The 71,677-nt window shown below is 40.5% G+C and overlaps 2 protein-coding genes across 11 annotated transcripts in view; one reads left to right on the top strand and one right to left on the bottom strand.

The window, feature by feature from the left end:
* Positions 1-15,115: 15,115 nt before the first annotated feature.
* On the top strand, positions 15,116-62,761 carry Rcbtb1 (RCC1 and BTB domain containing protein 1). Of its 8 annotated transcripts, none has more exons than XM_003477487.5 (14): positions 15,116-15,224; positions 28,285-28,352; positions 28,879-28,945; positions 29,054-29,220; positions 29,791-29,941; positions 42,782-42,948; positions 46,393-46,551; positions 48,423-48,530; positions 48,888-49,030; positions 49,965-50,155; positions 52,183-52,309; positions 54,174-54,325; positions 54,758-54,888; positions 60,677-62,761. In XM_003477487.5, the coding sequence occupies exons 4-14, from the start codon at positions 29,095-29,097 to the stop codon at positions 60,815-60,817; spliced, it is 1,596 nt and encodes a 531-aa protein (XP_003477535.1). In that variant the 5' UTR covers positions 15,116-15,224; positions 28,285-28,352; positions 28,879-28,945; positions 29,054-29,094; the 3' UTR covers positions 60,818-62,761. The 8 variants fall into 8 exon arrangements, with proteins under 8 accessions (XP_003477535.1, XP_005007133.1, XP_063088871.1 ...); XM_005007076.4 differs by having other exon boundaries at positions 29,051-29,220; XM_063232800.1 differs by lacking the exon at positions 15,116-15,224 and adding an exon at positions 15,468-15,589.
* A 1,580-nt stretch (positions 62,762-64,341) lies between these two features.
* Setdb2 (SET domain bifurcated histone lysine methyltransferase 2) overlaps positions 64,342-71,677 on the bottom strand; it is a 78,362-nt gene continuing 71,026 nt past the window's right edge. For all 3 annotated transcript variants that reach the window (XM_023560491.2, XM_063232796.1, XM_063232797.1), the window contains 5 exons: positions 69,613-69,680; positions 68,815-68,881; positions 68,084-68,215; positions 66,718-66,789; positions 64,342-64,635 (listed from right to left, as the gene is read on the bottom strand). In XM_023560491.2, the coding sequence (XP_023416259.2) occupies positions 64,484-64,635; positions 66,718-66,789; positions 68,084-68,215; positions 68,815-68,881; positions 69,613-69,680 (491 nt within the window). In that variant the 3' untranslated portion in view covers positions 64,342-64,483. The remainder of the gene's footprint in view (positions 64,636-66,717; positions 66,790-68,083; positions 68,216-68,814; positions 68,882-69,612; positions 69,681-71,677) is intronic.

Here is a 71,677-nt window from a genome sequence, read left to right as displayed (position 1 = left end):
TCCAGTGTGTTAATTTCTGCTCTGATCTTTATAATTTCCTCCCTTGTATGAACTTTTAATTTAGTCTGGTCCTCTTTTTTTAGAAGTTTGAAATTCAGCATTAATTTGTTTATATGTACTTGCTCTGTTTTCCTGATATGAGTATTCACTGCTATAAATTTCCTTCTCAAAACTGCTTTCATTGTGTGCCACACATTCCAGTATGTTGTATTGCCATTATTATTCAACTGTAAAAATGGTCTTAATTTCTTCTTTAATTTCAGCTGTGACCCATTGGATGTTCAGTAGGGTACTATTTAATTGCCATGTGTTAATGAAGTTCTTGTGGTTTCCTTTGACATTGATACTAATTTCATTGCACTGTGGTCTGATAGTATGCATGGGATAATTTGAATTCCTTTGCATTTACTTAAGCATGTTCTGTGCACCAGGACAAGTATATTTTGGAGAATATCCCACATGCAGCTAATGAGAGTATGTATTCTGATATTGTGGGGTGGGGGGTGGGGATTTAGCTCAGCAGCACAAGCGCCCGCCTGATATTGTGGGGTGGAACACTCTATAGACATCTGTTTAGTCCATTTATTCAAAAGTCTGATTTAATTCTAATATTTAATTATTGATTTCCTTGTCTAGTTGATCTTTTTGTGACAGTATTGAGACCTCCCAATACGACTGTATTAGGGCTTGATTTGCTATATCTGTTATTAATTGTTTTATATAGTTGGGTACACTGGTATTTGTTGCATATATGTTTATGATTGTTATCTCTTCCTCTTGGATTGTTTGCTTTATGAGGATATAGTAATCTTCTTTCTCTCTTAATCAGTCTTGGCTTGAAATTCACTTTATCTGCAAATAGAATAGCTATTACTGCTTTTTTCTGGGTTCCTGTCACATGGAATACTGTTTTCCATCCTTTGACTTTCAGTCTATGAATTTCCTTTTGAGTTAACTGTGTTACTTGTATGCAGCATATTGTTGGATATTGTTTCTTGATCCATTCTGCCAGTCTGCATCTTTTGACTGGCAAATTAAGACCCTTGACCTTGATGGTTATAACTGATGGTTAATCCTTGTCATGTCACTTTTCTGTTGTTGGCTCTCCACCTTTTTTCTTCCTCCAATTATTTTTGCCTCCCTTAGTGGATTCCTTCTGTTGGGGTTCATGGAGCTGTAAGTCTTATTATCTCTTTCTAGAATGTCCTTTGGAACACTCTGGACTACTGGTTAGGTGGTCATAAATTTCCTCACATGTTCTTTGTCATGGATGCATCTTATTTCTACATCAATTCTGAAAATTAGTTTTGTGGGATACATCAACCTGGGTTGAAAACTGTTTTCATTTAGAACTTGGGATACTTCACTCCAAGATCTCCTTGACTTCAGAGTTCATGTTGAGAAGTTAGCTATGATTCTGATGGATTTTCCTTTATAGGTGATTTGTTTCTTTTCTCTAACAGCTTTTAAGATTCTATTCTTGTGTTGAATTTCTGGAATCTTGACTATGATATGCCTGGCTGTAGAAGATGTCTTCACATTGGAGACTGAAGGCTTCTGTCAATATCTGAAGTGCACTTCAGTGTTCCAGGCCAATCTGTTTCAGGGGACCAGATAGGTCTGATATAAAAGGCTAATGAGTCTGCATCAGAAGGCCAAAGCATCCAAGGTAGAAGCCAAAGAGTGTGCTAGAAGCCAGGAGACAATGTCCAAGCTGAAAGCAAAGACTGGAGCTCCTCCAAAGGACAAATCCCGTCTGCTCTTCCTCATTTCTCTTTTACACTGTGCAGGCCATGAGCCGCCCTGGGGCTGGTCTTCTGTATCCAAAGTGTAGAATTGCTGAGCTATTTAGTTAAACTTTCAAATTTCTCAAATTGATACAATCAGTCAACCACTACAAGCCACCCTTTGTCAACTTGGCAACCAGACATATTTCTTTAATATGAGATACATGTAGAGATACATGTAATTGTGCCCAACATAATTATCCTGCTTACAGATGGAAACATGCTAATTTTGTCACCAAAATGGAAGCTAAGTTTTCTTTGGTTGACACTTACTCTTTATCATTTCATAACTTCCAAGTTATAACACAAGTGCAACAAAACTTTAAAGGACCAGTATGAAGTCTATCAACATTATATCATATTATATTATTTAGAACCATATTAGGGGAGAAATAGTACAATTACAGTCCTCTTTTGTGTAGCTGACCACGGGGTCATAGCTGGTATTTACAACTGCCTTCTTCCACTACCCATTCTGTATTCCCTTGACCTTCAGCAAGCACCGCAGCAGTCTTGCTTCTTTCCCTGGTGGAGTGACCCGTGCCTTAATTCCTCAAGTCTCTGGACCACTTTTTATTCTGCCTGTACTAGGTTGTTGCAGCTTCCCATTGGCTTTAATAACAGGGCGTGATGGTACTAAGAGGTGCCTAAGGATTTCCTGCACTCCATGTATATTCTTCTTTTCTTGCATTATGGAATAGTAGCCTAATTTTCCCTTGACACTCTGGGTTATTCACCCCAACAATATTGTGACTCCCTTTTTAGCTTGTTTCCTCAGAGGCAGAAGGAGACCAAAATGACCAGCCTCCAGTTCAGTAATATCATTTTGTGTTTCCTGGTACAAGCCTTCCGCCCTCTGGAACTAAGACTTCTAAGCCAGCAAAACATAAGGTTGTGGGAACAGGAAGCAAAAATTTTGCTAGTGGATCACTAGGAATAATGGTGAGTGGTACCATTCCTACTGCCACCCCTTGATTCCTGGACCCAAATCCTGGGTATGGGAGACACAGTACCATATAGTAGGTGCTGATTCAAGCATATACATCCTTTTGAAGGGGTACCTTACCTCAATCCTGCAAGCTGTCACCACCTAGCTGGCTTTGTAACTGTTTCTTCAGAAGACTGTTTCACCTTTCGATCAATCTAGATGCTTCTGGATAGTGAAGAACATGGTAAGATCAGTAACCTCCATGAGCATGAGCCAGCTTGCCTTACCTCTTTGGCCGTAAAATGTGTTCCTTAGTCAGAGGCAGTGTTATGTGGAATTCTATGATGGTGAATAAGGCATTTTGTGAATCCATGAATGGATGTTTTGGCAGAAGCATTATGTGCAATGAAAGCAAAGCCATATCCAGAATATGTGCCTATGCCAGTGAGAACAAAGTACAGTCTCTCCCATGATGGAAGTGGTTCAAATAATCAACTTGCCACCGGGATGCACACTGACCATCTCAGGGAATGGTGCCATATAAGGGACTCAGTGATGGTCTCTTTTGCTAGCATACTGGACATTCAGCAGTGGCTGCTGCCAGATCAGCCTTGGTGAGTGGGAGTCTCACCAATGTTGCTGAGCCCATTCATAACCTGCATCCCCGCCACCATAGCCACTTGTTCATGGGCCCATTGAGCAATGACTGGGGTAACTGAAGAGGAAAGTTGACCACTATCCACAGAATGAGTTATTTTATGCACTTGATTATTAACATGCTCTTCTGCTGATGTCATTGTTTGGTGAGCATTTACATGGGAAATAAATATGTTTACATCCTCTGCCCACATGGTCTATCTACATACCTCTTCCCCAAATATCTTTGTTGCCAATTTTCCAATTATGTTCCTTCCAAGTTTCTGACCATTCAGTCAGACCACTGGCTATTGTTCATAAGTCAGCATACAGTCACACATCTATCTGGCCATTTCTCCTTCCAGGTAAGGTGTACCCCCAAGCTGATCATATGATGTACACCACAAAGCCATAGGTGCATGCTGGGAAACAGAAGACAGCATAGTAGATGTAGAAGCCAGCGGTATCTGGGAGACTTTCTCATGTAATTTACTTGTATCCTCTGGACCTGCCCTGGCTCAATCACAAATATACCACTTCCATTTAGTGATAGACTATTGCTGTGCACATCCAACCTTATGACTTGGTGTCAGAGCAGGCTGCACAGCAACATGAACCTGTTGCAGAGCCTTTTCCTGTTCTGGGTCCCCCTCAGAATTAGCAGCTTTCCAAGTCACTCAGTAAATGGGCTAGGGTTAGATACCTAAGTGAGGAATGTGTTGCCTCTAACATCCAAATAGGCTCAGTAGGCATTGTGCTTCCTTTTTGGTTGTAAGGAAAGCCAGATGCAACAAGTTAGCTTTTACTTTAGAAGCAATATCTCTGCATGCCCCACACACCACTGGACTTATGGAAATTTCACTGAAGTAGGATTTTGAATTTTTGTTGAATTTATTTCCCATCTTCTGGCTCTCAAATGCCTTACTAACAAATGCAGAGTGGTTGCTACTTCCTGCTCTCTAGACCCAATCAGCATAACATCATCAATGTAATGGACTAGCATAATATCTTCTTTTTTTATTTTTATTTTTTTTTGGTATCAGGGATTGAACTCATGACCATATCATGCACTTGCAAGGCAGGTGCTTATGCTGCTGAACTAAATCCCCAGCCCTGACTAGCATAATATCTTGTGGGAGAGAAAGGTGATCAAGATCCCTATGAATTAAACTGTGACATAGAACTGGCAAGGTAATATTTCCCTGAAGAAATACAGTAAAGGTATATTTCTGGTCTTCCCAGCTGAAAGCAAATTGTTTCTAATGGTCCTTATAGATAGGTATGGAGAAAAAAGCATTTGCCAAATCAATAGCTGCATACCAACTATCAGGAGATAAATTAATCTGCTTCAGCAAGGAAATTACATCTGGTACCACAGCTGCAATTGGAGTCTCAATTTAGTTTACAGTACTCTATGTCATTCTCTGAGACCCATCTGTTTCTGTTCAGGCCAAGTGGGAAAATTAAGTGGAGATGTAGACCACCACCCCTGCACCTCTAATGGCTTCCATTCGGCCATCCCAATCATAACGGCCTTGACAGTACAGGGTAAGGAACCAATGTGAGGATCCTGCCAAGTACGAAGTACATCTATCCCAATTATACATTCTGAAACGGGAAATGACTACAGGATGGATTTGAGGACCCTACTGGACTCACTGTCAGTCAGAACTTTGCTAAAAGTCCATTAATCTCCTGACCTCCATTGGCCCTGACCCTTACTAGAGGGCTGCAGTGATGATTTGGATCCCCTGGAATTAGGGTTAGTCAGAATCAGTGTCTCATAGTCCCTGGAATGTCTGATCATTTCCCTTTCCCGAGTGTAGAGCCACTTAGGCAAAAGGCCTTATGTCTCTCTGGAGAAAGATGGGAGAAAGACTGACTATACAAATTTTTAATGCATCAGGATCTTTCCCACAGGGGACCTGACCTCCCCTCATTCAAGGGGTTCTGGGTCTGTAAACTGGCCCAAATCTGGAAACTGGTTGAGGGGCTATGATTTTCTGTTACTATGATTTGAAGTAAGTGTCTGTTCATTTGCCCTTTTTTTGAATATGTAAATCTAGTAAAAAAAAAAAAAAAGGTTGTAGGTTTCCTATCTATTTCACATTTGGAAACAAGGTGGCTAATCACTAACACCAGAGGTCTGCAGTGTCAGATTATTCCGGTCATTGTTCCACTTCTGCTGATCATTATGGTAAATATCTGGACCCTGGATTTGATGATTAAGTGCTGCCACTTGGCCTCTGCCACTCTGGGGTTCAATCAAGCCCACTGCCCTAAAATTTCCAAATTGAGTAACCATGGTCCCCACAGAAAACAATGACAGATGCCCAGGGCATCATGTACGCTAGGTAAGTGCTCTGCCGTGAAGCTACACCCCAGCCATTTCTATTTATTTATTTCTATTTCGAGACAATATCTCCTTAAATTGCTTGGGCTGAGACTCATTCAAGTAGACAGTAGATACTGTCATGCACCACTGTGCCTTGCTGAAAATGTCTTTACTTTCAATTTTAAAAGCCAGTTTAACAAGCTAGGAAATTGTAGATTAATAGCTATTTTCCCCTGTTGAGGCAGAAAAACCATCCACCCTGGGACTCGGTCCTCTGCTTTGTCTGATCACAGCAGTTTCTGCCTTGGCTGAGCACATTCATCCCTCCTTTAGCTGGGGCTGCCCTTTGATGAGACATTGGAGAGGTTTCACAGCTCTCTAACCTGAGGGCTTCTCCTTTTCCTCCTTTGTCTTCTCACAGGGACTTCACTCCCTAATCTGTGGCACCTTTGGCACTTCTCCTCCTCCTTTGCCCCTGGTTTGACTGACCAGATGGCCAAAGTTGTAAATCTGTCACCTTTAAGTAACTGTCTTTGTTTAGCTCATCCTTCTCTTGCCTTATAATCTATAAAACCCTCTGTAACCCTGTTCTTGGGACTCAGATTTCAGAGGATGCACTGTTCTGAGCCTGGCTAGGCACGAAGGATCTGGCTTTCTCTGCCTCTTGGGGTGCCACCTGTAGATTCCTGTTATCCTGTTTTCTATAACACTATCCTCCCGCCCCATTAGCGTATTGAATCAAAGGCTTTCATACTGAGTTACATCTCCATCCCTATTTTTATTCTTTAAGGCTGGGGTCACAGACTCATTAAGTTGTTTGAGTTGGGCATGAACTTGCAGTCCCTGCTGCATCAGTCCCCAGAGCACTAGGATTACTGGCACGCACCATCATGCCCTACTGCCTGTATCATTTTTGAAGATATTTCATGAACTTCTGGCACCTAGTATTTGCAATAAGCTAGCTTCCAGTCTACATTTTTTGTAGATAATACGACTTTCAGATCATCTCTAACACTGGTAGGACCCAGAGCAAAATTATAAATGGTAGTCTATATGCCACATATAACTAAAACTTTATAATTTACAAGTCAAGCTGACAAGTTGTTAAATAAAATATGTACTCTCCTCTTTTTATCCCTCGTCATGACTTCATACTTGCCAAACAGGTGCTTGCTCTGCTGAGCTAAATCCCCAGTTCTTCTCCTGTCTTTACAAGTATCATACAGATTTTTAATTACCTAGATAGCCAAGATTCAAATTTAGAATTCATAGACTCCTAACTGGAGTTAGGGTGAAGGCAGCGTAGAGGGTGATTATCACCCACTCCCTACACCCCAATCCCCGCAACTGCTCCATAATTTAGTCCCTTCTTTTCCAATCCTGGCTTTATCTCACACTGCAAGGAACTGTACATACACACATTTCTTTTTCTTTCTTTCTTTTTTTTTTTTTTTTTGGTACTGGGGATCGAACTTACCTCCTTGTACTTGCCAGACAGATGCTTGCGCCACTGAGCTAAATCCCCAGCCCTTACATAGGTGTCTTGACACTCAACCTCCAAGTGTGTGCACATGCCCCAAAGACAGCTAACTTCCTGGATCTTCATGGTCATGCAGGTACATAATTCATCCTGGGGAAATGGCCCTTGGGTAGAGGCCCATGGAGGACAAATCATAGACAGGGAATGCTGCTAAGGTCTTGGTCACCTGGAGTGGAATTGGAAGGAGTGGGGCAAGCTTTGGGTAGGTGTTTTTCCTTGACACTCTGATCATCTTAATGGCTTATCCTATTTACTTTGTTTTCCATATCATATCCAGAGAGAATTTCTTCAAAATTTCAGTCAGAAGCCAGGTATAGTGGTGCATGCCTATAATTCCAGCACTTGGAAGGCTGAGGCAAGAGGATCCTTGCAAGTTCAAGACCAGCCTGGGTTACAAAGTGAGCTCAGGGCCAGCCTGAACTGCACAGTGAGACCCTGTCTCAAAAAGAAAAAAGAGAAAGAAAGGAAGAAAGGAAGGAAAGAAGGGTAAAAAATCAGTCAGAGCATTTTCTTGACAATAACTGATAAAAGGAAGGGGTAGTTGGATGAACCATCAGCCCTGGCTGCAACTCATATTCATCCCGTCCTTCCTTTGCTGTTCCTTCTAGGTTCTCCTCACCACTGATTAGCGGCTCTAAGATTCAGGTGACTTACCTTTTCTGGGAATCAAACTCAGGACCTTGTGTTCAACAGGCAGGCTCTGTGCCGCTGAGCTAAGTCCCTGGTCCCAAGTGACTTATCTGATGGGGTGCCTCAGAGTCTTGTCATGATTCAGTCTATTTCTACTTGCCATTTTATTTCTCAGAAGTTGGCATTTAAATTGTGCAAAACAGTACTAAAAGATAGCCAAGTTGATTATCTGGGCGGCAGGTATGTGTCTCTGTTTCTATTGTGTAACAGCAGCTTCACTACCTATGGGAATAGTCAGCTACTGCAGGGAAGACTGTGTTCTTGCCTGCTGAACTTTGTCCTGATGGCCCCCAAATGCCAGGATGGTGATGTAAAGTTCAATTAAGTCTCTTGCTTTGTTTTATGGTAGAAATGTTCCTTCTGGGAACTAGCACCTTTGAACCTGTGGCCTTCAACTATGTGGACTCTTCACGAATTCCCTAAGTACTCCTTAGGACTGATGTAAGTGGGCACATAGCTGTTTCTACAGCTTGAATCTCATGCCCAGGTACTATCCTCTTGGGGATATGGCACCACATCATGGTGACTGATTAAGGTCATCACTGTATCCCAGAAGGTAGCGTTTTATCATTCTGAAGTATCATCTCCAAGCTGGCACTTAAGCCAAGTCTGTTCTGTTGGTTATGAGGCCAATCGTTTGTGAGTGATGTGCAGTGTGATCGGTCTGGGGGATGCCATGGTAATATGCCCACTGCTATATCCCTTTTGCAGCAAAATGAGATCCTTCATGTGATGCAATAACACGTTGGATAGTATGTTAGTGAATACTACAACACAAATCCTTGGATGGTCAATTGGCTGAGAAGCTACAGACAGGAAAACAAAGCCATAAACAGGTTACCTGCTTATTCTTGTTAAGGCGAATGCCTGTCCCCATCTGTGTGGGAAGAGTACAATACAGGTACTTTGCCAACAAGTGGCTGGGAGTATCTTCGAAGGATAGTGCTGTACTGTATCTCAGCAATGGTTTCTCTTGGTGACACTTTGGTTATTTGGCTGTGCTGGTAGTTAGATTGACATTGAGTGTGAGATCATGCCGTTGGGCTCATGCATGGCTCCCTTTTGTCTTCATGAACCCATGGTGCCAGCACATGGGTAGCTGATGAAAATGGCTGACATGAACTAGCCACGTCATTCTGTTCCACTGATGCCTCTCAGGACCTGTGGAGGAAAGAGATGGAAGCAAGACTGGGCAAGAAGAGAAAATGGGTTGCACTCTAGTCCCAAGCAGGCTTTAGGCAATTCCTGGGGGGCATCTGAAGCTGGGATTATTCCTTAGAGTTGTCCTTTGTTGAGATGAAGGTGTCAGATCTCAGTCCCACATTGACCAGTCATATGGTAGGCCGTCCTTACAAGTGGCGTGATCTTAGGTAAAACAGCTTTCTTTAGTCAAGATAATCACTGAAAAGGGTTGTCAGTTTATGAGCTCCTTAGAATATGGGGGAACAAATCCTCCGGTCTCAAAGGAGATATTGAGAGATGTAACACAGCACCCACAAAAGAAACTAGTATTATTTTATGCACCAGTCTATAACCAGAAATTAATACTGTACCTGGCCCATGTTAGGTATCCAAAAGACCTTTCAGAATAAATAAACCACTGAAATGTCTTTTTCTCAGTTTGGAGTATAAAAGTCATATCTCATCTACTGTCCAACATTTTGCTATGAAAATTTCAAAGTTCAAAGAAGGATACAAAGAACATCTCATACATTTAACAATTGTTAACATTTTGCCACAATTATAATCTCTTTATGGATATGGATATCTATAGTATTTATTTGCTGAGCCATTTGCAGACTTATCTCGACTCTTTTTAAGTACTTGGTATGCACCTCCTGAAAATAAGGACATTCTCTATATTACCATCATCACACCTAAAAAAACAGTAATCCTCTAATGTCTAATCCATGTTAAATTTCTGTGATTCCTCACAAAATATCTTCTATGGCCCTTTACTGTGTGTGTGTGTGTGTGTGTGTGTGTGTGTGTGTGTGTGTATGCATGTGCATGTGCTCATGTGTATGTACTTGCTGGGGACTGAAACTAGAGCTCTGTATATGTAGCATTTGTTTTGAGACAGGGTCTTCTATGTAGTTTAGGCTGGCCTTGAACTCACTATGTAGCCCAGGCTGGCAGCCTGTCTACATTTAATCCTCCTGCCTCAGCCTCCCAATTGCTGGGATTACAGATATGCACCATCCCACCCATCCTTTGTGAGATTTTTCCCCCCACAGTACTGGAGATCAAACCTAGGACCTTTGCACTGAGTTACATTGCTATTCCTCAATCACCTATCTATCTTTCTTTCTGTCTACCTTTGTTTTCTTTCCTTCCTATCTTCTTTACTTCCTTCTCTCCTTTCTTCCTTCTTTCTTCTCCATCCTCTTCTTCTTCTCCTTCTCTTTTTTTTTTGCAGTGGGAGTGGGGAGGGCAGGATATTGCTAACTCACCAAGTTGCCAAAGCTGGTCTCAAATTTATGATCCTCCTGCCTAAGCCCCACAGAATACAAGGATTATAGGCATGTACTGCCATACAGACTTTTATTTTACTGATCTACATTCCCAGCATTTTTTTCTTTCTGTTTTGAGAAAGGTCCCCACCAAATTGCCCAGGCTGGCCTTGAGCATGTGGTCCTCCTGCCTCAGCCTTCATAGTAACCAAGGTGTGCATCATGCTTAACTTTTCCAAGAGACCAAAGCTAGGTGGGTCATCGCCCTCCATACTGTATCATCTTCATATCACTTAATTTGTCACTTTGCCTTTATTATTCCAAAACCTACAGTCTTGTCTCATCAGAAAATAGTATTATTGCTTCTATGGCTACCTTGAGGGCACTTCAAGAATTTTTCAAGATGTATAGTAATATCCAGATGACCAGGGTTGCTTCATTGTCAACTGTAGTCAGAATTCCCATTTTCCAGAAAACCAGCTGCTATCTTTCTAATGAGCCACGATGTTGCCATAGCTAAATCAAATGGAATAAGAACCACTGCTGATATATAAAAAAAGAAGTATAAGCTAGGAGTTGTGACACACGCCTGTAACTGCAGCGCTCTGGGAGGTTGAGATAAGAGGATAACAAATCGGAGCCCAGTTTGAGCAACTTGTAGATGTGGCAAGACCCTGTTTCAAAATAAAAATAAAAAGGAGTAGAGATATAGCCATGGAGAACTGAAAGCAGACAAGCTGACTCTCAGAAGAGAAGCACAGTGGACAAGAAAGTGAACAAAGGAAGACATTCTAATTCTGATTTGTGAAGTGATTATGTTTTTAAATGAAATTCTTAATTTCCAGGAGTCATCACTCTGTTCTGATCAGTTTGATACTATTTTGCTTTGTATGAATTCATTGTGTGTGAAGGTATAGACAACTATTTAGAAGAAAACAAGAGACTATGGTGGCCACTGTACATCTCCTGTTGTCTTGTTTTGAAATCTGTGTCACTTACATTGTTTTATTCTGATCTGTTTTGGTCTGTTTTGCTATGTTTAGTTTTACCCTCTTTAAAAGAAAAAAATAAACTCCCAGGAGTGTCTAAAATCATTCTCCTATGTTCCATTGTATCTTAATACTTCCTTATTTTGTTAGATTCTTGACAGATACTTTTTACCAATGTAGTATGTTTTAGCATCAAGAAGAGACATTCCAGGCTTTGGGGTGTAGGTCAGTGCAGAGCACGTGCTTAGCACATGCAAAATCATGGGACTGAGCACAACCATTACAAAACAGACCCACAAATAAACAAGTTCCACCCATCCACTCTCTGCCCTGTAGAGTATACTAAAGTAATCTTTAGGACAAAAAATTTTACCATTTTAAGATCATAATTATGGAGAACTTTTAGAGCTAGCGATAAAAAGATAAAAAAAAATCATCTAACACTACTCCAGGTCAATTTATAGATGATATGCCCGTAATTTGTCTGCTGAAATGAAACTCAGGGGCTGGGAATATAGCTTGCAATCGATTCCCAGAGCAAAATAAATAAATAAGTAACAACGGGCAAGGGAAAGTTACTCCATTAGTAATATTAATATAAATATCTTATTCCTTCAGGTATATCAGAATTAGCCTAATTAGGTTTCCTTTGTCCTAGAGATAAATGATATCACCAAGGTCCTTGATACAGGGCTACTTGATTTTTCATAAACAAATAATATTGTTTCATGTTTTGCTATCTTTGGATATACTACTCACTCCTGGAACATCTTTTGCTTTCCCTTCTTCATCTATTACTTATCCCCCAAATTCATGTTACCAAAAAATCTGATTCCTAATTTGTGGTCCCTAATTTGTATTCATTTAACACCTTGTAAATGGTATTTTTCACTCTGTATTGGAATAATGAACCAAATTACACATTCCTGGAGGTCAGCAACTATCAATCATGTATAGTTTAATTTTTTTATCCTCCAAGACCCACCAAATATGGCATCTGACAAATAACACTCGGGAACTATTTGAGGAATCAAACCCCAAACCTCCCCCACCTCCTTTCCCTCTCTCTTTCTTTGGTCTCAATCAAACATGTTTCAGAGAAGTTATTTTGATCTGATTGCAGCCAAGAGTTTCTTTGAAGAAAACAAGCTTCTATTAGTAAATTCACTACAAAGCTATGATCTTGGTCAAGCTGTAAAGTCTGGTCATGCCACACACCACTCTCCTGGAACATGCAGCTCTTGTGGATTACAAACCAGCATCAGTAGAGAATTAAAGAAGCCAAATTTAAACTAAGAAAAGATGATTTATTTAAAGGTGGAGAAAAAGGGGGAAGAGAAAGAGAACAGCTACTCTGGACAAGTAAGAATCCTTGAAAAGTGAAACAGTGGTGCATACTTGTCTGTGGCTCCTTTTTATTGAGGTTCTTGACCCATACAGGCTCCTAGAATCCGATTGGCTCCATGGCTGTTTTTGGTCCTCCCCTTGGGTTTCTTCTGGTTCCATGAGCTTTCCTGTAGTCTGGTGGAGGGTAGGGTTATGGGCAGTTTGGGGGGGGGGACAAAAGATGTAGGCTTAAGTATTAGGTAAAGGGGCTTATATTGACCAAGCTACTTGAAACCACCCTCAGTTTAGTTTCTTTGTCTTTATCTTCCTGATTGCTAGAGTTTCTAAATGCTTCAGCCTAAGGCAGAGACCACAGAGGCAGAGACCACAGCCCTTAGTAAATTTCTCCATTAATTTTTTCTTTCTTATTTTTTGGAACAGGGCTTTGCCATGCAGTTCAGGTTGCTTGGTCTTGAACTCACTGTAGGCTAGGCTGGCTTCAACCTCTGGAAGTACTGGGTTTACAGAACAATGCCACCACTCCTGGCTCCAGCAACTTGTAACAAAGTTCAATGGAGGCTTTCATTCAGTCTTTTCCCTGCCTATCCCTTCATTCATGGGTCTTAAGTGATAAACCACATCCTAGATACTGGACTAAGTCCAGAGAGACCTGTTTCAAAGAGTTTGTAATTTAGAAGACAATAACATATAACCCATCTCTCACAAGAAATATTTAGTCCATTTTTGGACAAGGTGAGAGTTCTTTTTCTTTTTTAAGGATGAGATTTCTCTACAACACACATACAATGTTATGAAATCAAGGAAGTTGCAATTGAGCCTGGCTGACTGAACTCCAATTGCTGAAGCTGTGAAATCAATCAGGGAGGAGGATGCGAACACAGAAAACAAGGTCACAAAAATGTGACCTTGATTTTGAAAGTTGAGTAGGAGACCAATGGTTACTTTTGAACAGTTAAGCCAGAGCCAGACAGTAAGTGATGAAAACACAGTTTATTTAGGACTACTACAACTGAGGAAAGAACTGGACTCCATTTGCACCTTTTGACAGTTTCTCAATAAGATCTGGTTTTATTTCTTTACGGTCAGGCTTTTTTTCCCCCTTTTGGGAGGGAGATACTAATTCAGTAGATTTCAGATAGAGGCAAAAGAACAAACACAAAGAATAAGGCTAGAGGAAAAGTAATTTAAGGAAAGCTGAGTAGTCAAGGCGAACAGGAATTCTCTGCAGCCAGAGTTTGGAGTGGCCTTGGGAAAGTGGAAGACAGGGAAAGTTTTCTTTTTGTAATGCACCAGAGATATTTAGTTGTATTTAGGAAACAATTTTAAAAAATTTATTCATGGGCGCTCAAATGGAAAAAAGCAAGTTTAAACAAGGCTGCTTGTAACACTGCCAAGTTTATACTTCATTCTGTAAAGCCAACTGCGTGTTCTGAAAACTACATATAGGTGGCCTTTAAAGTGATACACGGAGCAGTTCTTCTATTACAGCTGAATGGGACAAAAGTCGTCTAGTTTCTAGTGCTGGTCAAGGAAAGAATTGCTAAGCATATACCTGGTGATGAGTAGCTGCCTCTATTGAAGATTGCAGGATGGTAGTAGCAGGAACAAGCAGAAAGTCAAAGGGAAAAAGGAGGAGCAGGAATCCTGGACAACTCAGGCTTCCAGTACTTAAAGGGTTAGCCACCTGTAACTCTAGATGCCTTCCACCGTGCTCAGCCACCTCAGTTCCGGGAGCTTGGTATCAATGATCTGCCACCTCGGGCACTGGGTCTCCTTCAGTTTAAATATGGCTAATCATTGGGATAGTGTGGTTACAGACAAATGAAGGGAAAGGAGTGGCTCCCTCATTTTCCCTGCTTCTAGCTGTGGTATTTGCGGGCCACAGTTTACCACTTGCAGAAGCGGGCTGAGCCCGACGCCCTCCGAGCGCGGTCCAGTGTTGACAGCCCACTTCCGCGGCATTTCTGCCTTCCGTTACTCGCACCCCGTGCCTCACACCCTTCTTTCTTTCCTTGGCTGGGGGGCCAGCGTCTCCGTCCTCTGCAGGCGCTCGGGGTCCAGGCCGACGGGTGGCTGTGAGTGAGAGGGAGGCAGGTAAAGCAGAGCGTTTCCTCCGCGGCCTCCGCTCCCGGCGCGGCGCGCTTCCCGCCCTGGTTCCCGGGGAGGGAGCCGGGCCCCTTGCGCGCCCGGGAGGCAGAGCGCAGAGGCCGCGCCTCCCCGGCCCCTGGAGACAGAGGCGTGAGCTCCCGCAGCCGCCGCCACACTCTCGGCGACTCCCGCCGGTCCGGGGTCGGCCTTCGCGGCCCCGGGGCCGCCCGAGCCCAGCCGCTGGGGCACAGCCGCGCGCGCGGCCTGGTCACGTGAGGGGGCCGGGCCACGTGACGGCGGCCCGCCCCGCCCCGCCCCGCCCCGCCCCGCGCAGCTTTCCGCTCGCTCGCGCGGTGCAGCCGGCGCAGCTGGGAGACCCCGCGGCGCGCGCCGAGTCGGGCCCGGACGGCGGGGCGGAGCTGGCTTTGCAGGTAGCGGTGGACGCGGGTCGAGCTGCTCTCCGGCCGCGCGGGCCAGGCCGGGCCTCCCGCTGCCTCCCTCGCCGGGCGGGCCGCCGGCGGTGCCCGCTCACACGCGCCCCGTCCTCCCCGGCCCCAGGCCCGCGGGCGCAGCGTCGGGCCGGCGCGCCGGCCGCCGGCTCTCGTCTCCTCCAGTGTGGAAGCGGCGAGGGCGGGGGAGGCAGGGAAAGTTCTCCCGCTCGCTTTCTGTTTCGAGCTGCACCGGTGCGGCTCTGCCCGCCCGCGGTGTGTCGCCGCCTCGCGCGCCGATTTGCTGAGCGGAGACCGCCCTCCTCCATCCTCACTTGGCCCGGCCCCGGATCTCAGCATCTCTGAGGGTAGTGCTGTCACAAGCTCAGTTCGCGTCTGCTTCCATTTTCCCCGCGTCGTGGGATTCGCAAAGGGGCGATTCTCTTACTGGGGCCGTATGCCCAGGAGCGCAGTGAACGGAGCGAGTGGTATTTTTCTTGGCCTACTTCTGATTTTAAAAAAGCCTCCCAAACCTACCTGCTTTGTTTTAGTTAAAATGACTATAGAGACACACTTTCTTATACTTTTATAATGGCTTTTGTCTATATTTTGCGGGCGAGACAGTATAAAACCATTTGCTGAAGGACTGTTGAAGCTGAGGATTACAGTTTTATAAAACAGTTTTGTAATCTTGCTTTAAAGAAAGACTCATGGTATCTTTTGCCTTAAAGCCCTTATAGGGCAAACGCTGGGTTTGTGAAACTGGCCTAGTAATTTGTATTGTGGCCTAATAGTATTAAACCCTCAAAGTATATAATGCCAGAAGGCATGGAAAAATGATTGAGCCCCTGAAGGAAGTTTATAGCCTTCCTCAAACTGAAGAGTAAATCCCGTTGATGTAAGCCCTAGGTGAATTTCACCCTTTTTGAACTGCTTTAGTGCGTATATTTAAATCTGTTTATATAGCAGTTCTTTGTAAGATGGCTTTTAATCCGGTGTGAGTTCCCATCAGTTTATTAGTACGTCTACACAGAGCTTTTGTTCTTACATCTTATTTATTTCTCTTGAAGGGGAATCGTATCATCTTTAAAGAGATTTCTTCTGCAGGTCATTTTTTATGTCTGTGATTCAAATGATCAAGTTCTGGGAACTTTAGAAAATGAATTCTGATAAAAACCAAAGCCATCTAGCTTGTAGCTTTTAAAAGTTTAAAAACTTTAATTTAAAAATCACCAGTATGTTCCAGGAGGAGTTTGGCTTCATCTTAGTAATTAGGAGCTGGGGAGTCTGAGATAAGGTCTTTCTTTACCTGCAGAGTCATTGTGGGGAGGATGAAATTGTGAAAGACCTTCATTATTGTCATATTCCCTACGTGTGTACCGTAAACAGTCAGTCATGCAAAAGAAGCAAGGTTGTGCCCTGCAGGAGCCCAGAGTCCAGGAAGTCAATAGGATACAACAGTGTGTTACATAGTTTAAAAAATCTTTTCAACTTTGCATGGTTTGTATGTGTTGAATGTACAAGAGAGACGTGGTGAGTGTTGGCTGAATTTAAACATAGCTTCCTAGAGAGGAGTAGTTCCTATCAATTCTGTATTTGACACGGTAAAATGGACTAAAATTTAAGAAGTGTTTCCAAGTACACAAGACACTTACCTAATGAAAAATTTGCAAGCGTGGAAGAAGATATAAATAGTTTAAAGAAGAATGTACATGCCCTATTCTTGTACTGTCTGAAGATAGCAGTTAATATTTTTTCTATACAAATTTATTGGATTCCAGACTTTAGGTAGTAAGAATTTTGATTGTGAGGAGTACTGACATATGCAAATCTAGGTCATATTTTTTTGTTTAGGTTTTTCATTTGAGATTACCATAAACTCACTAAATTAGTCCAGGCAGGCCGTAAACTGGAGAAATTTTGCTTCAGTCCCAAGTGCTATGATTACAGGCGTATGCCACCATGCCTGGCTAACAAAATCTCTTGATACTGGCTCCTCAACTCAAGGAGGAAGTGGACTGGGTGTGGTGACGCATATCTGTAATCCCAGCACTCAGGAAGTTGAGGCAGGAAGATTTCTTGAGTTCAAGGCCAGTCTGGGCTACATAGTGAGTTCAAGGTCAGCATAAACTGCAAAGTGAAACCCTATCTGAAAAAAACCAAGCCAAAACAAAAAAAGAAGCTTGTTAGTGAAGTTATCCAAATCTATTTGACTCTTGAGTTTAGGTAATTTGAGCAGAAAGCGTTTAAATAATAGGAATACTTCCGTTTAAGTATTAGATACACTTAAAATGACGTTATACCCATGCATGCATAATAGCAAATTGTATGTGAGGTGTGAAATGGCTTAAGAAAGTGATCTACTCTGCAGAAGTCTATTCGCAGACCTTTCCTGAAGTGTGATGTCAGTCCTTCCTGCAGCCCCACAAAGGGAGATTTTATGGCTTTTTAAAAAAAATTATTCACATGGTTAGCTCTTTGCTGGGATAGTCTTTCTGATGCTTAAGAAAAAGTTTAGCAAGTAGACAAAGGTTATCCCTTCTCAGATGTTTCCATCCTAAACTAGTTGGTATAGTGAAGCTCTCCAGGGGTGGTCCTTGCAGATGTGGTGGGTTCTTTCCAGAGATGACCACCAACAATTCCCTTCCTAGCCTTTGCTTGCCTACTTGCTCTTTCCATTAGGACTGAATCTGTTTCTACTTCATTTGAATCTAGGCTGGCCTAGTGACTTCTTTTGACCAACAGAAAAGGTGGTAGAAGTGATACTGTGCCGATCTGGACTTAGTGCCTAAGAAATATGGCAGCTTGAGCTTCCACAACAATGGAAGTACTGGGTATAGGAGCTTTGGTCATGCTAGGTAAGGAGGAGCCATAATTGGACTGCCCTGCTTGCAACTTTGTGAGTAACCTTAGCCGAATACACCTAAAACACAGATCCAAGATAAATAAAATACTGGTTTTGTTTTAAGCCACTGGGTATTGGGATGTAAGTTACCCTTGGTAACAGTTATGGTATGAGTTATTCCCAAAATGTGATACAAAATTGTGGGCAACATAGCATGATTTAGTGGTAAATCTCTAAATTAATTAAATCTGTGTTGCATAGCACATAGAAATGTATTTGTTGAATTAAACTGAAAATTGTGACATATCTCATACTTTGCAAGATAATGGGTTAAATCAGAATTATCATTTGTTTTGTGATCTTGGGCACTACCTTTATGTATGTGATTATCAGTTTGTAGTGAACATTTTGTGTCTCCATGATCTGAGGTGTTTTAAAGAACTGATCATTATTGGAATGATGGATGTGTGATGTTTTTGCAGTTTGGCATTTGATGAAGTTAGCACTGTGTTTAGAGTTGTAAACCCACCCAGTAGAGATGGTAGATCTTCACTGAACGTATGTATGAGAGATGCTCCACTTTCAAAGTACAGGGAGAGTGAATCCTAAGCAAACATTTCTAAAGTGTGTGTTACACAAATTTAAGCAAACAAAATGGTGGGTTCTTCAGCAGCACATCTATCTGTCTTTAAATGAGAAAATCTGTTGAGGAACTTTCTTTTCCAGGTCTGGTTATATCAACTTTATAACTTCCGGGAAAATCTTACTGGGTATCAAGGGTACTTCGAGAGCCTGTGGTCTTGGACTTGTTCTGAGTTCAACTTGCTGGGTTTTCCTGACCAGTGTTCTTTTCCATCCTCCTTGGTTGCTCCTTTAGATTTCTCTACCCATTTTTTCTTTGTTTTTATTTACCCCAAATTGTTGCACTCTACATTTTATTGTTCTTTCTCTTAACTGAATATCTTATCTCTTTACAGGGAAAATTAGGTGACCTCTGAAGAGAATGCCAAGATACCACCTTACACACTAGGATGGCTCATTCCCCCCTCCCCCCACAGGGTTTGCTATGTAGTTCAAGTCAGCCTTGAACTCACAATGGAGGCTGGTCTCAAACTCCTGGCGATACTCCTGCCTCAGCCTCCCCAGTGCTGTGATTACAGGTGTGTGTCACCATACCCAGCCTCCGATGGGTCCATTAAAAAGACAAAAATAAGGGTTAGCAAGGATATGGAGAAATTGGAACATTTGTGTATTGCTGGTGGACATGTATAATACAGAAGAGAGAACATGGGTGAATATTTCTTTAGCACCTGGCTCCTAGCATTTAAACTTTTCTTCTTCGCAGTCCTGGGGTTGAACCCAGGGCCTTTTCCCTGACCTGCAGTTCCAACACCTTAAATATTTATTGTGAGACAGGGCCTTGCTAAGTCACACGTTTGCCTGGATTGGGCCTGACTCTGTGATCCTCCTCCCTTTGCTCAGAGCGCTGGGATTACAGGTATGAGCCATCAGGTCCAGCTAGTCAGTTTTTATTTAAACTTGTTTTGACCCTAATTCTCTCTCCCTCTTCTTGTGTTGGGATGGAAGATTCTTTCCCTATCTGTAGCTTCTCTCACATCTTTGCAGGAACCTCACTTGCTTGTTGTATCCCGTCCTGTCTTTGACTTCTCTCTGTGGGCTCTTTTATTAGCCCTTAAACATTGAAGTCTAATGTGGTTCCAATGAGACGGTTACCACAAATTGTCCCTCAACTCTGTTTTATTCTGCAGTTACCCAGTTTGTTTTCTTTCACAACTGAATTTCTGGAACAAGCTGTTTATATTCAGTGTTTCCTTTCCTTTACCTTTCACATTGTCCTCCGCCCATGTGTGACTCTGCCCACAACCTCATGAGACTCCTTGAGGTCAGTGGCGGTTGTCCTTGTTAGAGCCCGAGGCACTTCCCTTGTTTGGTCTCTCGGCAGCATTTGACACTGGCGTTCTCCTGGTTTGTGATTCTCGTGTCCCTGAATCATGACGCTGGACTCTGCTGGTTTTCCTTCTCTCTCTGTTCTTTCTGTTCTCTGTTCTCTTCTGAAAGAGATCCCTTTCCTTTTGGGGTTTCTTGAGTTCTGCCAGGATCCTCTGCACTTCTGATTGGGTGGAGTATCTTGTCAAATGATCAGATGTCAGGTGGGTGACTTCTTGTAAGATTTCCAAATCTCCAGACTAGATCTCTCTCTTGAAATCAGATTTGTAAATTTGTCTAGATGTATCTGCCTTGACATCCTGCGGGTACCTAAGCCTTAAAATGTCTAGAGTGGAATTCACGCCCTTGGAGCCTGTGTGTTTTCTGTTGGGCCTGTGGCAGCCCGGTGTGCTCAGGTGGACCATCTGAGTAAGCTTTGACTGCCATTCCCCTTGTCCACCATCCACAGGCGAGTCCAGCATTTTCCCTTGCTCTTGTGTAGGCATCTAGTCTTTTCTTTCCTGGATTGATGTATTTTCCTTACTGACCCTCAACACTCCTCACTCTATCTCGTCCCCACATTTGGTCAGCGTAATCTTCAGAGACCTACACAGGACCATGCCCCCTCCTTGCCCTTTAGGGATTATGTGTGGCTTCGAGGACCAAGCTTGAACTGCTTGGCTGTGTCCATACTGTCTTTCAGTCCTTCCCTCAGATGTTCACCTGGCTCATGTGCTCACTGTTCTAGGTGTCACCCAGTTCTAAGCTTCTACAGCTTCTAAACTTCCTCATCAGTGCTGGTCCTAGTATGTGAGCATCTGTGTGTGTCCAGATCCCCGCACCCCATGGAAGCCCTGCTGAAGACAAGGGGTTTTGGGGTGGCCTGTGCATTGTTTACCCAAGGACGTTTGGTAAACATTTACTGAATGAGTAGAGTTCATGGTTTTGTCTGCACAGTGTTCTAATTTTTTTTGGCTTTAGCGTATCACAGGGTACATTTGATACTTTTTTGTATAGTGTAGTGCATTGGTGTGTACATGTAGTTCTGCATACTTCGTTTGATTTTTTTCTTTTTTTGTACCAGGGATCAAATGCACCATCTTGCACTCACCACTAAGCTGAATCCCCGGCCCTATTTCCACATACTTGGGAGGGCTGAAGTGGAAGAATCATCAAAACCTATAAGTTCTAGACCAGTCTGGGTAACATAATGAGATTGTGTCACAAAACCCAACCGTAGTACCAAAAAAAAAAAAAAAAACAACAACAAAAAACCCAACCCAAAACACACATACACACAGCACTATGACTAACACACAAATGAGTTCCAGAACATTCCTGTAGGATAGTTCATGAAACCATAGGTAGGTTTAAACTTGGCCCCCTCTACCCCAACCTTGAACTCATTGGGAAAAAAAAGTATTACTGTGTTATATGAGTTTCTTTAAATCTTTGATCTATCTGTTTTTGTTCAGTGTATTGTGTGACACCTAAATGTGTGATAAAACAGATCAAAAATCACAGAAATATATTGAGACTCTTGGTTTCCTTTTGCAAAAAGTATCCGGAACAGCAGTGCTTTTTGTGAGATCACCCTCACAACCCAGTATGTTATTTTTTGCTTGAATATTATTGCCACTTGGGTTACGTCTCCAGCCTGAGCACATAGCTTCCATAGAATTATTTCTTGATTTACAGTGAGCCGTCAGATACTCTGTGTCCTGGAATTGCCAGAAGCTAATGGGCAGTGACAAGAAAGCAACCTTACAGGTGACAAGGCTGAAGAGACACTTCCAGGGTCTCTGTGGAGAGCTGTGCTTCAAGTCATGTAACTTTTTGGCTGTTGGGAATTGACAGTTGTGGGGCCGCACATTTTCCTGTACAATAGGAGCGCATTTCAACAAAAGTAGTAAAGGGTAGTGTCAGTCAGTGTTGGGAAATGGTGTGACAGTGGTAGCGTGATCTTCAGATACCTGACAGGTGGCTTCGGCTGTATTTTTATCAGGGCTGACAAACTCTTTTAGGATTGCTGATTTTCAGGCTTCTTGGTCTTGTGGAATTTGTCAGAATTCGGGATATTCTTTTCCTTTTATTCTTGTAGTTCTGTCAACTTGAAAAAGAGAAATGGAGAGCAACTGTTCCAGCAGCTTAAGGCAGTGACAGAATTAGTGTTCCAACAGATCTCTGGAACTTTGCCTTTTATTTGAAGCCCATATAGAATGGATGAAATAGTTTAAGGTATATTTTTGTTTTGAAATATTTGAAGCTGATTCTGTCTCCACTTAACTGGACTAAGCATTTGCTTAGTTTCTGAAAGTCCATCAGAACAGGTATAAAAGTAGGCGTGAGTAACGTGGTTTTTCAGTAATTCAAGAAGTGTTTTGAATTGCTCTTACCTCAGCATAAGTTATAGGTTGTATTCCAGAAAGCTTACCCTAAACCCCAGAAATCTTTGATTTGAAAGTTTAAATATAATGTACTTAAAAGTAAGGAAGAACTGGATGTGGTAGGCAGTGCCTGTAATTCCAGTATTTTGGAGGCTGAAGCAGGAGGATCATGAGTTTTAGTCCAGTCTAGGCAATTTAGCGAGACCCTGTCTCAAAAATCAGCAAGAGGACTGGGGATGCAGCTCAGGACGAAGGCCCAGAGTTCAATTTTCAGTCCTGGGGAAAAAATGGCTGTGTTGTTTGTGGTGTAGTGGGAGCTTCCATTGATAAAAAAAGAACACTGTGACAACCCTTTGTTCTAGAGGAAACTAGGTAGTCTTCACTGAGGAAAGGCTTACATTTCTGTCAGAATGTAGAGAGTTTGGTTTCTAAGATATCTTAACAGTTTTTAGGAGTGTACAATTTGTTATGGTTGTCACTATTTTGCAAAAAATTTTTCCTATTTAATACATAACATCTTATATGGACTATATATTTTCATGTGTTATATCCCTGTTTGCTTAATTATTCACTTAGGATCTGACTCTTAGATTTTCAGCTCTTCAGAGGCAGGGATCACAATTGGGGTATTCTTGGTATTTGGGGTGATTGCAAAAGAATCAGTAATTTATGCTGTTGTTTTGTTCACATTATTATATAATAGTGCTTATTTTGGAGGCATGATAGACTTTCAGTATTTCATTATTTATAAATAAATTACTATTTTCATGCAATTTAGAATTTTGGGGGGGTACTGGAGATTGAACTGATGACCTTGCACTTACCAGGCAAGCACTTGAGCCACTGAGCTAAATCCCCAGCCCCAGTTTAGAAAATTAAACTGATAGCTAAAAGCCTCACCCTTTCAGTTTATAAAGTCAAAGGACCCTGTTAGAAATCTTAAGAATATGCTCAAGTTCCTTAGTTAACAAGCTTCTTGCAATTAGAAAAGAAATAATTTTGCATATTTAGTGTTATTGTTTCTAACAGTCCAAACCTGACTATTGCAGGTATGCTGAAGGATGTTTAGGTCATTTTAAGAGCATCCCTGAGGTTGAATTTCCACAGTAAAGGTGGTGTCAACTCACTTCACGCTCCACTCATGATACCAGAATGTAGGTGTTGACCAGCTCTGAAGAGTTGCCGTACCGCTTTTTGATCTCTTTTCTAGAAAATTTTCAGGTTAGCAAAAGGCAGGTCCAGAGTTACAGTCTTCTTAGCAGCCATCGGTCTCCTGGTGCCACGTGCTTGGTCAGAATAGGGAAGGGCGAGATCTGGGTAGAAGCCATATGTTCGTAAGTCAACCCTAAATTTCTAGTTTTAATATCAAGACCATTATTTCATCGAAAACAAAATTTTCCCGTACTGTTTGTCTCTTTATTTCCTGACTTTCAAACTTCACAAATGTCTTCAAATGTATGTTTTTGCTAAGTAAAATCTTCTCCTATCTTCCCTTGAAACATGGCTCCTAGGGGAAAGTAAAATGTGCTCTTAGAGGAATCAAATGATTGTATTCTGTTCCTTTAGCCCTCGAGTTCTAAATGCAGATTTCTAAAATTGAAAGACCTTTATTTGTCGTCCTAACTGAACTTGCTTTTTAGACTATAAAGTAAAATGACCTTTTCTTTTCCTCTGCCACAAACTCTCAAGAACAGTGCCGTCACCAGGAAAAGCCATCCAGGGAGTGGGATATTGATCTGTAGTACTAATGGGTGTGGAGGAAGTCTATCTGGGATACAGGATGTGTTTTCAAGTGCCAAAGAAAATACAGAAATTCGTGTTGGTGAAGGGTGTTTTTTTCTACCTCTGCTTGCATTTATATTTTCTGTTCTTCAGCCCTTGCTTTATCTCCATGCAGTTAAAAATAATCATTTATTACACGAGTCAGTGCTATGTATGAGGTTTTTCCTTGATAAAATGAGTAGCATTTTATCAAGATAGCAAAGAAAATTACTATCTTAGTGAAGTACTTGAGAAGTAACAATTTAATATTATTAGAATGCTAATTACAGCTCATCATTGTTATGATTATCAAGCTCTGGAAGACCTGTCATCTTAGCAGTTCATTGAGTTTAGTTTTGACTGTCATATGTGCTGGAAAGTTCTAAGAAGCTGTTTTTGTTTCATTCAGAATATCCCTAATCTGACTCTGTGTTTCCAAGACAGAATTAATGAAGTATGATTGTACTTTTCCAACAGCAATTTTTAGGACTTTTCTACATTGTATTTTTAAAATATATCTTTGTGTTTATTAATTACTCCATAGGGTAATTATTTGGTTTTAAAAACTATAATTTTTAAATTATAAATGTAAAACGTACATTATATGATACTTACCATTTTAAGAGTACAGTTCAGTAACTGTGCGTTGCCGTTGTGGTGGGGCTGTCGCCACCTCTCTCTAGGACTTTCCCCTCATCCTGAAGTGAAGCAGTGTGCTCATTTAGTGACAAGATCCTGTTTCCACCAGTCCTTAGTTCTTGCAGCTGCCACTCTGCTGTCTGTGGATTTGACTGTCCTAGAGTTCTTTCTTCATTCACTCACTTGTTTTTGAGATGCGCAGTTCAGATCAGCACTGAACTTACTGCTTAGTCCAGGCTGGCCCCAGCTGGTGGTGACCCTCCTTTCTCAGCCTCCTAAGTGCTGGTGTTACAAGCCTGTGCCACCATGCCCAGGTTCTAGGGTACCTTATACAAGTGAATCATGCGACATTTGTCCTTTTGTGCTGGATTATTTCACATTAACATAGTAACTTCAAGATTCATCTATGTTGTAGTGTGTATCAGTTTCCTTCCCAAGGCAGAGTTGTAGTCCACTGTATGTGTGTACACGTTTTATTTTTCCATTCATCTGTCAATGACTGTTTTGGCTGTTGTAAATAATACTGCTACGATCATTGGTATACAACTATGTAAGTTCCTGTTTTTCATTCTTCTGGGTGTATACCAGAAATGCAATTGCGATTGTGGTGGTTGAGGTATGTATAGGGTGTGGGATCTGGTCCTGGGATCAGTTACAGAGTTTCTGGGTGTGTCTGGGTGGGGGCGTGACCTTGGGGTCTATACTTCTTGCCTCTGCTGCTGCTTGCCTGGTCTGCTGCTCAGTCGTCATGAACTAAGGCCCTTTGCCTCGCCATACCTTTCCACCATGACGTTTATGCCCCAGAGCCAAGTAAACGCGTACTCAGTCCCCTGAAACCATGAGCTAAATTACCTCTCCTTTTAAGTTGTGGGTTTGGGGTATTGTGTCCCAGCAATGGAAAAGCTGACTAATAAGTCTTGTACCATCGTGCCTGTATAACATTTTAAATTCTCATCTTTTACATTTATATTTTGTTTTACAGATTTTGCCTGATATTCTACCACTCTAGGTTGTATTATCTATAGAAAGAATATATTTTAAAAATTTTAACAGCTCAGGAAGCAAAACATAATACGAGTAATGTAACATTCATTTCATTTAAAACATTTGTTTTTTGTGATATTGAGGATTAAACCCAGAACTTTTGCATTGAGCTCTCTCCTCAATCCTAGAGTGGATCTGGGTAAGTTACTAATTTGCCTGAATTGGTTTGAGCTTGTGTTTCTTCTGCCTCAGCTTTCCAGGCATAAGATCCTTTGCCCAACTCAAGCATTTATTTTTACTGATCATATAGTATTCTAAAAATGTGGGAATATATTTTAAAAATGAAAAGAAAGAAAATGTTACTGGTAATCTTTTTAGGGAGATGTTTTGGCCTATTTTCTTTTTAAAATTGTAGTTATACATTATATATTGTTTTATAATGTAGGTAGTACAGCTAAAGCTTCCAGGGAATATTTTTGTTGGCTTTTGTTTGTTTTGAATTTGGGAGTGAGCACATGGTTTAGTTGTATTACACTTCTTGTTGACATGTTTCCCTGGGATGCTTCTGCGGCAGTGGCTACCATTTGGAGTGTGACTAGTTCCACAAGATGGAAAGGCACTTTCTTAGGATACTGGTTAAGCACTGCTGAGTGCTCACCAGGGTGTATGCCTCCAGATAAGGATTCTTCCTTATCACCAATTCAAGCGAATCATTCACATCCTACTATTTAAAGCATCTGGAATACTCTGCAACCTCTAGAATGGTGATTTAAATGAAAATTAGATGAAGTCAGGTGTAGTGATGCATGCCTGTAATCCCAGTGCTCGGGAGACTAAGGCAGAAGGATTTCGAGTTCGAGGCCAGCCTGTGCTACATAGTGAGTGTGAGGCTAATCTGAACTGCATAGTGAGAACTTGCCTCAAAGAAGCAACACAAAACAAAACAAATTAATGAACTTACATAGTCCTTTAACATGAAATCTAGACAGAACAAATATGTTAGTACTTCTTTTTTAGTTTTAGGTAAGTTTAATAGATGTCATAAAATATCAGCACTGTCCTAATATTGTTTTTCTTAACCTTGGATTTTTGAGTCATTGTTGAGCCCATGATTTTTAAGCCTGATGTAGATTTTATGAGATCAAATCCTAATTAACTTTTAATGATTGTACTGGGTTTAGCTTATTGACTTGGCAGTATATACTTTATAATTCTTTTTTTGGTACCAGGGATTGAACTCATGACCTTGTGCTTGCCAGGCAGGCACTTACACCACTGAACTAAATCCCCGGCTGTAATTCTTTAAATTGGTAGAATCATGATACTTAGTATGTCCTTTTGTTTGTTTTGCAGTGTTAGGGATGAATCCAAGGGCTTTGCACTGAGCCTCATCCTTCGTTATGTCTTGTGTCAGAGGTCCTCTCAAAGCTTCATGGGGTCATAGGTGGAGCTGTTTCAGAAGTGGCTGACTCTAGAGTATGTGACGGAGTGATTCGTGGTGCAGTGCTAGTTTCGAGGCCACCTGGGTTAAGGGTGTGAGTAGCCTGGATAAGATTAAGGGATGGAAAGATGCCCTGCTTGCCTGCCTTGCTACATTCTGCTGCCATGAGCTCCGTCTCCTCTGCACATGCCACCCTGCCTTGGAATCAGCCGATTATGGAGTGAAACCTCTACAAACTGAGCTGCATAACCCTTTCTCCCTTTAACCTTGGCTGTCAGGTATTTTGTCTCAGCTAAAGAACAGGAACAGCATGCCCATCCCCCGCTTTTTTTGGATTCAAAGTCTCCATAGCTTGCTGAGTTGTCCAGATTGGGCTAGAACTTGCTATCTGACCTCAGAATTCAGAGAGCTGAGATTACTGGTGTGTGCCATCATGCCCAGCTAGCACTTTTTTTGTAATACTAGCACAGATGTCACTGTCCCCTGGAAAATGTAGTTATTAAACACCTCAGCTCTGAAAGTTTTGGCCAGACAGGACACTGTAGCCGGTGGAGCCTTAGAGGCGGAACCAAGGAGCTCCTGTCTCCCCCACCCCTAGGAATTTACCTGTGACTCCATCTTCCCGCCCCTGGGAATTTACCTATGGCGCCCACAAAGACCAGTGGGCTACCCGTGCATCCCTAATGCCCCCTTAGGTTCCACCCCAAGCCGAGGCTACTTATATACCCCCCACGCCACGTGTCCGCCAGAGAGAAAGCCGCACTCCAGTGGTCGGGGGTGTTTTGGTTTTCTCTCTCCGCGTTCTCAGAATAAAGGCCTCTTGTTTTATACTTCTCATCTTTTGGATATAATCTTATCAAGCTCTGTAATCATAAAAAGGACAGTGGTAATTTTGAGTTAATCAGACTGTTGTGCTATATACATTATGCTGCATTGCCCTAAGATTAAAATACTACACAGCCAATTTAAGGACCTGACCAGGATTCTGTATATGAAACTTTGTAAACAGGTGAAGTTTAGATTTTTTTCGTGGAAACTTACTTATTTCTCTACTTGTAGGGTGCCATTTGAGCTAACTGCAACTTGTGAGAAGACTACAGTATAATCAACTCGCCACCAAGATTGAGGTGAACTACTTTATCTTTCCTCAAATGATAAATTTTGTCAATGTGAAATAAAATGTGACCAGAGAAATGAGAAACGGAATGTAATGTTTTCTCTTATGATTTCATCCAGTAAGTCTTAAATGAATGCTATTTAAAATTTTGTCCACTCTGGGCTCTCTAAGGAATGTCACACTGCTCTTAGGAGCTTGCGGCTTCACATGGCAGTGACTTTCTACAAAGGATGGGGTGTTCTGGGTGTCCTGGGCTGGAAGTGGGACTGGGGGAGGTAAGGAGAATGCTTCTGCATTTTATTTGTAAAGCTACATACACATTCCTAATCTAGAATTGACTATTTTAGACAAATTAATAACTTAGTTTGAATACCTGAGGGAAATAGCCACGAGAGAGACCCCAGTTATATCCAGGTTGCATGTCTTTAGTATCTGCTTTCTGGTTGTATTAAACACGTGTGGAACAGATAAATCTGACTAGTAAATGGACAGGACAAGTAAATGCCTGGTTGCAGTATATTGTGCTCTTATTACAGGAAAAGGCTCAGGTTTGAAAGGAGAGGAGGGATTGCTGGGGAAAGTGAGTAATCCATTTAGCCAAAGGTAAGTCGTTTATTCTGGAATTAGCTTTTTATTACGAGGCCTTTCTTTTTAAGTTAGCGTAATAGTTATTTAATTCTTCATTGGGATCCTTTTTGTTCATTTCAGCAGAGATGTCAGTTTATTTATAGGAACTGCTTCCAGTCAGAGTCATGGTGGATGTGGGGAAGTGGCCAATCTTTACCCTGCTCTCACCGCAAGAAGTTGCATCTATTCGGAAAGCGTGTGTCTTTGGCACCTCAGCCAACGAAGCACTGTATGTTACTGACAATGATGAGGTAAGACTGCAAACTGGGATTTAGTTCTGCGGCTTCTTTTTGGGGTTAGGCTTCAGATCATTCAGTTTAAAGACTGAGAAAAAGTGCCGGATAAACTCAGGACGATTGTACCTTTGATAAATTTTCTCTTACTTTAGTTGCTTGATTTGATACTCCTCTGCCCCAAGGTGTAGACAAGTAGTGCACAACTTAAGTAAAATAGGCAGAGCTTGAATTTTTCCAAGCCACTGTATCAGTTTCTTTTTACTTGCTGCACTATCAGATTGAACTTGAGTGCCTTGGAGAGAAAAGGAGGGGGGTTTTTGTTTGCTTTTTTATTTTTTGGTAGGGAAAATTGAGCTCAGGGCCTTTGCACAGAGCTATATCTCCAACCCTTCTTAAAATGTTTTATTTTGAGGCAGGATCTTGCTAAGTCACTAAGTTCTTGGGGCTGTACTTGAAATTGTGACCTTCTGGCTACAGCCTCCCAGAGTACTGGGATTATAGGTGTGCACCTTGGTGCCTGGTTGTGAAAGGAGCTTTTCATATAACTTCAGGCCAGATAACTCAGATAAACTGTTTGTTTTCTAGGTCTTTGTGTTTGGACTGAATTATAGTAACTGCCTAGGAACTGGAGATAACCAGAGTACACTTGTACCCAAGAAGCTAGAAGCCTTATGTGGAAAGAAGATTAAAAGCCTTAGTTATGGGAGTGGCCCACATGTTCTTCTCAGCACTGAAGGTAAAGAGGGAACAAATCTAGCTTGTTTGTTTGAAACCAAACAGTGGAATCTAAGCCCAGGGGGAGGTAAGGCCGTATTCAGTAATTAATTTTAGATTGTGTCTTAATTTCTGAGGGAAGTACACAGCAAAAGTCAAACAGTTCATGCTGCCTCTGCAGTAGCTACAAGATGTCTTGTACCTTGGGCAAACTTCTGCAGTTTCAGACTGCTTATGTAAAGTTGTGGGAAATTCATGTGGCAAAGAAAGTGGTCTTTCCAGCCTGATTTTTCAATAAATTTGTGATTACAAGGCAACTGGGAGAATTTCCTTGATGGATTTTTATAGCTCAGCAGCTCAAGTACCTGCCTGGCAAGTGTGAGGCCATGAGTTTGGTCTCCAGGACCAAAACAGCCCAAACAGCAACCAAAACCTCCACGAGATTACACTGGTTTGCTTTGTTTCTGTTGCAGGCTTGCTTGCTTGCTTATGCACTGTTTCTCTCTCTCCTGTTTCTTCCCCTCCCTCCCTTTTTTCTTTCTTTCTTGAAACTTTGAGAAATCTTAATTTCTTTCTAGGCATTATGTCAGTGTCCTACCGAAAGAATAGGGATGCAGGTGGATAGAGGACATCTTGGCCTGTCCTCTGTGCCTTCTGAAGATCACTGAAGGAGGAGAGTAGGCCTTTTATGGTAATCTATCTATGCTGTGAGCAACCAACCTCTCGAGCAGCTTGTTCTGTGTTGCCTCAGTCAGTGCTGTTGTGTTTTAGGCCACAGCTCCTGCCTGGTCCTTTGGTCACGCCCAGAAGTGCTTCAGCGTCATTCTCTGTGTCCTTTTGCTTTGTCCTTTCTGGTTCCTTTATTTTTGTATTGTAATGGCATCATGCTTGGATTATACCCTCATTTGAGTGAAACGTGTCCTTTAGTAGCTTCCCAAGAAAGGAATGTGAGAGTAATCCGTGAGACGCTGTCTTAAATGTCTTTATTCTTCCTTTGCTAATGTTTATCAGTGGTTGGACTTAGAATTATAGGGTAGGAATCTTATTTCCTTAGAATTTTGAAATCTTGGCACCTTTCTAGTTTCAGAGTTGCTGTGGAGAGTCTGGTGCTTTCTTGAATTTTGTTGTTTTGTATACAGCTGCTTTGGCCTCTTTGGAAGCATTAGGATTTTTTTCATTAAGTATTATGAAAAAATCATGACTATAGTCTGGTGCAGATAATTTATAATTTATTAGTCATTCTGTAAACCCTTCAGTCTGGATATTTCTTTGTTTCTAGAAATTTTTTCTAGTAACTTTTTATGGATAATTTGACATGTTTTCTATATTCTCTTTTTGGAATTTTTCTTAGAAGAAAGTTAGAAGTTCTGGCCTGATTTTCCTAACTTTTCTAGTATTTTCTGTCTGTGTTCTGGGAAATTTCAAGTTTGTCTTAAAACCCTCATACCAACTTTTAACATTTCTTTTTCTTTTAAAAACATTTCTGATGTTATATTTCCAAGTGCTCTTTGTTATGTGCTAAATGACCCCTTTTTAGAGCTTCATGGTAGTTTCATGAATTCAATATCCGTTACTTTGAGGCTCTTTATAATTATAGATTATTCTATATTTTTAAAGGAGAAAAAATTTTTTGGCTCACAATTTATAGATGTTTCTGGCCATTATCTAGCTAGCTCCAAGGCAGGGCATCACGACAGAGGAGAAACAGCTCATGGCGTAGCTGCAGGAATTAGAGAGATCGAGGGAGGAAGAAGGAGGTATAGTCCTCCAGTGACCCACACCTCAGACCAGGATTTATCTCCCTACGTCACATTTAAGTGTAAACTCATAAGTGGACCAGGCGTCAGTGGGTATCAGACCTCCATGATCTAGTCAGTCACCCCCAAAAGCTCCACCTATGAGCGCATGAGTCTTTGGGGGAAATCTAAGTATAAATCAAAACATTTTTTTTTCTGTGTGTTTCTCTTTATACAAATTGTACTTAGTCCATCTCTGAAGAGTTGCCCAAGGCCTACCAGTTTCAGCATTGCTTAAAAAGTCAAGTCCAAAGCCTCCTGAGATTCAAGTAAGGCAAACTGTTTGCTGTGAACCTCCATAAAAAATCAGGCGTGATGATGCATGCCTGTAATTCTAGCATTTGGGAGGCTGAGGCAGGAAGGTCATCGTAAGTTCAAGGCAAGGCTTGACTACATAGTGAGTTCAAGGCCAGCCAGACTTTGTTTCAAAAAACCAAGAAAAACCCAAAAAACAAACAAAACAAAACAAAACCAAAAACCCAACCAACCAAACAAACAAAAAAGGCACAGGATAAACATTCATATTCCAAAAGTAAGAAACAGATAGAAAGGAATGGAAACATAGCAAGTTCAAAACTCAGTGGGGCAAACATGAAATCCTGTAGTTTGTTCCATGTCTAGCAGCCTGCACACATTGTGATGAATGTGAAGTCCAAAGGCCGTGGCCTCTGCTGGGCTGGCTTCACTCAATTCCATGCACTACCCTCACGGGGTGTGCTCTGGCCTTCCAGGCCCTCTGAAATCCGTGTGGAGCCTCCTGTTCTCACAACTCTTGAATTCTGCATGTGCATAAAACTAGTACTGTGTGGATGATTCCAAGATCTGCTGCCAGCTGGAGCCATAGTCACCAACTGGTGGTTGCCAAGGCTTGTGAATGCCTGGGTAGCTGAACACTGTGGAAACTTGGAGAAAAATTTCTCTAGGTAGTATGGTATTATTTAGACCTAAGATGGCAAACTTACTAGAGCTCTCAGTGGAACAGCCAGCCAGCTGTGGCACACTGCCATAAGCTCCCTACCACTGATTGAGACCATTTTCTAGATAATAAACTTATTATCCTGTGTACAATAAACCCCACCCTCGTGTTTTCTTCTCACAGTAGAAGAGTAGAGTCTTCTACTTTTGCAGTTTTGAGCGACCTTTGTTTTGTTTCTTTCCTTTGGGTTTTTGGAGCAGGTTCTTGCTGTATAGTTCAGGCTGGCTTTGAATTTGCAGGAATCCTCTTGCCTCAACCTCCCAAGTACTGTACACTACGTGAGTTCTTTTTAATACTAATCATTTCAGCCGTGAAGCTCTCTTTTGCTTCATCTTTTCAGGTCTCAGCTTTAGTAGAGCTTCCTTTTTGGACATATAATTTCTTTAATAATATTTGTTGATGATAAGATTCTAGGAAAAACTGGAGAAGTTACACTTCTGTGGTGAAAATTAAAGCAAATTGGTCAAGAAGCACTTTTTCCACCACAGAGGAGAGTTTTGTCTGGTGGTTCCTCAGGCACGACAATACTTGGATTTGTATTTAGCAACTGATGGCTTGTTATGAGCATTTATTAGTATTAATATTTATTTTCTGATCTTAAGTATTTTAGATGACTGATGAGAACTAAAGCGTAGTGTAGATAACAGTTAAGCCATATATCAAACCACATACCAATGAAAAACTCTTTTTGAGAGGAAAAGAAGGTGCTCCAAACTATATAACTGCATGTATATTTAAGTGTGTAGGGTAGAAAATGATATCGCAGAGTTTTGTTGGATCAATGAACAGAACTGTTTGCAGTATCATTGATGGAATGTCCACTTTACAGGCTTTGGTTTTGTGACTTGAACAATTGTTTCTGGGATGACAGTGTGTGGTCCGTTGACTGGTGATTTCCTACTGTTCATTTTTTTTCTGTAAATCTGTGTGACTTGTACCCTTTCCCTGCTTTTTTTTTCTTTTCTCCTTAAATAAAATTTAAAAAAAAATTAAAAAAAAAAGAAAAACTCTTTTTAACTTATTCTATATAGAATACAATGGACATTGTATATATAAGACCAAATTTTTTGGATAAATCAATCTTTATTCACTAACATCTTGGATGAAAACATGTCACCAATTTTAAGGCTGTTTTTTTTTTTTTGTTAGTGTCTGATTTATTTCACTTAAGATTATGGTCTCAAGGTGCATCCATTTTTCTACAAGTAACTCAAGTTTATCCTTCTTTAGTTTAAATACCACATTTTCTGTATCCATTTATCTTTTAATGGGCATGTGGACTGTTTCCAAGATTTAACTATTATAAATGTTGCTCCTCTAAACACGAGTATGTGTGTATCACTGTTGAAAGTCGCTTTTAACTCTTTTGGAAAGATACCTAAAGGGAATCAACTGAGTCAAATAGAACCTTTAATTTTAGGTTTTTGAGGAATTTCCATACTGATTTCTGTAGTAGTTGTACCAGTTTACACTTTCACCAGCAGTGGAAAAGGGTTCATTTTTCCCCACAGCCTCACTAGCATTGGTTATTGGTTGATTTCTCTCTGTCTCTGTCTCTGTCTTCCTCTTTTGAGGCAGGGTTTCACTGTGCTATCTTTGAACTTTGTAGCCCAGGTTGGCCTTGATTACATGGCAATCCTCCTGCCTCAGCCTTCCCAGTGCTGGGATTACAGATATGTACCACCACACCTGGCCTTGATTGATTTCTTGGTCATAGCCATTCTTTTTTTTTTTTTTTTTTGGTACGGAGATCTGGACTCATGACCTTGCACTTATCAAGCAAGCGCTTGAACTGCTGAGCCAAATCCCTGGCCCTTAATCATAGCCATTCTTTCTGGACATGGAATCTTGGTGTTTTTAAAATTTGCATTCTTCAAGTGACCAGTGAAGGGCATCTTTACTCTTATCTCACAAAAAAATTAGCTCTCTGTTCAGCCATGTGAACAAAAACCATTTGGACTGTTATCCTGAGTGTTTTGTTTATTTACAAGGCAACTTAAATAGAATATATACCTGAAAGTTAACACTTGGAAATATACACATTAACCTAATCATAAGTAATCTTTATTACTTAGCAAAATTTAAGGTTTTTACCAGTAATCCTCATGTAAGCCTGGAACCAACAGCACCCATCTTGTAATGTTTTAAGTGACTTTGGCTACCCCCCAAACCAGGTTTTTTTGTGGAATGTTCCAACAGAGCCACAGATTGATGAAGACAAAAGCAAAAATAAAAATGAAATTAATGTGAGCTCAAAACAACTTTAATGAACTTTAACCAGTTATTAAAACAAATTAACAGGCAAACAGACAAGGAAACATGTAGTACACATAAAGCAATTATGTTTAATTGGAGTGTGCTCTTACATACACCGTCCATGTTGAATTATAATAGTTTTTTAAATAGTTTTAGGCTAATAACTATAAATAGACTAGTCAGAACTGCTACCCTAGGAGGTATCATAGCATTTTTTAAGTGAATCATAACAGAAATCTCTTGTAATAAGTTATACCAATAAAAGTCAGTACTTGACCAGTTTACCCACAAACAAAGAATTTACATGGAATAGCACGTTGCTCTTACCCTGTGGACAGACACTCAAGGACTTTTAAAGTTAGAACGTGAAGGCCAGAGACCAAAACGAAGACATTTTGTGGAAGGAGAAAAAAGAATTTAGAGAATAGAAATAACACTAAAATAAGCTATAGTGATTACTTCCTGTCTGCCATTCTAAAAAATATTTACTTAGTGGGCTTATAAATAGACAGTCAGTAAGGCACATGGCCTAAGATAGTCAGCTGGTTATAAAGAAAATAGTGTGGGCTGGAGATTTAGCTCAGTGGCATAAGCGCCTGCCTTGCAAGCATGTTGTGAGTTCCATCCCTAGTACCGATAAAAAAAAAGAAAAGAAAAAATAGCTGGGTTTCACTGTAGGGAAATGAAATAGCAGTTTTTTGAGGGCTACTCCCAGGATCAGGATGTGAATATCTGTATAATAGAATCCTCCAGCTTCCTGACTTGGAAATAAAAGAATTTTTCTGCCAATTTCCTAGGCAAGGATACTACTATCTTGGTATTCGGTGTGTGTAATCACTGCTGCCTCTTACTGCTGGCTCCAGGGCCTTTCTAGGTTATTTTGGGCTCCCTTGAGTCTACAGCCTTTTGATTTGTTTTCTTTGTTGTGTTATGGGAGGAAGGGAAGGAAGGTTTGGGAAGAGTAGGGGTTCAGTGCAGCTAAAAAAGGAATTCACAGCAGGTACATGCTGTAACTCACTGTGCTGTGGTTTGTGTATAGGGATCCCCCAAAGCCTCATGTGCTCACAGGTTGTGCTTTTTCAGAGGTGACTGAATCTAAAGTGTATGGTGCTGGAAATGATTCATGATGCCATGCTAGGCTCAAGGACACTAGGATTAAGGCTGTGAGGGCTCCCCGCCCTAAGTAGCCGAGATAAGATAAAAGGAGCAGAAAGGATTAGGAGGGTTTGCTTGACCCTGCAGGAAGAGGATGAGGACTTGAGGTCACACTGCTTCTATTTCTTGTTACACCTTGACTTTCATCATCTGTGGTCCTTGGGTTTTCCTGGGATCCCAGGGCTGTCATTGACATTTGCAGATGTAGGTACCATTGTTTTCTGATCTGTTCTTAGTTCCCATGTTCATTGCTTTCCATCCTACCAGATTTTGTTGACAGCTTTCCTGTTCTCCTGGTCCTTGAGTGTTCATACTTTTTTCATTTCAGTAGGATTTGGGAGGCAGTGTATCTTAGTTACTCCTCATTTCTGAGACAAAATGCTGAACAACCAAAGTTAAGGAGAAAAAAGAGTTTATTTAACTCACAGTTTGTAGAGGTTTTAGTCCATAATCAAGTGGCTCCCAAGCAGAGTGGTTTGGAAGAGGAGAACCAGTTCGTGACAAGCAGATGACAGCAAAAGCAAGCAAGGGGCCTTAATAGCATCTTTTTGCCCCTTTTATTTTGTCCAGACTACTCAGGGCAGGTAGCCCTCACACCCTTAATTCTAGTGCCCTTGATTTTAGCATTACACCATGAATCAATTCTGGCATTACACGCTCTAGATCCAGTCACTTCTAAAAAAAACCCACGATGACTACATGAGGCTTTGGGGGGACATCCGAGCATAAGCTGTAACAGAGTGAATACAAAAATACACGTTCATTTAGCCATGATTCACTGATGCGTGCAGTATTTTCTACAGGGTGTGTAGGAATATTTTTATTGAATTGAACATCTGACCTCATCTGGTGACTGCTTTGAAGTTGAATTCTTTTGGTATTAATACTTTATGTGCAGTCTTTAAGCTTGTGGAATTCTCTTTGTCCTCGGAAGGAGTATTAAAGTAGATTTCTCATAAAATTGTTTCTGGCTGCCTCTCCAACTTCATGTCTAGTCCCTGAAGGCAAAACTGACTTTCCTTTTTTTAAAAATTTTTAAAAATTAAACATAACAAAACAAGAAACAGATTTCAAAGTAAGACCACTGGAGATCTTCACTGTCTATCATATTGTCTCTTGTTTTCTTCTAAATAATTGTCCGTATCTTTTTTTTTTTTTTGTCTTTTTCGTTTTTATCGGTACCAGGGATCGAACTCATGACTGCCTGCTTGCAAGGCAGGCGCTTATGCCGCTGAGCTAAATCCCCAGCCCCAATTGTCCGTATCTTAACACTCAGTGAATACATACTGAACAAAATAGTACTAAACTGATCAGAACAGGATGATGAAGGCATTTTAGGTCTTCAAGAACAGTCAATAGGGAAGTTAGCAGTGGCTGCCATAATGTCTCTTGTTCTCTTCGAAATAGCTGTCCATATCTTTACATATGTTGAAATTAAACGAAAAAACAGACTGAACAGAGAATAATAGTATTGCTAGATTTTATATCATAACACTATAGAATTAGCACTGGGTATCTTAGTGTCTCTTCTTCAGAGTATCTGTTCATTACATCGTGCATTATATAAATCTATTCTCGTAAACTGTTTAGAAGTTCTACACATGTGTGAATCTCTACATGTATACCTATCCTTTCTGTATTATAGGGAAAAACCAGATGAAAACAAGACAACTAAACAAATTCCTAGAAAAACATGAAACGAAAATGACACATAAACCACAATACTAGGTTATCTACAGTTGTTAATAAGATTTCTCTGGTTATTTTCAATATAATTGTCTGTATCATGAGGCATAATATAACTGACCATAGCATTACATAGCAATTTTAATAAAAACAACATTGGAGACATTGGAGGACTTCAAAAGCAGTTAATAATCACACTGGAACGGGTATCTTATTGCATCTTGTCATCTTCAGAGTATTTGCCTCTACTCTTAGACTTGATACTATCAAGCATACCAAATTTGAATAAAATCAGTCAAGACAAAACAGCAGTCTAACAAACCAGATTCAAATAAGATCAGTCATTGTAAGACAATGTAAGTAATACAGGGTTTTAGTTTAAGTTAACAGGAAATTAAAGATAGTTACCGTAAAAACTGAATTTCCTTAATCGTCAGAAATTTATGTGTACTTTCTTGCCTCCCCCCCACGCTCTCCCCCCCCCCTCCCCCACCGTATTGTTAAACCCTTAGGTAAATTTTCTCTTACGTCTCAAGTGGTCTCTGAAATTTAGTCCTTGGTCTACTAGAGACAGTGTGGCCAGGGAAGGGCTGGAGAAGTAGATGTTACAGGTAGACAGTTGTTTTGAGCCCCTTGTCCATGATTTGGGATTGAGTCAGCTCATGATGGAGTTAATGTTTTCTGTACTTCACCAAGGAAAAAGAGAAGAAAGATGTGTTATATGCACTGTTTTACAATAGTGGCTGGCGGTTGGCTTGTATGGTTTACCTGACTGAGTGACGCAAACACTCCTATGTGAGGATTCTAAACCCTTGTCGCCGTGACTGCTCTGTGATTCTGTTCGCCATTGTTTTTGGACAGACGTGCACAAAAAGTTTCCAACTGCCACTTGGGTGTCAGACATTCTAGCCTGCCGTTCTCTTACAACAGTAGTCCTGCCTCTTCCTACCAGGACCGTGACTCTTCTTTCCTGTTGCTGTCTTGGTAGAGCCACTTGGAGTTCCTGGCAGCTGTGGTTCAAAGTTCAGTGGGACTTTCTTTGTGGCCTTTTGTGGAACTGAGACTTCAAAACCCGTGGAACCTCAAATTACAGTGAAAGGAAACTCAAGTCCTTCAAGGGATCCTGGTCAGCAGGCCATTTGTTATATCATTTTTGGTTCTTGGACACATTTGTTCTGCTAATAGGAAAATAGCACCATGGAGTGGTCATTGCTGTAGATCATATGTGTCACATGGCTGGACAGTATCCCGTCCTTAGACGGTACGCTCTCCTTGCCAGCGCCTGTGGCTGGTGCATCCATTCTGCTCTCTGGTTGGTAGCTTTTGGGTATGCAGCATGTGAAAGAAACATGAACCCCATGGTCACGTGTACACGCTACTGTACTTCTTTTGCTGTAGGGCTTGTCCCTTGGTCTGATGAACTGTTTGGGAGAATGCTGTGTCGGCGGTTAGGTATGCCATCGAGGCGGGTAGAGCAGGCAGGAAACACACCTGTTGGTTTTTGTCAATAGGAATGGTTGTCCCTTTCCATATCTAAAGTGTCCATTGTAATTGTAATCAACTTGGTACTACGCAACTGGCTGATCTCCTTGAGGGAGATTTCAGCATCAGTCCCTGTTAGTGGCATGCTGGACCTTGGGCTAGATCAGCTTTGGTGAATAGGAGTCAGTGTTGTGTTTTAAGATGTCATTTGCATTTTTTTCCTCCTCCATCTCCTGCTGCTGCTGCTGCTTCTGCTACTCCTCTTCCATTGTCGTCATCTTCTTCCTCTTTTCTCCTCTCTCTGTCTTCTCTGTCTCTGTCTGTCTGTCTCTCTGTTTTTTGCCCTAGTGCTGGGGATCAGTTTGACAGACATGTGCCCATTAGGCAAGAGCTCTGTCACTGAGTGATATTACCTTCAAATCCTGCATTTTTCTTCTTCTTTTATTTTTTATTTTTTGTCTTTTTGAGACAGGGTCTCACTCTGCATTGCAGGCTGGTCTTGAGCTCACTTTGTAGCCCAGGCTGGTCTCGAACTCACAACGATCCTCCACCTCAGTCCCCGAGTGCTGGGATCACAGGCGTGAGCCACCATCTGAGCCACCAGGCCCAGAATCTTGCGTGTTTCCTCTTAAGAGTGAGGTTGACAGTCTCATATGATTAAGAACCATTATATATCCATTTCTGAATTTTTAGTTCCTGTTTCTATAAGTTTTAGTCCTTTTTGGATTTTTAGCAGTTCTTTTATATATGGGATATTACCTCTTACTAAGATCAATTACAAATATTTTTCCCAATATTTGATTTTTTTGTTTGCTCATGATGTTTCTGATGTAAATTTTATTTTAAAGTAACTAGCTTTTATAAGACTTAAAAATGTAGGTTTAGCTATTTTCTTGCTCCTTTTTTTGCAGGAGTTGTCAAGTACCAGAAAGTAATGTGAAGGACTTTAGTGTTGTTCAAGTTTACAATATAGGAAAAAGTTGTATCTTTATAATACTCATTTTTCCCTGTCCGAGACGATGGTTTTTATTTCTCCTCAGAAGGTAAAACACTCATAGGCTCAGACATTTATTTCTCTTGCTGTAACTTTCACATAATATTGTGGATAATTTTCTGAGGTTTTATACTCTTTTAGTATTGAGTCTTACCCTTTTTAGGATGAAATTCCTTTCTGTGGTTCTGTCGTCCTTTCTGTGGTGGGAACACCTCTGCTGGGGCACATTAGCAGTTCTCTAGGTTGACTTTATATCTTTTGGAGAATGCTGTTTGTGAGGGCTGCTGTCATTCTAGGTAGAAAATCAGAAGCCTTGTGGAGTCTTGTACCTTTCCCCTGGTTGGTTGGGGAATACTGTCAGCTAGCACCCTGACCAGGACTCTGGATTTCTGTTGTTGCATTTGAATACTGTGTTCCACCAGATCTAGGTTGACCTTAAGAAGTCATACCATGGAAAAGAGAAGACCATACAACTTGGGAAGACCAGCCCTTGATACTCAGGCAGACTGTGGGAAGAAATGCATGAAACAGTGATGCTTCAACAGAACGCAAAACAAATAGTTCCCTCTGTCAGAATCTTGGAAACATAAAGTTATTTAACAAATTCAGACACAGGAGCTTCCATATTGGGAACACATGGAGGTCTTGGGAAGGTGACTTTGTAGAAGCTACATGTTCCTGCCTTGTCTTTGCCCTGTGATGTTCTTCTATTTGGCTGTTCCTGAGTTGTCTCTCTATGTATGTATTTCCAGTACTGGTGCTTGAAACCATGTCATCATACTAAGCTACATTGTCAGTGCTTTCAAAACATCTTTTATTTTAACATTTGGTGTTGCGAAGTTCCTACGTTGCCCACATTAAGCTTGAACTTTTGGTCCTCTTGTCTCAGCCTCCCAGTGTGCTAGGATACCAGCATGTAGCACTAGAGTTGTCTCTTTGTAACACACTGATCATACTTTCTGAAGATAGTCATTGTGTTAGCAGAGATGCCACCTGATGATGCCAGTGGCCGAGTCATCCCTAGCCTTTGCTCTTCCTGCGATCACACATGGGGAAGGAAGTAAAGACTGGCTATTGTTATTGTCCCTGGTTCAAATTCCTGACACAGAATAAATGGACATAATAAAATAGATGCTTTATAACTCCTTCAAAAAAATTCAGCTAATCTTGTGTCACTGAAATAGTCTCTCTGAGAAACCTTGTGGGTTTTGTTTCCTTTGTGAACAGCATATCTGTTTCCTCTGTGCTTTGTGAGTTATGTATACCTCCTCCAAGGTTCCCTGGTTTTTGGGAAAGTGATTGTAACAGTGTTGAGCTTTCCTGTGACATTTGCCTTAAAAAGCTTGTACCTGTAGTGGATGGATAACAGCTGGTCAACGGACGTAACTGCTGAACTGAATCAGCTTAGTGCTAGGTGTGGATGGCGCACCTGAGGGTTGTTGTCAGGATAAAAAGAGATCTGGAGAGGAAGAAAGTGTTGTTGCTTCTCAGTGTTGTTGTTGTTTGGTGCTGTTGATTGGTGCTCCTGTTGCTGTGGGTTCTCCTGAAGGAGTTTGTTGAGTTTCTTTACTGTTCTCATAATCAGGGGAGCTCGGGTCCTTGTTTTCAATGTTTTCTCTTTAAGAATGGCTGTAGTTCAGTCGGGGAGCTGTTGTCCTGACATCGAGCATCGCTTCCTGGCTCTGGAGGGGAAGATGGTGTGCTGCACAATCTCCAGGAGAAACTTGTCACACTGAATGCCTGATATGAATTTAGCTGTTCTCATTGTCAGAGGAGCTTAGGACCTCATCGTCGCTGAGGATGGCTGTGGTACTTTTTGGAGGGAGGTCTTGTTCTTTCTTGAATATTGCTTCCTGGCTCCACTGCAGAGTCCTCACCCGGCTGGCACAGATCCTTCATCCACTGGCACAGCCTTTCTAGCTTCTGCTGCTGACCTTGGGGCCTTCCCAGCACCGATCCGTGAAATAGACTTGTATGAGTCATTGTCGTGGACTTTAGACCTCCAGTTGGGCTTATGGGGGGCATTGTCATGGGCAGGAGGTCTTCAGCTGGACTCATGCAGATCACCGCTATGCGGTCCAGGCCCTTGGCTGATTTCTCTAGGTCTTTAGTGTGTGGACAGATTCTTTGTAGTTGATTCCCTGGTTGACCATTATAAATAATACTATAAATTATGTGTCCTGTATGTAATTGTTTTCCTGGTAACCCCTAACTACAACGGTACCTGACATACAAGTTGCTGTGATAAACTTTTTAGAAAGTCCAATTGTATATATACTTTGACTTCTAACCCCAAAGCTGATCTTCTATATAGTATTAAGTCCTTCTATCCATCCTGTTTGTTATTTCTTTTTGTCTCCTCTGCCTCACCCCATTGGTGGTTACTTTCTAAAGAGAAAAGGAGGCAATATGAGAGAAGTGAGAGTTAACATGATGAGTTCTACAAAGTCTGGAAAGAAACAATAGGACTTGGAATTTCCTCTCAGAGCTGATTCTTTGTTTGCACTGTGTATATAGATGGAGTGGTCTATGCCTGGGGCCACAATGGATACAGCCAGCTGGGAAATGGGACGACCAACCAAGGCATTGCCCCGATCCAGGTCTGCACCAATCTCTTAATTAAGCAGGTTGTTGAGGTAGCGTGTGGCTCACATCATTCAATGGCTCTGGCAGCTGATGGAGAGGTAAGTGTGCTGCTTTATTCTTTAAAGCATTGTGATAAAAGGTACATAAAACTGACCATCTTAACCTGTTACAGCTATGTGTTTTTTGTAGTGTCGAGGATCAGACCTGGGACCTGGCACATACTAGACAAGCACTGTACCTTTGAGCTATATTCCAAGCTCCCATCTTTTTTAATGCTATTTAATTTGGGGTACAATAATGAATAAAATAACACTGCTATTCAGTGTATAAAGTGTCACACGTAACACTATGTGTGGTGACGTGAACATTATTCGTGGTGCCTCAGTTTCCCTCTTCGATGTAATGAGGAGGACAAGCCATAGAGTCCCAGCTGCTGTTGCCACCCTCAGTGTGGCCTTTGTTATCATTCCTGTTTAAGCTCTACACTGGCCCCAGGCCTGGTCCTCTGGGGACCTGATGGTGCCACCGCGGGGCATACCTGTGAATTCACCTGCCTGTGGGTCCTGGGTCCTCTACTGACTGTGCCCTCTCCCCCAAATCCTCTAGGCTGGAGCCCAGGACCCCAGCAGCCTGACCCAGTCTTTGGTTAAGACTCCATCTTAACCATTTTTTACTAGCATAGTTCAGTGACATTAAATACTTCCACATTGTTATGCAATTACCCCCACCACCCAGGGACAGAACCTCTTTATGGTTTTGCAAGACTGAAACTATGTGTCTGTCAAACATTAACTTCCAGTTGTCTTCTCTGCAAGATCCTAGCAACGGTTCTTCTGTTTTGATTGTTTTGTTTTTCTGTTAGTATAGGTTTGCCAAATAAAATGGTCACAGTTGTCATAGGGGATTTGTACATCTTGGCTCTTTTTTCCCCATTCCCTTTCCCATCTTTAGCCCTTCATTCTCTCCCCATTTACCAAAACTTTGTTTCCATTTTTTTCCTTCCATTCTCTTGTGACCATTGTAATGGTAATATTTTGTTTCCTTGGGTTTTTTTTTTTTTTTTTTTTTTTTGAGACAGTTTCACTGTGCAGTTCAGGCTGGCTTTCAACTCACTATAACCCAGGCTGGCCCTAACTCACAGCAATCTTCCTGCCTCAGCCTCCCAAGTGCCGAGATAACAGGCACACACAACCACACTGGGCTGTCTCTGTAATTTTAACTACTCTAGGTACTTCATTTGTTACCCTAGAGGTATTTGTTATTTTATGACTGTCTTATTTCGTTTTGTATCTGCAAAGTTCATCCATTTTTGTAGTACATGACATGATACCTTTCCTTGTTAAGACTGAATAATACTCCACTGTGTGTATAATTCCACCTTTGTTTGCCATTCATCTGTTGAGGACATTTGGATAGCTTCTCCATTTCTGTTTGGAGAATTCCCTGCATTAAAAAAAAATGAACATGTTTGTATTTGGCATAGCTTGTAGGTAGGAGAATTGTGAGAACACACACCTCCAGTGTAATCTGTATTATGTGGTCAGAATTAGCCTTTTGTTGATGATATAGTTCAGTCTTTTTTTTGGTGCTGGGGATCTAACTCATGACCTCGCGTTTGCCAAACAGGCGCTTACACCTCTGAGCTAAACCCCCGACCCCTGTAGTTCAGTCTTCAGGCAGCTGAATCTCATATTCTTTGTGAAGACTACAAATCAGATGTGTATAACAGTGTTCTGTCCCTGATTTTCCTGATGACTGTTTCTTTAAGATAAAAGTTTTTTAATATATATAGTGCTTTTGGAAACAGTAACTTTTGCAACGTTTAAGAATGTATCCTACCATTTGTTCAGCCCCAAGTTCCTTGCTTCTCTTAAAGATTCCTCATCTTGTTCATTTTGCGCCTCTCCACCGCTGTTACCTTTGTGCTCTGTTTTTGCCGTTTCCTGCTTGACTATTGCTGTGGTCTCTTCTGTTTCATAACTTTTTAATTGAGGTACCTGTCCAGTCAGTCGTTTCTGTTTCCCTATGATTTTTGAAGCACAAACAAAAGAGGTTCTGTCCCCGTTTCAGAGTTCTTCAGGAGAACAAGTGATACATGAAAAGGCCAAAAGGCTCAGGAAGATAAAACTTCATAGCTGAGATAAGCTAGAGTCAGACACAGCATACAGACTTTGTGTTTCCTAGTCCATTTCTTGATTAATTAAGATTATACTCACCATTTTAAAATAAAAGAGTGGCATTTTAAGGGAATTTCAAATATTTGAGAAGTACTTAGGAATGATTGTTGAAAACGCACAGATCTTGCTCGTTTGTACAACAGGCTGGATTTTGTAACCTAAGCTTCAGAGTATGCTGCTTTGGATGATTGTGCTAAATATTTGTGTTATGAAACTAGATATTTCTAGGAAAACACTTTAGAAAAGTGTCATACCTTACTTTTGTACCTGTCAAATGAACCTTTCATGTAGGTGTCATGGTCATAACAGGTTCTCTTAAAGACATCAGCGGAGGTTGGACGCTGTTGTCTTGGGCAGCGTCACACATGTGAATTTAGGAAGCGCTCACAGAGGAGACAGTGAATTATAGAACCCACGTGGGGGTGTGTGTGGACTGTTTCCTGAAGGCAAGTGAGAGAGAGCGGGAGTGAGGTCTTAAAAGTCCTGTCGGTGCAGGAAGAAGTTGCTTCCTGTACTGCCAACACCCCCTTTCCGAATTCCTTCTCTCTAGCCACATTTGTTTAGTAAGGTCAGTTGGTAGTTAATTTACAGTGATATTTTGGGTTTTGTTCGCCATCTTTATTGCTAGATTTGTTGTTTAAAATTTATTTTTGGTTGTTGGTTTTTAGCTAAGAGATAATTATGTTTCTTTTCAGCAAACATACAGTTTTCAAATGATGTCAGACAATAATAGGTCAAAAATTGGCATGAGATTTCAGTTGAGAAAGGAAGCTGTCTAAAGTTGACAGATAACAAATGAGACTTAGAGCAGACCTTACCAACCAGAGCCGAATTCCACTGTCATTTCTGTAGGGACAGACATGTCTGCCACTTGTGAGCATTACTGCATTATGGCGAGGAACTAAGCTGATCCTTCCTGTGATGATCCTCTGCATCACAGGAAGGCTGTGAGGCCCAGAATCACTGACTAGTAAGACAGGAAAAGCACAATATGATTCAAAGGATTTCTGTGAAACACAACGAATACCACTGAGCAGATGTTTTACATCACTGACACTTGCGTGTATGAATGCCAGGATAAAGCATGTATGGTTGCTATAATAGGGCATAATGGTTAAGAGCGCAGGAAGATGCTGAGACTTAAGTTTCACTTGTCCTGTTTACTGGTTTTGGAACCCCACGCAAGAAACTTACCCTTTCTGCTTGAGTTTCCATATATAAAACTGGAATTTGTTTCCATGTATTCATCCCTGTGGGGCACTTCGCAGGGTTATTGTGAGGATGGAATAAATGGAACGTATATAAAGCATTTAGAACTACTGAACACATCTAAGTACTCATTTGTCTCTTTCTGTTCTCTTGTAGGTATTTGCTTGGGGCTATAACAACTGTGGCCAGGTGGGATCAGGATCTACAGCAAATCAGCCGACTCCCCGGAAGGTTACCAACTGTTTACATGTTAAGAGGGTGGTTGGCATTGCCTGTGGTCAGACCTCATCCATGGCTGTTCTCGACAGTGGTGAGGTGAGACCCCTCTCCCTTTGCTTCCACATCGCTCTCCTAGTGAAATGTTTGTTTTTCTTCATCAGAAGAAGGAGAACTTTATCTTGCTAGCTTTAGCTTGCTAGCACTGATGTTAATTTATCACTGACCAACCAGATGTTAATTCCTCAGAGTGATTCCTTCAAATCCCTAAGTTCGCTTGCAAATAAAGATTCTAGCACTGCTAAGTTTTATTTTTTGCAAGGTCCATGAAATGCTTAGAAGTATTTGTAGTTCAGTGTAATGGATCAAAGAATTTGACACCACCTAGCTCTTCTAATGGGAAAGTTAGCTATACATTTAAAGTAGGCCGACAAAGGTTTTGTGGCACTGCGTGTTTTGATTGTCTCTTCACAGAAGAGGCAATTTGCTATATCAGAATTTTTTGTTTTGTTTTGTTTTGTTTTTTTTTTGTGTGTGTGTTTTTCGTTTTTATCGGCACCAGGGATCGAACTCACGACTGCCTGCATGCAAGGCAGGTCCTTATGCCACTGAGCTAAATCCTCAGCCCCTATTTTGTATTTTTGAAAACTCATCCTTCAGCTACTCTCTCCTGTGGTCATTTCTGAGCTGATAGTTATTTCTTTGCATACTTGTATAAGTTTTTCTATGGAATAAATTCCCAGAAACAGAATTTTTGGGTGAAGAAGTACCCCATGAAAAATACTGAGAGTTGTTGCCAAATTCTCTTTAGAAAGTTGATTTCTCATCCATGTCTGACACTTTAACTAACTCTAGCGAGGACCCTGAAGGCCGTGCCTCCTTTGCTATGTCACATGGCCCTGAAAAGCCCCAGCAGGCATCTTCCTGTACTGCTGTGGGGCTTAGTATCATTGCAAGACTTAGGTTTCTGATTTGAGATAGACCTGGTTTTATCTTCCTGACTAGTTCTTTGCCTGTCTCTCACATTAGCTGTTCTAAACCTTCCACCCTCACAGCTGTGAAGCCCCGTCAGCTCTTCTGTCTTTGGCGATGGCCTCCTCTCCCCAGACGTCTGAGAGCCTTGCTCCTGGTCGTCCTCTCTTGTTCCCTTGTTTCAGGCCCTCATCAGAGCTCATCTGTTTGCTGATGGAAGATGAGAGGACCTGCTGAGTGTTCTTTCTTTTATGTTCCGTCACCCTTTATGTTGGGTCCAATGTGATCTTTCACAAATGTAAATTTGATTAAATTTCTCTATTTTGAAATATTTCAGTGAAAAATTTTTAGATACATTCAACTTTCCTGGTGTGTTGTCCGTTTCTTTCTCGCTTGGCTCTTTTTTTTCCCCCTTTTTGTCTTTTGTTCCCCCACTGCCCTAGGTGTGTCCAGCCAGGCCCACGTCTATCCTCTAACGCATTCTGTGTCACCTGCCTGAAATAACTTCACCCTCATTCATCCTTCAACCCTGCCCAGGTCTCTACTTTTCTAGAAAGTGAGCGTGGTTGAAGGCTATTCCTAAGCTTTCTCCCCTATTATTCCTGTAGTGAGTGCCTTGATTATCTCTGTATTGTAACTTTTAATACTTATCCAGAACAATTTTTTCATGTGTCTACTTCCTCTGTTAAACTGTGATCAAAGACTTGAAAGTACCTTGCAAGGTATCCGGACATAGCATGATGCTTAGTAATTGTTCTTGGCCCTCAGCTTCCTCATCTGTAAAGTAGGAATGAGGAACTTGTCCATAGCAGTCTAACCAGAAACATGGAGGGGGCACTGATGCCAAGTTCTTTCCTCCACTCTGAAGTACCTTCTATTTGGGTATTAATTAGAGGATCACATAGGAGTGGGATACCTGGTTGGGGTACCTGATGTGTTCAGACAGACAGAATTTTCACTTCTCACTGCAGTTCTCAGAGCTTCTTTCTTTCTTTCAGGTCTATGGCTGGGGCTACAATGGCAATGGCCAGCTGGGTTTGGGAAACAATGGCAACCAGCTCACCCCCATGAGAGTGGCAGCTTTGCACAGAGTGTGTGTGAACCAGGTGTGTGTGGCAGCATCTTGCCAGCTAGCCCTTGTCCGTTTTCCCTGCTCTGACTTGGACGGATATTGGAGGTTTACTATTTTTGTCATTTCTTTTCTTGTGCTGTCATTGTGTCTTGAATCCCATGAGGAGAAGGAAGCCAGTAGTACTGGCACATCAGTGTGGGTAAATTAAACTGATGGAGGAAACCAGTACTATAAGGCTGTACCTTTCCTAACGCTTTTCATGGTCCAGCAAATGTCAGTCCACATCTGAGGACGAGTTGGCATTTTGCAGAGGCTGACTGTACCTTTAAGTAGATGTGCCCGTGCCCTTCCTGTTTTCTTGGTAATGGTAACCATTTATGTTTACTTGCAGATTGTCTGTGGCTATGCACATACTCTAGCACTAACAGATGAGGGCTTGCTCTATGCCTGGGGAGCTAACACATACGGGCAGCTGGGAACTGGCAATAAAAATAACCTGCTGAACCCGGAACACATCATGGTGGAGAAAGAAAGGTAATTTTGGCTGTGCCGTGTCTTGGGACAGTGTGCGCATTGTGGTCTTGGAACTGTGTGTGGCAGAGCGCTGGTGTTTGGCTTTGCAATTCTACTGTTGATTAACACTCCCGTATAGAACAAAGTGGTTTGAGTAGCCGCAAGAACGGGCGCGAAGCTGGCCGCTCCCCGTGCAGCTTCGTTGCCTGCTGTAGAGGGCAGTCAGATAGTGTCTGTGACTGTGTTGAAATTCGGAGTATAGTGCAAACTTCTCTCTAGAGCCTGTTAATCCCACTTTTAAATAAACAAGACTTGCTTTTAAAAAGGACACTGTTAAACACTGATTTGACTCACTGTTCATTACTGGAGTACTTGGCTCAATGTGTATGGGAGCGTATTGTGAGGTCTCCCCCACTAAGTCCCGAGTGTTGAGTTCTGATCATAGCACTGCTGAAAGAAGCATAGCAAACAGTGCATCAGGTCTGGCTGCTGTTGCCTTCAGACTGGAGCACTCAGAGTCCGTGGGCCTGAAGCAGTGCCTGGCGGGTGCTAGAGTGTGCTGAGCTCTGGCCAGGACTGACAGGTACAAGGAGACGGCGTGTTGTAGGATAGTCCTCGTACTTTGTCCTTACTGCTTGGCCCTCTGAACAAGCAGGACATTTTGTCACTGTCCACTTGCTCCACCTACTCTGACCTGCTTTTCTGAGGTTTCCTCACTGTTCCTGCTGTTCACCCTAACTCAGAATCCACACAGGTGGAAGTGAGGACCTCGACGGGAGAGATAACTGCTTCTGCCCTCATCTTTGGCTTCCTCAGTGTGACTAAGCTGCTGATGTCCCCCATCCTAGGCTTTTTGTGTGACTTGTTCAAAGCATGAACTTTTTAATTACCATGTGTGGTGTGCTGAAGGTTTCTGTGTGAGAAAGTGACATGCACTTTACTTAAATCTTTTCAGGGTGGTAGAAATCGCAGCCTGTCACTCCACCCACATATCCGCTGCCAAGACCCAGGGGGGCCACGTGTACATGTGGGGCCAGTGCCGGGGCCAGTCGGTGACCCTCCCGCACCTCACCCACTTCTCCTGCACCGACGACGTGTTTGCCTGCTTTGCCACGCCGGCTGTCTCATGGCGCCTTTTATCTGTAGGTAAGAAGACTTTGGCTCCATGTACCCAGAAAGAGTGGTGCCATCTACTGATCAGATACCAAGTCCAGCATATTTGCCAGTTGTGGGCTCTTTTAGGTACCAAAATGTTTTAGTCTCTGCTGACTTTAATATTTTCCCCAATAATAATCATATTTTCATGTCATGAAATATTCCATGGATATTTTTCTACCCCCAGTGCTTTCATTTTAATTGAGATCAAATTTATATATGATAAAATTAATAATTTTTTTTTTGTCTTTTTTGTTTTTACCGGTACCGGGGATTGAACTCACGACTGCCTGCTTGCAAAGCAGGCACTTATGCCGCTGAGCTAAATCCCCAGCCCAAAATTAATAACTTTAAAGTGTATAATGTAATGGCATTTAGTATATTCATAAAGTTATGCATTCATCATTTATATCAGGTTTTAGAATGGTTTCATCACTCTAAAAACCCCATATAGTGACATACACACACACCCCACCCATCATCAAGTTACATAAAGAGTATGTTAGGAAGAGTTAAGTTGCTGCTAAACTTAAAGTGAATCAAACTGAGCACTTCCTTTAAATTCATCTTACCAGCTTCAGCTATAATACTATGTCTATCAGTAAACATGATTAGAAAAAATAGAGTTTACTGATTGGGACCTTTTGGCCATAATTGTGTATACTGTATGTATAGGATGCATATCGACAGTACATCTGTACAACACATCCTGAGGTTTCTGTATCCCGCTTAACCTGGACCCATGAACCCATATATAAAAGGGCTCAACTTAACATGGCACAGATATTCTCTTCAGAACAATGTCCTGACATTTTTATTGTTAAATTTGGAAAACAAAATATGGTCATTGGCTTTATTTCCTAGATGGCTTCTTCCCTTTTCCAGCCACTAAAAGCCAGAAGTGATTTTCCCTTTCAGTTATGATCTCAGCTGAGTGTTAGGAGAAGGTCAAATGGTGAATTCACGCCACTGAGGAATATTTCTTGTCTGAAAGGAGGTATTATACTCGTTTCCAGGAACCAAGAGGAGGAAAGGTTCATTTCAACCCTGTGACTAGGTACAGAGGAAGAGGCACTAACACTTGTACTTTGGATGGGTGGGAGACACATTTTGACCTCTGGACTCTGCCTGTCCTAGTCATTTCCTTTTGTCCTGCCGTAGGTCAGGCGCTAGCACAGGGAAAGGTTGATTCATGTGGATTTTTCCAGCATTCCTCCAGGGGCAGAAGAACTGTGTTGTGGGGTTTAAGGAGGGTTGTAGGTTGAGGTCACAGGGCTTTGGCAAGTGATAATTCTATTACACTCTTTTCATGCAAAGAACATGTAAAGGAAGTGTTCCATGATTTGCACAGATGTTAGAATCTACTTACATATTCCAGGTTAGGCGATCACTTTTTTACTGTTTATGCTATTTTATATACTAAGTAAATTTGCTGTCTTTCTAGATAGTGTGAAAGAGCTATTGGTTGTATATTGGTTTTTAGAATTAGATGGGTGCTTAGCTTTCAGTGCATAGGGAGAAGTGGCCCTGCTGAGGAAGCTGACCACTTAGTATTCTGCTTTGTGTTAGGGCTGTTTCTTGGGCCTCCTTGATTGAAGGAAGGTCTCCTGGAAACTAACTCAAAACACAGCCCAGGTGTTCTTAGTGTTTCAATTGAGAAAAATTAATGTTTTGACCTCTAGACCTAGAAGAGAATACTCAAGTTTTGAGTGGCTGTTTCCTTGTGGATTACCTCTCTTTTTTTAAACACTCATTTCTCATGTCTAAGCATTTAAGACTGTATTTGGCTTTTCTCAATACTTGTTTTATGTGTAATGGTTTGTTTTGCTTTTGTTGTTTGCTGTTGTTGTTTTGAAGATGGAAGATACTTTGTGAATTGATTTGTCAAATAAGACATGAACTCTTGAAGATACCTTAAGTGGAATTATTCATCATGCTGCTACCAGTCTTTTGGAACTCTTTCATGTTCTGCTCGTCCCCTGAGCATTCTGTACTAATATTGTGTCTGCTTCCCTCAGAACATGAAGACTTTTTAACAGTTGCAGAGTCGCTGAAGAAAGAATTTGATAGTCCAGAAACTGCTGATCTGAAGTTTCGAATTGATGGGAAATATGTTCATGTCCATAAAGCTGTTTTGAAAATCAGGTATTTTTGTTATAGATCACTTACGTACCTTGTACAAGCCCTGGGTTTTAGCTCCAGCACTGACAAAAGGTTGTCAGTGAATTTTTACTATTAAAAATTCATTCATTTCAAGCAGAAAGCCCGTAGTTGGGAATGCTGGGCCTCTAGCCAGCGTACTCCTCTCATTCTCAACTAAAGGAAAGTTCTTTAGATACATACAGTAAGTGGCAGGAGTTTCTTGTAGAAATACATGGGAGGGAATAACTGTTAGGACTGTTCCTCACTGAAGTTGCTGTTGTGAGAACGAGGTACATTAAATTAGTTCTAAAGCTGGATATTTAAACTTTCTTGAAAATTTAGTTAAAGCCTATTTTGCAAATAATGCTTTTTTGCTCTTTTTTTAAACTTTTTATCGGTAGTAGGGATCGAAGTCACGACCGCCTGCTTGCAAGGCAGGTGCTTATGCCGCTGAGCTAAATCCCCAGCCCCGCAAATAATGCTTTTTAAGGCAACCAGAAAGCCATCTGTCATTCATTACCTAAAATAGTAAATGTCTGAACTGCAGCAGTGTTTGCTGAGAAGATGAACTGGAAGTGTTTCTCTGTGACCCTGTGCTCAGCTGGTGTGTTTCCTGACATTATGACCAATGTTCTTTGCTTAGAAAAGTATTTTTTCTTAATTTCTCGGATGGAATAATTATATAACTGGAGCCATTCTTTTAATATTTGAATGGATTTTGAAAATGTCTTTCTTTGTACTTATTTTAAATGGATTTGGAAAGATGATTTTAAAACTACATGCTATTTGTAAAAGTTTGTTACATTTTAAAGTTTTTTCTGTGTAATTCAGGTTGGCCTTGAGCTCACTATGGAGCACTGGCTGGCCTGGAACTCACAGTGATCCCCAGTGCTGGGATTATGGGTGTGCATCACCATGCCCAGCTAGTATGTAATATTTTAAGGAAATCTGATATTTAGAATCTTTTCCTTAAGTTAGTGGGTTTGTTTATGTAAATACAGTATGAAGACCCCACTTGGGCTTTCTTGAAGTAAAGATTGTCCTAGGAAATGTGTTTTATAAAGAAGTTTGTGACAGGCCTGGTGCAGAGGAAAGGGAGCAGGCCAAGCATAGAAACAGGTGAGAGCGACGCTGCTCCAGAGAGGAGTTAGAAGGAGGGAAATACCTTGTCAGATGGCGGAATAGTATTTAGTTTAACACACTCTGGTTGACACAGTTTTAAAAATAGATTGATTACATAAAACAAGTGAATAATTTCAGTGACAATATATAGGCAAAATTTTTAACATTCACTTTTGATTTTTTCCATTTCATTGTTTTGTGGTTGCTGTTGTTTTTGTTTTTTGGTCCTAGGGGTTGAACCAAGGGTCCAGGATCTTGTGTGTGCTAGGAAAATACCCCGTTGCTGAACCATGTCCCCAGCCCTAATTTTGTTATTCAAAATGCAACTCTGTGTCCCTTCCCCTCCTCTTCTTCCTGGACCACCTCCAGCAGAGCTCCTCCTCCCTGCCCGCCCCTCTCCACCTCTCCCCTCCCTTCTCTCCCCCCCTCTCACCCTCCCTTCTCCGCTGTCACCCTGCTCCCTTCCCCTTGTCTCCTCTCACCTCCTGTCCCTTCTCTCTTTCTCCTGCTCTCCTCCTTGATCAGAATGGGGACTGTGAAATGAAATTGTAGTCTGGGTTGTATGTGGAATTCTTAATATTTATTAGGAGATACCAGAAGTGACAGGGTACGTGGAAGGTGCACTTCAAAGCCCTTGCAGAGGGGATGTTTCTGTGAAAGCCCAAATACAGTACTTCAGGGTACCTCTGTTAGCTGTTCACCTGATTTTGTCACTTTGATTAGGTAATGATTGCCTCTGTTTTAGGTGTGAGCATTTTCGATCCATGTTCCAGTCCTACTGGAATGAGGACATGAAAGAGGTGATAGAAATAGATCAGTTTTCTTACCCCGTGTACCGTGCCTTTCTCCAGTACCTCTACACAGACTCAGTGGATCTGCCGCCCGAAGACGCCATAGGTACTGCAGCCGGGAAACGTTAACACTTTCAGAGACGTTGGCTTTCGTGGGGTTTTTAAAAGTCAGTGTCTTTAAAAATAGTACAGTATTATGTATTTATCATGGTTAATAATTATGGACAAAGTTTATGACTGTAGACTTATTTTAATTTTTTAATATTAAAGTATAAATTACTAGTGGGTTTAGCATTTTAGAAACAAAATGAAGGTGGGAATTATATTTTTACCCCTTTTTATTACGGAAGAAATTGTATAAAAGTATATTTTTGTAGGTAGGGAGAAAAAAGTGTATTTATTGAAATTCAGACATTATTTGCTGAGAAACTTCTGCTCCCCCTGTGTAGCGCCCTGGTCACCCAGATGAAGTATGTGTGCTTGTGAGCTGTGGGAAGTCACTGTCACCTCATTAAAACTGCACACGTCTTACTTTCAGGTCTTTTGGATTTGGCGACATCTTACTGTGAAAACAGACTGAAAAAACTTTGCCAGCACATTATCAAGTGCGGAATTACTGTGGAGAATGCATTTTCACTATTCTCTGCTGCAGTCAGATATGACGCAGAGGTAACCTAACAGCAGCAGCGCAGCTAACCCGCCCACACCTCACTCTGCTCTCCCTCTCGCGCGTAACACAGGAACCTGATGAGCAGCTCTCTGTTTAGGGGCTCAGTGGATCGGCTAACCCTTAAAAAGTGAAATCTGGCCTTTCTTGTGTCCTCCATTCACTTTTCCAAAGTTGATTGTTCCTCTCCTTCCATTTTTCACTAAGATAAGGACCTAACTGCCTGACAGCACAGCTGCCTGCCGGCTGGACCCTAACCGCAGCCAGAGGCTTCTTTAGTTTCTGGTCTTTCTCACTGTCTGTCTCGCTGTGTCTGTCAAGATCTGCTGTGCTGCCTCCCACCTCTGTCCTGTCAGAAGCGCAGGAGGCTATGTGATTTATATTGTGTGCACTCTGGAATTTTATCACTGTCTGATTATACCTCACAGTTACTCCTGCACTAGTTAAAAGCTTCCTGTGGACTCCTTTTTTTGTTTCTCTCTTTGCGCTGGATTCTCAGATCTGTAGTTGATGAATTACTGGGATTGAATAAGATTTGGATAAGTGAATAAGTTTTGAAAGTTCTGGAGGTGTATTTTCTTGAACTTAAGAAGCAAGTCATCAGATTGTAAGCTCCTTCTGAGCAGGAACTGGACCGTGTTCATCCTCCATCTGTAGTGTTGGAATGTAGTGGGCATTTGAATGTTTGTTCAACTCAACCAAGACAGTAACACCTAAAGGTTGGAGTAAAGATGATTTATTTACTGTTATGGTTGGCTTTACAAATTCATGGAGAATAAAATATAAAGAAGATTAAGGTATCTAGCTAAGGTGTGCATGTTAAATGACACAATAGCACTACTGTAAGTATTTTGTCATTTGACAAAGGGAGCAGATTTATCAGGGAATTTATCAAAGTGCTGCTCTGTGGTCTTTGAGGTGTAATAGAGGAAGCCTTGCTGTCTGTCACACTTAAGGACTTAAGGACTCAGTTGACCATTATGTTTTGTATTTTTGAAATTGTTCTATTTTTGTTTGAGGTTATATTATGATTATAAATATTTTTTAAAACTTCATGATTATAAATATTTGATAAGGTCAAATTGAGCTGATTCTGCAGCCTGACAACGGATGGAAGATGATCACAGTAAATTGTGTCTAACAGGAAACAGAGGTTTAGTTTCTTTCTTACCTTCCTGTAACACTTTTGAAATGTAGTCTTTTTAGATTTAATTTTCACTCAAGGATGCCATTTAAATTGGGTCACTGCTTTTCTCTCCTTTGGTATTGATTCCAGAACCGTCCCTGTGCTTTTCTATAGCCCTCTGTGTTCACTGATTCCGTACCCTAACTCGGACCTCGCTGAATCACACCACTCAGAACAACTCGGGGGGCGGCAAATATCTTAACCCTATTTGCTGCAAATTTCTTCCTTACCTTCAGCTAAAATTTACTCCAGAAAGTGAATTTTAGAATTTACAGAAAAAGCCTTATGCCAGTTTTGTCTATAACAGCTGATTGTTCCTTTGCTGGTGTTTATTTTTCTTATATTAAATAATAACACATTAAAAATTTGTTACTTTTCTGTTAAATAAAAAAAAATGTTATTTTAGAGAGACTGCAAAAATACTGCATGTGATTCCTGGAGCTTGTCATATTGTGGCCAGAACACATGTTGAATTGGGCTGGAATGCAGATCAGTGGCATTTGACTGCCGTGTAGGAAGCCCTTGGGTTCAACATCCAGTACTGCAAAAATAAAGCCACAAAAGAAGCCCCATATATATGTTGAATTGAATGAATATATCTATACTACTAAAAAGGGTATTTTTAAAAAGAATATTTAAAACCTAAAATCCACAAGTACTTCACATTCAGTATTATACAATGTAGAAAAAACAGGTAACAGAAACATGAAAGCGAAAGCATTGCTGCTTCTCATGGTGTCATTTTTAGGTTCTCGTATGATCTATATGAAGGGTTAATGTGCTTTTATATTTCACTTCTGTAGAATACAGTGAGTAAATAGTACTGAAGTATAAAAATCAAACCCACTTATATGCATTATTTGATTGGAAGCTACATTATAGTAAGTCACACTGCAAATTAATTGTAAAAGTTAAAATTTCAGCAGTTCAGTGTGTGAATAGTAAATGACTTTGCATCATGTAAGAGTCAGACACTAGGATGATGGAGACTACTGCTTCTCTTTTCTGTAAAGTCACTGTGGTACCTCCATGTCCCTTTTGGACATAATTTGAAGCAAATGTTCACAGAAAATTATAGGCTCAGTAGTTAAAAGATTTGTAGGGGCTCTTGCATTATGAATACATTATTAAACCTTCTTTGTTTCATAAAGAGAGACTTGGAGGAGTACTTAAATAGTCCTCCGGTAAAGACCTGAGTAAATATTGACAACCAGAGAGAAAATGGGAATAAAACTTCATCTCAGGATATATCAGCAGCATAGTATAAAACTTTTGAAATGCCTCTATTTATACTGATCCTTTTCAGTAAAATTTTGTTTCCTATATGTTTGTTTGTTTAGAGAACTTTACACAAAAATCTTACTTGCTGAAAAACTTATATCCTAATGATTTGCTTTTTTTAGAAGCGATAAGTGAGAGTTTAGGAATTGTTTGTTTTGAGACAGGGTCTCGTCGCGTGCAGCGGCAGGCTGGCCTAGAACTCACTTTTGTCACCCAGCCTGGCCTGGCGCTTACAGTGATCCCCCTGCTTTTCCCTCTTTCACAGAGCCACATTGAACATTTTCCCTGATGAACAGGCCGTGAAATCTTTGTTTAGAGAAAGCACCTTTATGTTTTCTTTCATTCTGAAAACATCAAAACCTACACTGACCTCAAATACTTACACTTGAAGTATTATAAAATGAACATGACTCTCTTGTCATCTGGGATGTATCGCAAGTGTGATACAAAGTATCCTGTCTCTAGGGGGGTGGTCCTCCAAGAAGTGTAAGGGTTCAGTTGAATTTTTGCTTTGGAATTTGAGGACTAGGTAAAGACTCCTAAGGTTGCACTGACATTTTTAAAAAGGTTATTTAAGTCCATCACTCCTCTGTGTTTTGTTACTAAAAATCTGTGGACTTTCTAGAGATGTATGTATAATGAGTGGAACACTTTAACTCTTTAAAGTTTTGGAAATGCATAGATTACTTCTTGGTGTTTTTGAGACAGGGTCTTGCTGTGTAGTTCAGGCCTGCCTTGAGCTTGCAGCAGTCCTCCTGCCTCAGCCTCCCGACTACCGGGATTACAAGCTTATGTCACCATGTCCAACTAAACTATGTCAGAATGGCAACTTTTATTGTAATCTTTCTTGCACATTATAAGTCTGATGATTTGCTTGAGAACCACTTGATAAAAATTTCACCATAGAATATCATATTCTTTCTAGTAATAAGACTTTATTCCATGGACCTTACAAAGATTTTTATTATGAACTTTTTTTCATTTTCTGATTAAATGATACTTCATCTACTTTCATTCTGTTGTGAACCTTTTTTAATTCACTGATATGACAATTTCTTTTAGTAATTGTTTTATAGTTAAAGCCTAGCAGTCTTTTTACACCTGGTCTTATTTGGGTAGAAGTTGGCATTTTGTAGTCTAATTGAAGAACTTGATCATTTGCAGAATGAGGGGAATAGCTAATATGTGTGCTTGTGTTAACAAGTGGCCTTAGTACAAGGCTGTTTGCCTAGTTGACCCATCAAAGGCAACTACTCAGGGCAACTACTGGTAAGTGAGATTGCTTGACTCTGCCACTGTCCATTTGAGAAAATGAACTGCAAACTCAGTCTCTGTCTGAATGTATTCAGTGGTTTCTTTTACATAGATTTGCAGTAGTAAAAGTTCAATTAGTTAAGTAAGCCAGATTTAGATTATTGTAAGTATTCTGTAGTGTTTGAAACTGATAAACAGTTGTTGAATCCTAAGATATACATTATCACCAGTTCAGATTAATTGGAAGGGAAGGGAAAGACGTTTGATGGAAATATTTGTATGAATGTATTGAGTGAATTATAATTAGAAGCACCATTTGTGTACCTATACTATATAGAGTTCATAAAGATTTTGCTTACAGTAATTTCTATATAATCAGATGAATAAAAACTTTTTCTTATACACTAAAATATCTGGAATTCCAGATTAGTAGACACAGAAGTGATAAAGTATTATGATTCCAGAATTTAGTGTATTTTTTCCTGTAAATTTGAAGTCATGTAATTAAAGTATAATATTTGAAGATTACTGTTTGATACATAGTTTGAAGAGTTTTCTGTGCTTATATATGGCTACTTCTAAAATTATATGTTAATTGTTTAATAGTTTTGATTACTAGAAATGATTAAATGTGATTTTTATGTCCTTGTGGGAAATTGGGCTGAGGATTTAGCTCAGTGGCTTAAGCGCCTGCCTGGCAAGCGCGAGGTCATGAGTTCAATCCCTGCCCCCCCCCCCAAAAGGGACAATTAGTCCTAAGAGCTATGTATTACATAGAAGCCTGCTTTTTCTTAAATAAGCATGAGTGGGAATGTTTTACATAGGTTTACATTTTAGTTTTTTATAATACATATAACATTAATTTCTACTTTTAGCACACTAGCAACCTCTTGAGTAAGAAACATGAATTCACACATTATGTTGACATTTTAAATGTACTTTGAATTACCCAAAATATAAAACTCTTGCAGCAGTTGGCCCATCACATTATCTCTTAATAGCTCCCTCCCTAGTAACTTTGCTGAGTTTATGGTCCTGGGCATCTTTCAGCCAGGGACGGGGAGCCTTTGCGTAAGGAAATACTGAGTGGTGAGAGAGCAGGAAAGGTGTGTTTGTGTGGGGCGCGCTCTGCCTGAATGCCCACCTCCAGGCCGGTGGCAATACGAGGTCAAGACCTACATTTTAAATACTCACTTTTAACCAGCTGGGAAGGTTATAAAAATTAAGCCACATGTGTTAAGACCTTGTAGTGTAATTTGATTTTATGTACCCCATCTTTGTATTGTATACATTCAACGTTCCTCCTAAATAAACGTGTTCAACATTTGAAGTAATACATCTATTAGGATAGATGTATAAATGTAAGTAGAAAAATGATTTTTAAATTGTTCTGGTTTATCATTTGTATATATTTTTTTCTTTCTGAATGTTGGCAGTTGGTTTTCCATGCCTGATGGAAAAAAATCTAATCGGTGAAAATACAGTTTTCTGAGGTTGCGTAGCTGGGAAACTAGTGTGATGTATGTATTCTTTCAGAAAGCAGGAGTTAGAGCACTTGCCGAATGTGTGTGAACCTCTGGGTTTGATCTGCTGTACCCCCCCCCCCATGCACACCCATTAGGACAGTGCAAAAGTGACTTTGAAGTTGTAAAGATTTTTTTCCTAGTCTGTAATTATCTCCTGACCACAAATATTCATCTTGTTTTTTTTTTAAAAGTCTCTTCTTTAATCCACACCTTACTTTTTTCTGATTTCTAAAATGTAACAAAGCCGTTGTATGGATTAAAGTGTTATTTAGCATTGTGCAGCAGTGTGTTGAGTATAACTGGACTGTATAACCAAGGAAGAATCCCCTCCCCAGGAGTCACATTTGAATTTGGGGAACCAACCATTGTTTTTACTGTGTTACAAGTAGTACATGTTGTTCTGGTCACTGCTTGCCTAATTTAAGGCATCTGGCCTCTCAGCAGTGTTTTGGGGAAAGGTAAAAGAGTTGGGGTGAGGTAACAGAGAATTCCAAATTAATTTTAAAAGCCCTCTTCTTGTTTTTATTTTTGTTGTGTGTCCAGGATTTAGAAGAATTCTGCTTTAAATTTTGCATCAATCATTTGACAGAAGTCACACAGACTGCAGCATTCTGGCAGATGGATGGCCCTCTGCTGAAGGAGTTCATTGCGAAAGCCAGTAAATGTGGAGCCTTTAAGAACTGAAGCTGCTGGGGTGCGAGTGTGTGCTCTGGGCACTGCGGGGATGTGTCCGGCTGTGCTGGACAGGCAGCGTGATTCCGCAGGTAAAGCCTATCTGGTGGTTTCTGTCACATCTCAGACAGTTTTTGTAGGAATTCGTGAAGGATGTATGGCTTTTTCTGAGCCTATTTTAAACAACCTTTTTTCAGAAACATTAAACGTAACCTGTCTTAACACTTGACCTGAACACTAAGAAAAGTATGCAAGTGTAGCTGCTGTTGTTTTGAGTTAGAGGACTGCGGAATTCAGAACTAGGAAGTTGTACAGCTCTCCTGGGTTATGTGTCAGAGCCCTTCAGTGCCAGGATTGTGTTTGTCAGTTGTGAGGTCTGTGCAGGCCTGCCATGGAGGTACCCATGCTCAGGCTCCCTCCATCCGGTGCCGGCTAGTACCCTGCTGTGAGGGAGAAGGTAGACCAGTTGGAGACTTTTGTTCCTGTGCTTTGCTAATGATGACTTCTTAACTTTGAGATGTATCAGAATAATATCCCCCTTGAGTTAAGCCTATTAAAAAGTAGTCATTCTATGCTAAGATTCCTCAAGATTAAAGTCATCAAGAATAATAATTTATAACTGTCTATTAAAGATTGACAATGAAGGAAACTTTGGATACAGGCCAATGTTTTATATATTAGAATCTCCAGCATTTATCCATTTTATGAGTTGAATTTTAGAACTAAAATTTAAGTTAACTCCACCTTTTCCCTTTGTAAGAGAAAAACAATGACATATATAGGATTCCTTTGCCTTTCTGTTATGAATGATAAACCAGGCCTGCTATGTTGACTTGAGAAATGGTCCCTAAAAAGAACTTTCTTTTACAACCTAATGAAATTTGCTTTATCTGTTTTATGCAGACCAAATTCCATCACAAACTTACTTACAAACTTCCACTTGTGGTTTCTTTTTTGTGTTAGGTAGAATCTGATAAAATTTGATGTTGAGATGGGAAATCATGGTTTCCCCAAAAAGACCTCATTTAAGTTTCTTTTTCTGGGGGGGTGTGAGGGTCTGATTATGAAATAAGACCTTGGAATTTGAATGGTTACCTCTGAGTTTTATCATGTGTTCACTGAGCTTGTTTCAAGAACAAAACTTGGTCCCCCTCTCTGGTTCGTGAAGTCATTCCCGTTTGTGTAAGTTCCCGTAATGTATTCCACCTGCTGCTGAGAAGGCCCCCTCTGGACTGACGGCCTGAATGTTTCCACAGCCACATTAACAGGAGAAAAGAAGTACTCTGTAGCCACTGTGTTTTTACAGGTGAGTAGGGAGTGAGGACCCAAAGATAGGAACTGTGGATAAGCCAAACAGCAGCAAACCTAAAGTCCCAGCCCTGTACGCCCTTCCTTGATCATATCACACAATGACTGAAGCTCCGTGGAACTGTTAGGTTAGAATTAGCTCTGTAAAAATGGTTACGTGGTGAATGAGCATCAATTCGATTATAATAGTGTTTGTCCCAGTGTTTTGTAGGTATATGGTATGAAAACTGTTTACTATTGCTTACTTGAAAAAAACCTTCAAAAGCACAAATTAAAGTAGTAGATCCATCTCCAGAGTTTATTCATTGGAAAAAAATATCGAGTTCCTAATATAGGTGAAGAACCACTTCTCAGATTACTGAGTAATTTGTGTATGTATGGTAATGAAGAGAACAAGTCCTTCAAAAAGTACTTTTTAAAGACAACACTGTCTTATTTTTTTACTTGGTTTTGTTGTTACTCATAGCAAATTAAAACTGTCCTTTAATTTTTTTCATGTGATGTAATGGAAACCAAAGCACTCACATTCTTAAAATAACCTTGAATGTACTCTTAAGCTTCTTACTGGAACAATGTTTGATACTCTTGTATATAGGCTGTATTTATGTAATATTTCAAATGATATTAATAAAGTAATCCTTTAAGGGAGGCATGTAGAGTTGTTTTTTCCCTTTAGAAGTTAGTAATAAACAGCCTTAAAAAGGAAATTGTGACATGGTGCGGCATAAATTAACTATATGTGTTTTGTTTTGTCTTTTTGAGACAGGGTTTTGCTACACAGTTCAGGTTGGCCTTGAAATTGCTTTGTGAATTGTCAGGGCTGAGGGTGTGATGCACACCTGTAATCCCAGCACTCAGGAGGCTGAGGCAGGAGGATCGCTGTGAGTTCAGCGTCAGCCTCCTGAACTACAAAGACCTTGCCTCAAAAAAAAAAAAAAAGTTGCTCGGGGAAGACAAATGCTGCAAATTCAAGATCAGAGAGACAGAAGGGTGACTACCAGGAGTTGGGAAAGAGGAATGTGGAGTTACCTAATGGGTAGTTTGTTTTACAGGATGAATAGTTGTTTTGCATACGTACTGGCTTGTACATATACTGTATATTTATAAATTGCAGCGCTGATAGGTTTTCTGTCATATTTTACCATAATATTTTAAAAAATATTTATTGGTATGGGGCTAGGACATATTACTATCAACATGTGAACTCCTTGATTCTCAACTGTACACACAAACACTTCATAAAAATCTTTGGATTTAATTCCTATTAAAAATGAAGTTTAACTGTTGTCACAGAAAAATATAACTCAGTCTTTCACTTATATGTGAAAGATAGACATACTCCTTACTCTTAAGGAACATATAAATTGTTAGAGAAAATACCAGCTTAGGAATTAATGGTTAGGAAAACATTTAGAAAGCTTTTCAAAATAGAGAAAACTGAACGGGGTTAATGTGACAAGCAATTCTTCTGAAGGTGGTTGGTGCTGTTTTGGCTGATCTCCAAAAACGGGTAAGTAGCATGAGCAGAAATTTACAGTTGGGGACTAATCTTCTAGAACGTACCATAGGCCAGTTAGTATGGTTAGAATAGAGAAAATATGTTAAGGTGGTTTTAATTTTTATTTCATATTCCCACTGTTCTTACTCAAACACTGTAGTATTAAATTTGGTATTTGTTTCAAAGATGATGAAAATCCATGTAAAGACTGTGGCTTAAAAGAAATTTCTAAAAAACACTAACACAAAGACATTCACTTAGTACATCCAAGGGCCGTTATGGGCTGGAATTAGAATCAAAAGTTAGGAACTTTTATGCACTGATTTTGTACACATTAAGAATGCTAGAGGTATGGAAATATGATAGTGAGCAAAACTCAGGCCAATAGTGAACAAAACATGAAAGTTATTTTCTGCTAGAGTTTATGATGTGATATGAGATAAAGCAGTTGAACTGAGAAGTGATTAAAGAACCTCAGATGGAATAAGTGGAAGACAATTATGAACCTTCAGGACAAGAGGACAGGAGACAGCAAACAGCAGGTAAGACTTGGTAACAGGATATGTAAACTTTTAAGTGTGCCTTTAAAAAAAGGTGTCCTCCCCTTAGCAGGTAGCTCTGTGTGTGACTGGAATCAACTCAAGATCTGGGCTAGGGCAAAGTGCACCAGGAGAAAGCCACCTACGGGGTTTTATTTGCAGAGAATGGGAAAATGGGAAGCCTGGTCCAGTTTCTTCAGGTGGACCAAAAACACTTTATTAGAGAGGAACAAGTAGAAAAAGTGAGATGATAGAGTGTGCGTGAAATGTCAGTGCAGCGTCCACAAACTGGGTCTTCAGGCTGCAGGCTGTTTCTGTTGCACTTGACTGCGGTTAGGGGGACAGGGAGGACACCGAAGTACTTGATGTGAGGTCTCCGTTGTCTTGTAAAGACGAGAGGGTTTGTTTTAAGTCTTGAAGTAGTTCAATTTCTTGTTCTAACTGCTTCAGCCTTTCTTTAGATTCATGAATTTTATTTTCTATTGCTTTGAAAAGAAAAAAAGTAACTTAAACGCTTCAGTATATAGTTAGAAATAATCTAGTAGTTTCTATCCCTTTTAGTTGTAAGTACAGAATCCACACAGTGCTTGTGCCGCACATGCAGAGAGCCTAGTCTTGTGAGCAGGAACTGCTGTACTTACACCTTTGCTTCGTGGTGTGACTTAGGACGGATTTCTAACAGTTACCACACACAAAGCTGCAAGTCTTCAATACTCTGTATATATGCTTACAGCAGAATGAGTCTCTTCTCTGTCTTTGAAAACCTGAGCACAGTGGCTGTGTAACATCCATACTACACTGTTCTAGATTTGTTGAGACAGAATGGCTAGAATAGTAACAATAATGGCAAATCTTTCATAAAAATGCATCCAGTTTTTAATGTTACATAGGCTTCAGTTTTACTTAGAAATAGGAAAGTTTTCATTGTAGAAACTCAGCAAGACAATACTTTATCATTAAACTTTATAGTGACTATTACATAATGACCATGTCATTTCTAAGACCTAAAAATTGAAAGGTTTTATATTAAAAATTAATCTTTCTGCATAATTCTGTAACTGCAATGAATTTGAAACATCAGTTAGATCACATCAGACATGAGGATAAGCTGTGGTATCACGAGTTGAGCCTTTTAAACTGGTTTCCATGCACTAAGGTACTACACTGCACATGCACCACTAAGTAGACTGTCAAATAGTTTAACTGTCACATGGTAGAATGGTGGCACACGCCTGTAATTCCAGAGCTCTGGAGGCTGAGGCAAGAGGATCACCATGAGTTTAAGGCCAGCCTAGACTGTACAGCAAGATGATCTCAAAAAAAACCAAGTCCCTTAAAAATGAAAGCTTTCTAGAACATTTAAAGTGTGCCTTTAAAAAAAAAATACAAAAACAAACAGGTAAGGATACTCCCATTAGCAGATAACAGACTATTAAAAGATGCATCATGTATTTTCTTTTTGGGGTGGAGGTATTAGGAATCAAATACAGCACCTTGTGCCACTGAGCTGTATCCCCAGCCCGATACATTATTTTTGATAGATTTTTCAGAATATTAGTTCAGTTGGTTATAAATGTAACTATATAAAATTCAAATAAAAACATGTAACTAAAATCCAAATGAGAAAGGCTGTTATGTTGAGATAAGGATATGAAATACTGCTCCCCACAGGAAAAACCTATTGTACTAATATCATAGGAAAGAACAGAGTGTGGAGCACTGTGTGTGTCCTCTCGGGGAGCCATTCACACCAAATGCTAGCAAGCAGGTGCAGTGTACAGCTATGTATGGCAGCCATGGTAGAGATCAGATCAGCATCAGAAATAAATGGAAATTTAGGTCTGAAAAGAGGACTCAAAAATGGTTGATATTTTACAGAAAGATAGTGGGTCTTACTCTCCCAACACAAACATCGGTATTTCTTGTTCTACAAAAATGTCTTTTTCCTGGTGAACTTTAGAATTAGTGACAATGCAAACCCTAACCCTAACCTACCCCTTCCCCCGCTGGATTAGATTTGAAGATTAGTGTTGGGAGAACTGAGACTTTACCCTTTGCATATGTGAGGTGTGAGGGATACGCTGCAGGACAGTTTATCAAAGCCTATATTCTCCAATTTTAGCAGTAACTTTTGTGTCTTGTTTTTTTGAGTCTTATTTCTGATTATAAAGGTATTTGTATAAGATATTTGTAAAACATAGTAATGAAAGGACAAAAGAAATCCCCATAATGCAACTACCTACACATAACTTTCCATGATACATAGTTTTTCTGTAACACTGCGTATCTTTACATTTTTTTCTGCTGTACATGTGTGTCACAGTTTTGTGATGGGCTTTTTCCATTTAATAAAACTGAACATTTTTCTAAAATGATTTTTATCATCAGTGTAGCATCATATTATTTCTTTTTTTTTAGTCTTTTTCCTTTTTATTGGTACCAGGGATCGAACTCACGACTGCCTGCTTGCAAGGCAGGTGCTTATGCCGCTGAGCTAAATCCCCAGCCCCCCATCGTATTATTTCAATCTAAACTGTTTCTAAATTATGCTTAGTTATAAATCATACCTGCATTAAATTTTGCAAATATGTCTTCAAACAATCCACAGTCAAAAAGTGAAGTCCCAATTTTTTCATAGGCTTGAAGGGAAAAAAAATTTCAATATTAACTTAAATTTATATACACAGAAACACCTCAGAAAATAATCCAAAATAGAGAGGAGTCTACTATTAGTCTCATCTCCATTAGTCATCTTTCAAATAGTCATCTACTCTACAGATTCCGTGGTAGACTGCAGTGGCAGTGGCCTAGTAGGGAATGTGTCAGAAATGTCAACTCTTGGCAGAAGTTCCTGGAGGCAGATGTGTGTGTACACGCATGCAGGAGTCTGTGTTTTGAGACCATCTCACTGGGTAGCTCAGGCAGGCCTTGAATCCTCCTGCCTTAGCTTCCCAAGTACTGTAATTAGTTGTATACCATATGACTGACTTTGTTTTACAAAGGCCTCCAGGTAATTCTTAGGCACACTTAAGTTTGAGAAGTGCTTGGTTTAGAGGAAAAAAGCACATAATAAATGAGCTTTTGCAAATGTTTCATAATTTTTTAGATTTGCCCTATAGAATATAATCTCTTTCAAATACGAACCTACTTTATAAGCTACTGTCAAGCTTTCACTTGTAACATGACTATATTCATTATAAAATTTGCAAGCTCATAAGGCTCGTAAGTTGCTGTACACTTCTACGTAAGGGGAACATAACCAGGGGTATAGCTCAGTGGCACAGTGCCTGCCTGCAAGTGTGAGGTCCTGAGTTCAATCCCCAGTACCAAAACAAAACATGTCTGATGGTATGGGCAGCTATTTTGATGGCAACAAGACGCATTATGGTAGCCATTACTAATTTCCTATTGTCTTGTTTTGAAATCCTGTATCATTTACACAGTTTTGTCTTGATTGGCTTTATTCTCTTTAATAAAAAATAAGTGAAACATAGCTTCCCCAAGAGCACTTTCAAGTTCATATTTAACTAAATCAAACTTTGATTAAAACATCAGTTACCTTTCAGTTTTAATATCATTTAAAAAGAGCAACTGGTTTATTACTGAATAGAATTTGGACAACATCAAAACTATAACCTGGTAAGTAAGAACAGATGTGCAGAGGGGTGGGAAGCAGTTATGTGGCCAAATCCAGCTCTGAACATGACTTCAACTGTGCCTCTCAGAAACTCACCTTGAAACCTGCCATCAGAACACTTGTGAATAAACTATTATCTGTACCCTACAGATTTGTAATAGATTTGGTACAGTGATTATTAAAATAATGAAAAAGGAAAAGAAAGGAGCATGAAAAGAAAATGTGTTGGTTTTTTTGGTTAGTCTGATTTACATGTAAGTCTATAAGAAGCTTCTGTACTTAGAAATATTCAGTACCTGATTCTGAAGTAGTGTCATCTAAGAGTTTTTCTTGAATCAAATGAAGTTCATCTAATATATTTTCAAATAAGTCATTAAGAAGTCCTGCTTTCTTACATTTTTTAAGAAAAGAAATCTTCATGTTTGTATCTAAGAATAAAGAAAACAGTTTTAGAAGGAAATGCTCAGAGTAGCTAATCATATCATGATACTTTTTGGTAGGAGTAACACCAAACCTATGCCTTTTCTTTTAATTGTAGTTTCATTGTACCTTTTTTTTTTTTCTAGTTGAAAGTGAATGAAGTATTAACAAAAAATGAAAAAACTTTTCTTACAATAACTGAATTAATAGTTTTCTAAAATTTATCTTCAATCCCTAAGATGACAGTACCAATCATTTTTTGGTCACTTATGTATTGTTACTGAATATCTATTTTCTTAAAGAACAGAGAACTACATATACCTGTCACAGTGTGAGGGATAGCACATCATTGAATTCTGAGCTTGGGCAAGGCTAGCTGCTTCACAGCAGTCAAAATTTTATCTTCAAATTAAGAAACGAAGGACCCTTCTAACTAGTTATTCTGATGTGTTGGGATTCTGACAGAGTGGATACTTAATGTTTATATTCTTTCTACTATTAGTTTATGTAAATAAGGATTATCATGTGATACCAGCTTCTAAATACATGGGTCAACATTTTATAACATTTTTATAAGGCCATGTTACACCCATCACTGAGACCAAACCTGAGTGACTGCCAGGTTCATCCTTTGTTTGTCTTTCACATCTATCCACCAGCACTGTCTCATTGGGCTAGGAGAGAAAAATTGAGATTACCTCACATGTTAGTAATGGCATTTATTAAATTTATTGTATATAATTAAATGGTATGCCTAAGATAAAAAGCATGCCTCATATTCCTATGCATGTTTTATATAACAAAACATGCAGAGGTATTTGAGAAGTATCTTTTATTGTTCATTCTTGTTTGTTTTCACTTGAGAGTGTGTCCATATAACGCCCAGCCTGGCCTTGAGCTTCTGTGCTCAAGTGATCCTCCTGCTTCAGCCTCCCCATTGCTGGAACAGGTGTGCACCACCATGTCTGGCCTGAGAAGCATCTCTTGAATAGAGTGAAGATTGGTGGCTCATATTAGCTTATGTGAGCTGACATAAATGCTGCTTCAAATTCCCCAAATATTTTCATACACTGTATACATATCACCCAGAAAATTATGACAGTTACATACTAGAAATTTTCTACTTATCTATTCCAGTGATTTGGAAAGTACATTTCTCCTGAAACTCAGAATGGTTAATACGGATCTGAGCCAGGTGTGGTGGGTGGTGCATACCTGTAATCCCAGCATTAGGAGGATTCCATCAGCCTGGAGAAATTAGTCAGGCCCTGGCTCAAAAAATTAAAGAGCTAGGGATGTAGCTTGGCATGAAGGCCTTGGGTTCAACCCCCAGGATTCTCACCCACACACAAAAAGATTCTGTATGAAGAAATATAAAGCTACAAGAAAGTTAAAGTCAAATTACCAGTGCAGGAATGCCTCTGGAGAGACGTTTTTTCCTTCCTCTTTTCCTTTGCACTTTTGAACAATCAGCTAAAAATATAAATCATTTAAAAGTTGGAATATATAAAGGAAAAGATCATTGTTTGAAAACATAAAAGATTGTAATATGCCAAAGAATTTTAAGACATCAAAAAATAGCACTTTCACTAAGCATCTGCAACACATAACATTAAAAGATCTTATAAGTTGATATGAAAAATGATTAGAAAATGAGCAGATGGAGAACTCTTTAGAAAGAGTGCTTATTCAACAAAATGAACAAACTGGGTCATTGAAAAACAAATTAATTGGTGAAAAAATCTGGAATGCACTCAGATTCAGTCACAGAATACACATAGTAAAGTTTTCACATACAATGATAAAGGTAACATTTGTAGAAATTTGAATAATTGTGCTGATGCTGCAGTCTCTTTGGAAGACAATCAGCCAGTAGTTATCCAGTGTTTCATTATTTATATCCCTTGATCTGTAACTTTACCTACAGTAGCTTTACTTAACAGTATAGTTACATAAAGGCCCAGAGGTCTATACAGAACAATGGTAGCTACTGTGTTAACTGGAGAGAATGTAGATGTCCTTCAAGCAGAGAACAGTCCAGTGTTATAGGTGGTATAGTATTATCCTGGTATATGTCCAGCCTTTTAAAAAATGAGGTTCATCCCACCTGTGCTGATGCAGAAGGAAGTAGAAATAGCCAAGTACAGTAGCATGTTAAAATACAGAATACTGCTGCACAGCAGTACCACCATCCCGGCAGGCAGGGAGATGGAGCTAGATGTATTCAGTGTGCCTGCAGGCTGCCACTGGAAACCCTTGCTTGCTTCTGGCAGCCAGTGCCCACCAGGAGAATCAGACAAACATACTCCTGAGTGCCTGCTACCATTGGGGCAGTACCGGTGTAGAGACACAGCCCTGCCACCAAGCACCCCTGGTGCTGCACAGGTCTGGAGAAGCCTGCCCCGCACCCTGATACCTCCCTGGGAACCTGGGGTCAGAGAAATCCAGGTACCTGTCCAATTCCCCTACACCACATAAGGGCAGCCGCTGTGGGAAGTGCCTGGGACCCCACAATGGGCTTGTTGGGAGAAATCCAGGGAAACGTCAAGATGAGGGAGCAAAATACATCTCAGACCTCTAGCCTGCACAGAACAAGTCTGGGAGATATAATCATGGAAGAAAATGGAAGTCTCATACCTGAATCTCCAAGGGGATAGCAACTAAGTAAAGAAACAATGATACTGTAAAAGTAATCAAATCAGAAATAATATCTCAGGTAAAAGAAGAAATCACAAACATAATGAAAATCACTGAGCATATTTAAAGAAGGCACAGATTAAAAAGGAACACAGGAAAATGACAAGATACCTTGAACAATATGGGGAGGAACTACAATGCATGAAACAGACTGAGAGCTATCCAGGTAATTAAAGTTGATCAAAAGCTGACAAAACTGCCTGAAAAAGACTGAAGATAGACTTTCAGACCTTAAAGACAGGATCGCAGCTACTGATCATGAAAGGAGAGATTTCTTTAAAATAACACAGAACCAAGAAGTAACAATTCAATGGCTGCAAGACGACAGAAAGAAAAATTTAAGAGTGATAGGTATCAGCAAAGAAGCAGGGGTCAACACAAATGAAATATAAAGACTATTTACAGAAGTAATAGCAGTATTGCCAAACATGGGGCAACAATCTGGCATTCAGGCAAGCAAGGCATACAGACCTCCCAACTAGCCATAACCAAAATAAATCTACACCCAGACATAGAATAATTAAGGACCCAGAAATTGAGCACAAGAACAGAATATTAAAAGCTGTTAGACAAAAGGAACAGATCGCCTATAAAGGAAAACTCATCAGAATCATGACAGACTTCTCAACACAAACCATCAAGAGCTTAAAGTATTTCAAGTCCTCAAAGAAAGCCCCCAACCCAGACTGATGTACCCTGTGAAACTATCTTTGAAAATTGATGGAGAAATAAGATACTTCCATGACAAAGAACAACTGAAGGAATTCATGACT

This window comes from Cavia porcellus, unplaced genomic scaffold, assembly GCF_034190915.1.
Source record: "Cavia porcellus strain 051 isolate PalLab524CR breed Dunkin Hartley unplaced genomic scaffold, mCavPor4.1 scaffold_21, whole genome shotgun sequence".
In the NCBI taxonomy this organism is placed as follows: Eukaryota; Metazoa; Chordata; class Mammalia; order Rodentia; family Caviidae; genus Cavia; species Cavia porcellus.
This window is presented reverse-complemented; position numbering and strand designations above follow the sequence as displayed.

Bases quoted from the DNA above. Each gene is read 5' to 3' on its own strand.
- Rcbtb1 (XM_003477487.5), top strand. From the start codon at position 29,095: ATGGTGGATGTGGGGAAGTGGCCAATCTTTACCCTGCTCTCACCGCAA. The intron at 29,942-42,781 runs GTAAAGAGGGAA...CTGTGTATATAG, and splicing joins TGTTCTTCTCAGCACTGAAG to ATGGAGTGGTCTATGCCTGG. The intron at 46,552-48,422 runs GTGAGACCCCTC...TCTTTCTTTCAG, and splicing joins CTGTTCTCGACAGTGGTGAG to GTCTATGGCTGGGGCTACAA.